At 34.4% G+C, this 72089-nt stretch overlaps 1 protein-coding gene across 1 annotated transcript; it reads right to left on the minus strand.

The window, feature by feature from the left end:
• Nucleotides 1-10619: 10619 nt before the first annotated feature.
• On the minus strand, nt 10620-12896 carry LOC149577120 (alpha terpineol synthase, chloroplastic-like). Its single transcript, XM_089795768.1, has 8 exons — nt 12648-12896; nt 12346-12536; nt 12108-12193; nt 11747-11961; nt 11532-11629; nt 11343-11435; nt 10851-11066; nt 10620-10764 (listed from the first exon to the last, which is right to left on the minus strand). The coding sequence occupies exons 1-8, from the start codon at nt 12894-12896 to the stop codon at nt 10620-10622; spliced, it is 1293 nt and encodes a 430-aa protein (XP_089651894.1).
• Nucleotides 12897-72089: the final 59193 nt, after the last annotated feature.

Genomic DNA, 72089 nt, shown 5'->3' on the forward strand with positions numbered 1-72089 from the left:
ATGAGGCTTTCTTGTTTGATCTCACTATAACTCAAGAGAAGTGGTCTCAGCCCCAAATGTGGGAGGCATTCCATTTTAAAAGTGAAGTTGCTAATGAACTTATAGGAGACAAATTTTCAGCAGGCCCAGTTCCAAGATCTGGTTTCAAAGCTTCTACAAGGCTCTTCCCCAATGCCTACATCATCCATGGTTTAGCTTGTTTTTCCCAAGAGAAGGATGTGACTATTCATGATACAAATCACTTTACTCAAAATTATGGCAAGATATTGCAGTCTGAAATTTATGGTGAGTCATGGTTGTTTGGATATGATTACCACTTCAACAAGTTCCTGCACATGATTAATCAAAATTATTACCACTTGGAACCTACCAAACAAAGATGATATGGAGATCTTGCATTCAATTGCAATCAACTGATTTAGAAAGGCTCTTATTTTTCTCAACCCGTTGATGGATTCAGGTAAGTATACAATGTTTCTAAGTGTCATGGTGGGATCTTCTTGCCTACGTATATGTTTTTAAATATTTTCTTTCTCTCCAAGTTTTTGTGTTGTGTAGTTTAGGTTTTCTTGCCTTTGTTTGCTATTGATTTATGTTTAGTTTGGGTGTTTTTTGTTCGTTTCTTTTTCTTTTTCTTTTTCTTTTGGTGTTTTGGTAGTTGCCCTACTCTCCCCACCAGTAGCCCTTCTTTCTTTTCATGTACCTTGACTCTGCTACCCAATGGACTAGGCACTAGTCTTTTGACCAGAAATATTGGATTCTTCATGTACTTTTTAGCACATGCTCCCTAGTCAGAGCCAATGTTAGCCGGCATTTTGACCCCCAATTTTAAGCTTGAAAATTGAGTCTTCCTAATGACCCTCCTTGGAAATCTCAATTTTCTCCTATGATTTATATTGAAAATTTTGTATAAGTATAGATTGTGTAAGGTAGGTTTCAAATGGAGTTTCATGACAATGAACCAAAATGCTCAAGCACACAAGTTCAAGTCTTTTGTTTGTAAATTTGGAACCAGTTGAACAAGGTTCAATGGTTCAAATGGTTCAAAGATTCATTGGTTTGAGATGCAGATTCATTGATTCAAAAAAGTTTAGAATCCATGTTCAGTACAATATTAGAATTCCATTTTGACTCAATGGTTCAAATCATAATGATAGGTAGCTTGTTAGTTCAATGGTATAGAGTTGGGAGTTCTATTTGGTAAAGGAAGGTGGAAGCCTCTGTAGAGTTTGCGAGAATGTTCTTTATGGTTAAACAATTTCTATTTTTCAAACTTGCACATGCTCGTTGAGATTTGTGGATATTGATGACATAAAATAGCTATTTAATGTAGCAATGTGAATATAGGGACACCATAATTGTGCATGCATAGTGAATGAATCACTATCATTGATGGAAGTGTAACAAGTGAAGAATTTCTTCAAGTATTGCCAATAATGACATTCCTAAAACTAAACTCTTTGACTCATTTCATGGAGTGTCATATGGAATTTTTAAGATATCCATTAGGGTGTATCACTTCTAAATCATTGGCTCTAAAGTAAAAATGACTCAGGTCTAAATATCAGGAGGTACCACCGAATGAAGCATTCCATGCTTCAATTAGGATACTTGAATATAGATTTATCAATGTTGACCATGTTATATAAACATCTTTTCTAGCTCCTTCCAATATTCAAAAAGGCATCATGTATTTTACCAATGCATTACTCACGGTAGTAATTTTGTTGTGTTGAGATGACATTAGGAAATGTCTAATTCCTTCAACCCAAAGCCAATCCACATGGTGTCCATTTGTATTGGAGTCCCAAGCATGTCCACATTATACAAGACTGAATGCCCATCCTAGAATACTACCAAAGGAAAGTGGAGCTTTGGTTATGTAGATGCATGAATGAGAAGTAGCTATGAGGTCATAATTTTTTGTGTTATGTTACATGATCATCCATGGTAAATGAAGGGTTGAATCCATCTACTACGACATATGAAGAAACGAGGCACCCATTGTGATTAAAGTGATAGAATTTCTTATGATTCTGAATTTGGTGTTGTACCTAATGAGAGAATCATAAATCAAAAGGTGTGTCTGTCGGATTTCAGTACCATCTCCCAAGTATGGGGTCAAAGGCACAAAATCAAACCCGATGACTGTTGAAGCAGAGTTAACTGCCTGTATTATGTTTGACTGAAAGACCGCGGGTTATAGAAATGAAATGAATTAAATGCGAAAATTATGTAACAATATGTCTGCCAGCCATCATACCAGCTCCAATTTATGAGCCTCACAGAATCAACACGTTCAACATGAAGAAAACCAACCAATTGTCGTTGCAATGCAATTTCATGATAACCGACATCATCAATGGGAAAAACTGAGTGTCTGAGTCCAATGTGCATTGCTCATTGGAAAGGATAAACCCATCCACAAAACACAAAGCAGCACAGATGTCAGGTTATGCACATATGAAGTCTATACTACATTCTGCACTCAAGCTTAGAAGTTTATATCAGTGGCATGATGGATTCATTGAGATCACAACACAAAGATGTTCGTGGATGCATATGAACTGTTTGTCAAAATACCTAGATTCATCAAACACATGGGTTCACACGGAGGAAACCGCAAAGTATTTGACCAAATATTTATTGTCATGGCGCCAAACACAACTTCATAGAGTGCTGCCAAGGAAGCGGAGACTCAGAATGGAATTCAACCTACAGTGATGCTCGAGCACTTCCAAATAAGGAACCCGTGCCCATGAAGTTCCTGACCATGTTGACAATTTGTTCGATGAAAACACCTAACCGATATATAAAGGCACAAACATAACACGTGGATGTCCGTGGACCATCTGATAGAATGCAGATGGGATAATGAGCCAAATATAATGATGATAAAACCCACGACAAGCATATCTCTCAAGCGATTTATATCATCAATCAGATATTTCGAGGCTTTTCTTCAAAGGCAGAATCCTCATCATCAGTTGAACCCACAAAGTCGATCGTCACCCTGATGAATCGAGCACATTACATGGGTGAGTACAAGGATGAAAATAATGAAGTGTAAGGAGCGCAAGTGAAATGTTTGACAAGATGGAGGCCCTCCATCCTGAAACAAAGAAAGACTCCATTTGGGTTATTCAGGAGAGATAAAATAAGAGAGAAACATGGAAAGATCACTAATTGACATTTGTCAATTAGTTAATATATCTGTCCAATTTAGATGCACACAAATGGGAGTGTTGAAACATTGATTAAAAATCCTTGGAAGCTATTTCATATATTTCAACATCATTAGATTGAGGGCTCTCATGGAATAATTTTCAAAGGTTGTCAATTAATGTAAACTTGTAATAAGGTTTTTTTTTTAAAGGTAAATAGATAAAGGAAGAATGATAAATTTCTTGAGGATGTGAATAGATGGGGATATTCAAAAAGTAGTTTCAAGAATTGGTTATTATAACCGGAAACATTAGTGAAGAAGGCATAAATAGGAAGGTAAAAGATGGAAGAAGGGTTCCACTTTTCTATAGATAGGGTTAAAACATGATAGGGGAGTCTTTTTTTTCTATTTTCTTATCTTACCAAATCGTATATTGGGAGGGGAAAGGAATGGAAAGATAAATAGTAGTCCTTGTTGCTTGTGTTTTTATGAATAATGAAATTGTTCATGATTTTCTAAGATATGTTTATTTTTGAAATGAAATGATATCTTGAAAGATACTGAGACTGTATGTTCTGTTCTTCATTTCATGGTTATGGTGTGAATCATGGAGTATTTCAACATCTTTATTTCCTTGTGCGTTGATTTTGTTCAAGATCCACAAGTGTATCGTTATTTTGTATTCGTGGACTCTTTTATGCTCTTAACTCATAATAGAGTAAAGGATTGTACGTCTTTACCTTGGCTATGAGGTGTTTACGTGAAGTCGCTAATGGTTATTCGCCTCCTATCCAAGAACAGTGAGGGCAGCCTTCACTTTCAAGTTAAAAGCATTTCTTAATTTCATTCTTTGTATATCTAAATTGAGGGGTTGTACCTTGTAAAATTCAGAGGACACTTGCACAATCCAATAGCAAAATGACCCAACTGTTGGAAACTGTTTAAATAAGGTATTTCTCATGAAGCATTTATTTAATATGAAAATGGCAGAAGGTGGATTTGTTGTAAATCATTTAAATGAGTCTAATACTATTACTAGTCAGTTATCTTCTGTGGGTATTAATTTTGATGAAGAAATTAGGGCTCTCTTAATTTTGTGTTCTTTGCCTAAAAGCTGGAATGGCCTAGTAATGGTTGTGAGTAATTTTCCTTTTGGACCTAATACCCTAAAATATGATGATGTGATTGGTGTTATTTTGAGTGAAGAAACTTGTAGGAAATCTTTTGGTGGATCTACATTAGGAAGTGCTTTAAATGCACAAAGTAGAGGAAAAATGACTGAGAGACAAAATAATTCTAGAAATTGTGGAAAGTTCAAAGGGAAGGAGGTTTCAATCTAGAGGACCGAGAGATTGCTAGTACTGTGGTAAAACAAGTTATAAGAAGAAAGATAGTTGGACTCAAAAGAACAATGAAAGAGATAAACTAGAACGAAACAAGGAGACAAATATGGTAAGTAAAAAATCTGAAGCGGATGCTTTGCTTCTATGTTGACAAAGTGTTGATGATTCATGGGTTTTAGATTGTGGTGCTTCATTTCATGCTACACCTCATAGTGGTTATTTCATTGATTATGTCCAAGGGGATTTTGGGCTTGTTAATTTGGGGGATAATGAACCCTATCAAATTGTTGGAAAGGAAAAAGTTAAGATTAAGTTATAGATTAGGAATCATTGGCTACTACATGAGGTAAGACATGTTCTAAGGTTGAGTAGGAATTTAATTTCAGCAAGGCAACTAGGTGATGAGGGTTGTGTAGTTACTTCTAATGATAAAAATTGGAAGGTTTCAAAAGGTTCACTTGTAGTAGTAAAAGGTGGTAAAGTAGGCACCTTATATCTTTGTATAGGTCATATTGTTCCTTCTACTTTGGTTGTTTAAGATAAAAATGAATGTTCAGTAACAGTTACTGTAGTTGAGCAGAGAGAACAAATATCTATTATAGATTATGATACAGTGTTGTGGTACAATAGACTTGGGCACATGAGTGAGAAAAGAATGAGAATACTTCATTTAAAGAAAGTTTTACAAGGTCTGAAATGTGTTAATATGGATTTTTGTGAAAGTTGTGTGTATGGAAAACAAAAGAGAATGAGTTTTGTGAAGGCTGCGAAGGAAAAGAAAAGTGAGAGATTAAAGCTTGTGCATATAGATGTATGGGGACCATCTTAGGTATATTCCTTTGGTGGCTCTCATTATTATGTTACATTTATTGATGATGCAACTAGAAAAGTATGGGTTTATTTTTTTAGACAAAAATATGATGTATTTCAAACTTTTAAGAAATGAAAATGCTTAGTTGAAAATGAGACTAGAAAGAAATTAAAATGTCTCAGATATGGTAATGGTGGTGAGTATTGCAGTCATGAATTTGAAGATTATTGCTCCACTAATGGTATTTGTAGGTAGGAAACTATTCCAACGACTCCATAAGAAAATGGAGTGGTTGAACGCATGAACATGACTATAATGGAGCGTGCAAGAAGCACGAGGTTGCATGCTAGGTTGCCCTTAAACATGTGGGAAGAGGCTATCAATACTATTGTATATTTGATTAATAGAGGTCCCTCTACTCCCTTGGGTTGAGGTATTCTAGAGGAAGCATGGACTGGTAAGAAGGTGAGTTATTATTTTCTCATAACCTTTGGTTGCGAAGCATTTGCACATGTTGATTTTGAAAATAGAACCAAGCTAGAAGCTAAGTCAAAGAAATGTGTATTTGTTGGATATGACATTAATGAATTTAATTATACACTTTGGGATTTTGAAAATCATAAAATTGTAAGAAGTAGGGATGTCATATTAAATGACAAAGTATTGTACAAAGATCTATTGCAACAACATGAGAATAAAGAAAATGATTATGTGGTGCTGGATGATACTCCAAAAGCTAATGTTCTAGCAATTCCTCATGATATGCAACAACCACAACAACAAATACCACACACCCTAGTGAATGTTAGATAGTTAACAAGGATAAGTAGACCTCCAAAAATATTTTCTCCTTCTTTGTATTCTATTTTAGTTACTGATGCTAGTGAAGCTAAATGTTAAGATGAAGCTATGTAGGTGGATACAAAGACTCAGTGGGGGTTTGCAATGAAAGACAAAATGGACATTTTGCTGAAAAATAAGATATGAAATTTATTCAAGTTGCTTGTAGGTAAAAAGGCTTTACGAAATAAATAGGTTTATAGGTTGAAAGAAAAGGATGGGGGTAAGAAACAATTTAAAGCCAGGTTAGTTGTAAAAGGATTTGCATAGAAAAAGGGCATTGATTTTGATGAGTTATTTTCTCCTGTTGTTAAAATGACTTCTATTCACATTGTTCTAAGTATTGTGGCTACTGAAGATTTGCATTTGGAGTAGCTTGATGCTAAAACAACCTTCCTTCATGGTTATTTGGATGAATAGATATATATGGAATAGCCATATGGATTTGAGGTCAAAGGTAAGGAGAACCTAGTGTCCAGATTGAAGAAAAGTATATATGGCTTGAAGCAAGCACCTCGGCAATGGTATCTGAAATTTGACAGGTTTATGCATGAGCATGCATATAGTAGGTGTCATTTAGATCATTGTGTTTATTTTAAGTGGGTGGATGATGATAACTACATTATTTTATGTTTATATGTTGATGATATGCTTGTAGCTAGGTCTAACATGGATCATATTAAGGAGATGAAATGCTAGATAGTACATGCATTTGTTATGAAGGATTTGGGGGTAGCAAAAAAAATCCTTGGTATGAAGATTTGTAGAGATAGGAAGAACATGAAATTGATATTATCTCGAGTTGATTATATTGAGAAGGGGTTGCAGCATTCCCCTATGGAGAATGCTAAAGCTAACAACACACCTTTACCTAGTCATTTAAAGTTTACTAAGTAGATATGTACCAAGACACAAGAAGAGTAGGATAAGATGTCCAAGGTACCTTATGCTTTAACTATAGGAAGTTTGATGTATGCTATGGTATGTACAAGGCTAGATATTTCACATGTAGTGGAGTTGTTAATAGGTATATGAGTCATCTAGGAATTGAGCATTGGAATGCAGTTAAACGGATTGTCAAATATTTGAGAGGAACATCTAGTAAGTGTTTACATTTTGGGGGCTCTACTACTAATTTATAGGGATATGCTAACTTAGATTTGGCAAGGGATATTGATACCAGGAAGAGTACTATAGGTTATGTATTTACTATTGGTGGGGCAACCGTGAGTTAGGTTTCTAGGTTATAGAAGGTTAATGCTTTATCCACTATAGAGGCAGAGTACATTGCTGCTGCAGAGGCAACCAAGGAGATGATATGGCTTCAGTTCTTCCTAGGAGAATTTGGACACCCTCAAAAGGATAATTATTTGTTTACAGATAGTCAGAGTGTCATTCATCTTGCGAAGAATTCAACTCTACATTCAAAGACAAAACACATAAAGTTGTGGTACCATTTCATTCGGTTAGTTTTGGGTATTGGACAATTAAAGCTAGAGAAGATACATAAAAATGAAAATCCAATAGATATGTTTACAAAGATAGTGACAAGGGAGAAGCTGAACTCCTCTTCAACTTCAGTCGGTCTTTTCAATTAAGCAGGATAAAAGAACAACAGAGTCTAGGGTGGTTTGATATTCTAGTGGTAGCTATAGGTTTAGTAGTGTTATGATCAGTCTCCAAGTGGGAGGTCATTATGGAGCTTGATTAGTCTCCAAGTGGGAGATAATAGTGATGTGAAGTCTAATTAGACTCAGAGGTTTATTTGGCATGGTTTTCCACTAGATTATTTCTACTGGGGTTTGGGGGCAGTGCCCCCAAGAAAGGGTCAAGGGGCATCACCCTTGTGAGATCTTGGGGCATTACCAATAACATAGACAATTACATTGCCAATTTTACCATTGTTTAGTTTTTTCAATGCTATTAAAAAGTATATGCCTCACTAACATTGCCTCTCAGTTAGCAATCTTCATTAAAATATAATAATTAAAAAATATATGTAGTCAAGATTTTTTTTTCACATAACTCAAATACATTAGTGGTTCTTACATTTTGATTCTTCTTTTAGAAAATCAATATGTACCCCTTTGTATTGGGTAACTAGAAATCTTAATTACTATATCTATATTTCCATATAGAGGTCACAAATTACTTTTATTGCTACCTCTATAAATATTAGCATGTAGTTTTCATCTACAATAAGGGCCCTGAAAAATTATGACATACTATAAAAAAATATTGATGAGAAAAAAATGGAAGAGTTTGCATGAAGAAATTTTGAAGCCCTAGCATGGTGGAAGAAAAACTCCAAATAGATATCTCACCAAAACCAATTCCCCTTCTATTGCTTGAGCTACCAACAATAAACACTTTTGGTCTTGTAAATTTTAGTTTGACTAAAATGTGGGTGAAGATTGTATAAGTTATTAAATAGGACGGAAATAGTGCCATTGTGTGAGCTTCCAAAAGGATGATTTTTTTGGCCAAGGGAAGGATTTATGAGCTTCAAAGAAGACTTGCACACAAATTGACTCATTACTCAACACAAACTTTACAATTAGCAATGATGTAATCATATATCTACTCCAATGATAGATTGAATAAAAATTATTTTGAAATACCCAATGTTAAGCCAAAATGTGATTATCTATATATTCTCTTTTTATTAGAAAGAATAAATTTGAAAATTTTTGATATAGAAAAATAATAATAATAAAAATTAAAAAAACTCCTCTATTCTTGAGTTACTATGTCCCCTCCCACTCCTCTTAACTCACGAATATCTTGATGGCCAATTCAAGTTTACATGTTTATTTGCCTTGATACATTATTTAAAATAACTTATATATAGCATGATACATAAGAATAATAGCCCTATATGAGATACATGATTAATGTAAACAACAAATATAATTAAAAAAATTCTATAATAGACACAAATATGTTCAAATTTGCACTTTTTTTCTTTCAAATTCTATAAATTTATTTCAAGAGAAATTAGAGGATAAAATCCAATTATCTCTATTTTAATTTATATAATAGAGGCTCTACCTTGATCTTTAATTGAAAGAAAATTTAAAGTACTCTCAATACACTGTAATAACATTAAGACTCCAAAAATATGATATAGATTTATGTAAAATCTACACATATCTTCAAATAAATTACATAAACCCTATTATAAAATATACATTGAAACTAGAACATAGACACTTAGAACAAGTTGAAGCATATCACTAGTGTTGCTATAAAAAGCAATACACTGATATGAAATAGTCTAAATAAGGAACAATAGTAGGGAATATTATTCACTAAAACAACCTAGGGATTTTCTATGGTCTATCACTTGATTAAAGAAAATATATTGATCTTTTACACTTGAAAGTGTAATCGATAACCATAAAATCCCACAATTTATAAATTTACAATATTATGGGATCAATGAGAATTTTTTTGACATGATTCCTCATATCTTTATTACAAATGCTAAATCCATCTCTCTCTTTGTAGAAAAGTTGAAAGCACCTTGACATGTCATAGGCAAAATCCATGATGCACACTGGAATCTTATCATGCTTTAAATACTCCAAGTTTAACTCTTTCAGATGTTCATCTAACATAAAATAAATAGACTTTAATGCGTCTTCCTCGCTAGATTCTGGATGATCTCTCATATAACATGCTATGGATGAAGCAACTTCTCCTCGAGCTGCCTCAGTCTAAGAAATAAGTTCAAGTTTAGTTCTTAGAATGAATGTAAGAACTATATTTTATAAAATAAAAAAATTTAATTTTGTCATATTTCTATTTTTCAAATTATAAGATTTTGATTAATACATTATTAAACATACCTTGAATGTTCTACTGTCACCTCTAAATCTAAGTGTCAATCCCAAAAGATCATTGAACCTTGATGGATAGTTAATTTTTTGAAGGTCAACTTCTGAAATGATGTCTACTGTTAATAGTGCTTGCAATGTAGCAATACGAGAGGCTGAACTCTCTATTCCATTTTTTAAATATGTATTTAAATTTGGTATATGCCCAGTAGCAAGCCACTTAGCTTCTTGCAACATAGAATCTAAATAGTCATCCCACTGCAATTCAATCATAAAAATTAATTTTAATAATTTAAGTTGATTTGCATAATGAATTCTAAGTCAATTATTTAAAGATAATGATTTTAAGAAAAATGTACACTCTTTTAAATGAACTTTTAAACTCTTCATTGACATATTCTTTAATCTACTATAAAAAAAAGTGCAAATTGAAATAAATGCAAAATGCATTGTGAAATATACATAATACATATATAAGAAAAGAGTGTATGTCACAAATAGATGAATGAAATAAATCAAGAATAGAAATATAATCTTTGAATGAGAATATAATATTATTTTAAAAATAAATTTCTAATAGATCAATTTCAATAATATTTAATGTCTAAAATAATATTTATTTATACTGCATTTCGGGCATGGTGGATGGTGTCTCTGCCTTGAATCTTCTCTCCCTCTTGTACACTTTCATTAATTGCATCATAAAGTGCATGGTATGCAATTTTCATATATTCTAGAAGGTGATCTATAGGAGGGGAATCCCACCTAAAGCATATTTCAACATTATGTACATATTAATAATATATTATTTAAAAAGATTGAACTTAAAGAGCTCGCAAATGAATACTTGCCTCCTAACAGCGTTAGTAAAAATTTCAAGTTCTTCAAGGGTACCATAGGTATCATAAAAATCATCGATAATCGTTGCAAGGGTAGAAAATTTTGCCAAGGCAATTCTAAAAGCTGAATGTTTAGGTTCTCCAATAATTGCACATCCTGAAAATATATATTCCACTGGTCTATGACGACAAGACTCCAATTGACATAATTTTGTATCCTTCCACCATCTAAACATGACAAACACAATTAAAATTTTCATATAAAATATAAAGAGAGGATATTACATCAATTCCATTGAAAGATAAAAGTTAAAATTGTAATATCTCAAAAAATTAGAAAATAAATTAATTTTACAATTTCATAGTCATTATTTTATAGATAGAATTTATATTTATATTAAAATACTCAAAATCAAGAGGAAAGATTCAAAGAACATTACATTACTAAAATGATTAAGTACTTCAAATTTTAAAAATATTTAAGATATCTTTCAGTCAACTCACCTATAGATCATTTGAACTTCTGGTCGATATGAGGATTGCATAATATTGAAATCCAATTTAGCTAAATACAAAATCTTCTGATTATCCATGCTCCTGATAATTGGTCAAAGAAAAAACCTCTAAGAATTTTAATCATTAAAATTTACCTAATGAAACAAATATAATTCCAAATTAAAATATTTTAATTACTTGAGCCATAAACTGTTTTCTCCATATATGTTCATATAATTCCTTGCTTCCAATCTTGGCAAATTGCTGACCCAACCATACTCTAAATTGTGTGATATCTGCACATGATAGATTTTGTTTTAATGTGTTGCTATATTTCCTACAATCTAAACGGACATCAAAATACCATAAAACATATAAGCTTATTTTTGTAAACATACAAACATGATTACTACCTCTTGTAGAAGATTGGCACTAGAAGTGGGAGCCTCTTGCAAGATTTGATTCAAATACAGTGTAGAAAAGGCTTTAGCTTCATCCATTATTGTCTCCTTCGGGAAGGCAATAAATGAAACTTGAAACAAATTCAATATACTCTTAATCTCCTCCTCTGATTGAGTCGTGCAATACAAGAACTTTCCATCTTTTTCTTTGAACTTTTCTAACACATCTGCCAAATTTGCATCATCCAAGATGACATATATACTTAGAATCAAAAGTAAATGTAAACAGTAAAGTTGTATTCTGGTGTGGAAATAAAGTCTTATAGTTTCAATCACAAACGCAAATAGTTTCATATAATGAAGCCTATCAGACCTGCAGAAACGGGATATCTGTGGAGTCGAAGGATTCGGAGTCCCAAAGCTGCAGTATTCAAATCTTTACTCATGTTGTTCCAAAATCTGCAACTCAATTAACTTTCATTCACATATCATACAAATAAACATTGATATTAAGAAGAAAATTTTAATTTACTAAATGTTTATTGTTTTAGTTTAAAAATCAAGCTTTAATATGTGATGTTTAAATCATTCAAGTGTAATATTCACAATACCTGTCAACATAATCAAGTGCTTCTGCTATTTCTGTTCGAAAATGGCGCCCGATACCAAGACGTTCAACTTTATCCACCATTTCAAAGCGTTTCAAGATATTTTGTGAAGAAGAATCAGCAGCACCCAGTGCATTGAACATGTTTTTGACCTCCCCAACAAGTTTATCAGCACGCTCACGATATTCAGGAGCCTGAAAAATTACATACAAAACAAATAGATAAATTACATTGTAATTCATATTATCATCCTAAAAAAGAAATGGAATAACAAAGCAGAGGATAATGGGATGGCAGAAGGTTACATCATAAGGCAGTTTTGGGAGAGATTGTATAAAATCATCATCCCACAAGTTGCCATGATGATTTCCTGTCCTCCTAGTGACATTTTCAACACTAGCGGTAGCCATGGCTTTATTCGTTATCTTTTCACTCCACATCAGACATTTTCTACCTAATGTTGGGAATGGCTTGGGAGAAAGCTTAAAGAGATGGGTTGGCTTAGATTTCAAACAGAAGCTCAAACCAGAGGAAGAGACAGACATGAGAGCCATTGCTAAGGGGTATATTCTTGCAGGGTATTTCTTAGCCTTTTATAGACAAAAATATATGATGAATTTTACTTTTTGTGAGAGGTGAATAAGAGCGAACGGCATTTACAACGTTCACAACATGTTTATGCTAAAATATTGGAAAGAGACGTCCACTATATATTTAGGTAGAGTTTTAAGAATTACGTAGAGTTCTAATATATTTAGGTAGAGTTTTAAGAATTAAAATTGAAGAAAAGTTGCACTGTTAAGCGCAACACACTCAAAAACGTGAAAAGACAGTCGGCCACAAGAGGCCAATTTTTATGCCAATTTTTCTGCGCATTGATTTGACTTGACAAGACTTGCATGGAATTCACTCTACTTTGATTAGACACAATTTTGAGTCATCAAGTTCTTTGAAATATTTTAGTAATCAATCACATGGTAGAGGTATGACGGCCCAATAATTGAACACAATTTTGTCATATGAATTGCATTTCCATCTATATAATCAGTGAGGAGGCCGAAATTTCCATCTATATAATCAGTGAGGTGGCTTAAATTCCAATACTATGGGTAATTTTTGATGGAAAATTATTTAGATATATATAAAATATGGTTTAGTTTGTTGGATAGTCACAAGTTAAATAATTTTCAAACTTGTTAATTAAATAATTTCAAGTTGGAAATATTTTAATTGTTGGATAGTCATATATTTCTAATTAGTTTGTTGGATAGTCACAAAAAATTGTCTTTTCAAGCTGTTCTTTTGATGTCTATATAGATATATCTCTTAAATCACCCTTAAGATTCTATGTGAATAACCACATGGTAATGATTGCATTAAAAAAATACAATGTGAGGACTAGGAAAATAAACACATGCCTTGCTTGCATGCATGCATGCTTACTAATGGTGTCAAGTGTTTTTAGGAGGGGATAGGGGGAGGATCTTATAACAGATCAACATCGGCTAGGGTGCAACATATTTGCAAGGGTCAGATGTCATGTTCATACACATTGATATGGCCATTGCTATGTGTTGAATCTATCAAATCACATTCATACACCTTGCTACTTTCAGTAAAATGAATTAATTTCTATTGTACAAAATGGAAGACTTGCATTATTTTGGAGATTAACATAATTTAAATTTAACATGTTCTTTTCCCTTATAATTTATATTTTTTTTGTATGTAATTTTTGAACATTTAACTGCAATTAATAAGTTGTTAATATCAACATAGATTATTTTGGAAGTTATAATTCTAATAACTTAATATTATATTTTAGTTATTTAAATAACTTTTTAAAAAAATTGCTATATATATTTTTTAACTTTAAATGTGATAACCTTGATATTATCCAAAGTTGTAAATTAAATAATTAAAAAATAAAATAAATAAATGTGAACTAATTTTTAAATAAGTACCTTTATAGAATAATATAGAATAATTACAATGTAAAATTATATTTTTATTTCACATATTAAAATCAAATAAATTTATAAATTTAGATTAGTTTTGCAGCCTTCAAATAGAATGAATTACATCTTATAAAGGAAAACAGTTTTTTTTTTTTCAAATATTATTTTAGAAAAATGTCAACAAGTTAGAGCCATCTATGTTGGAAGAGAACATGATTTCAACTGTGAGAGCATTCCCGTCTGTAGAGGCAAAGTAGCCACGAACATCATGTTTGCCCAGTCTAAATCTTGGTCATCAGTGGCAATAATTCTCTTCATCCTTTCAATCAGAGACAAATGAATTTTATGGTTCACAGTCTATCATGGAAACATGTAAAAAAATGTTGATACAAATATTACAATCTTCACACACATGCACTTCCTATTGAAAATTTACTTGTCGTATACATTTTCTACATTATAATCATCATCCAACTTTTAAAAATAATGGTTGATTTTTCAAAAAAAAAAAGAAATAGAAGGTGATAGTGATAGAATTATTTTTTTTTGCTTTAGAGTAGAAAATCAACAATTACTACACTTTACAATTAGTTTTACGAGAATGCTTAAATTCTTCTAATAATAAATTAAATTTAAATCTATGCTCAATAAATTTCCTAATAATAGAGAAAGTTCTCTTTAATTAGTATATTTGACACATATGAAACATATCATGCAATGAGTGTAAGAAAGGAGAAGCATGTAGCAATGAAGTAGAGGAAAAATGATAAGCATATGTCATTGTTAAAATACTTCTTAACATATATCATATGAATTTAAAACTAAGCATCCAATAGAACTATCTTTTGTTAAAAAGAATGGTAATTTTATATTTTCCTGAAATCATTGTAATTGGACTAAAAAAAGATAACTATTATTAATTATTTTATTTTAATTAAATAAAGGAAAAGAAAACCTTAAAAAATAAGAATGCTTTTAATGAAAGTGAGTTTAAATTTTGTAACCACAAACTAAAACTTCAAATTAGATGTCAAATAATAATATTTTGAACAAGATATCACACGTTGTAAAAAAGTGCCACATAGTGGCTTAGTACTTGCCTTTAGCTTTTATATTAAAAGAGGGGTAAAAAATTTATTGAATACCATAGAAAACAAAACAACAGAAGAAATAAAGAGCACTAAAGAGCTTTATCCTAGTCCACAAGTTGAGCTAGCTTTAGGGATAAATCAAGGGGAAGCATCCTATGATCAATAATTTTCCAATCTAGCACATGCTCGGAGGCCCATTTAGCCAAGCAATCAGCCACACCATTCCACTCACAAGGGATATGCATAAAAGACATAGAATCTAGAGAATTGCATAACTGAGTGATATGTTAAATTTCTAGAGCCAAATGCCAATCCAAATCTACAAGGTTTTGTCTATTCAATAAATTCGCAACCACCTATGAGCCAATCTTGTAGGTAGTTCTTCTCTAGCCATGTTGACAACACTGTTCCACTACAACCATGATAGAAAGGGCTTCCATGAGTTTATTTCTATAGTAACCCTTATAGATAGAAAACATAAACTGAACATCACTAGAACTATCACACCCAACTCCCCCAATACCAGTTGGTCTAGGATTTTCTCGAGAAGAGCCATTAGTGGTGATTTTAAGAACTCCATCCTGGGGAGGAGTCCAATGCCCCTCGCAATTAACATGCTGAGAGAACTGCCTAGCTCTATGCCCAGAGCGTTTGTGGGGGAGAGAGAGAGTGCCTCCCTAAAGAGGAAAGGAAAGATGTGAGTAAATACAACCATATTCAAGGTCCAAACCTCCACCAAAGTCACATTTAGCCAAGAGTGTTTCATGAAGAGAATTAGTAATTTTCCCCCATAGGTGCTTGATCCCCAACTACACATCATGAAAGATCCTCCAATTTCTCTCAAGCCAAACATGCCATAAAATAAGGGAAGGGCCAATTGTCCAAGCAACTTGAAGAAAAGAGGTCTTGGAAGGGGGGTGGCCTAGACAGTCCCAAAACTTAGACAAGGAGGAAACATGCCAGCATGCACATCCCCACAAACTCCACTAGAAGTGTCAAATCTATTTGACAAAGGGGCACTAGAAAACAAAAGTGAGAAACAATCTCTTCACTATTGTGGCATAAGACATAGATGGAAGGCCCCTAGGAGCCTCTCTTGTCGAGATTCTTCCAAGTAAGACAACAATTGTAAACTAGAATCTAGAGGAAAAAGTTACACTTAGGCCAAGAAAAGCTATTCCAAGCTTTCTTCCACCAAGAGACCTCCACCTTGCCAAATAGTTGCTTTGTTAGCACAAGGTACCCTGAATAAATAGAGTACTTGCTAGAAGAAGCACCTCCCCAAGCCAAAACATCATGTTCTTGTAGAGAGTTGCACTCCCTAGAAGCCAAGATCTAAGAAAGCTCTAGCTAATCCCCAAGACAGCCACCCAACGACCAATCAAAAGAATTCTTCCATCTGTAACCAACAACAAGGCCTAGGTTATGATCCTCCTTATAATGAGCCACCTTACTGCATCTAGCAGAAAGGAAAAACTCACAAAGAGGTTGTAAGTGTTGATGAGAGGAGAAGAGAGGAGGATGCTCATTCTAGGAATCACTCCAAAATTGAGCTTTGATGCCTCTATTATAGATCTAGAATAAACTTCTCTTCACTAGTTGAGCACCAATCTTGAGGGTATTCCACACCATAGAGCCTCTTCCCTCAAGAGGAAACTTGGAAACATCTAAAGGTTCAACACCAAGTAAATACTTGTGTGACAGGGTACAGGCCCAAAGTTGTGACTAACTGGAACACCAACACCAATAGAACTTGGAAGCAAGAGCTTGACTGCATAAGATAGTAGAATGAAGGCTGAGGCCTCCTTCCTTTTTTGGCCTACAAATGATATCTCAATTAATGAGGCTCCATTTAGTATTTTGCAAATTGTCGCTCCTAAGAAATTGGCGAGAAAGATCATCAAATTCCTTAAGAAAATATGTAGGGGCAGCTTGAACCATGCTTCTTTATATGGGAAGGGCCTGTATCACAAATTGTAGGAGAGTCACTTTTGTATCAGTAGAGAGCCAACTATGAGTGATTGAATTTTTTCCGAAGCTTGTCGAGAAAGCTTTACTAGAAAAGCTTGGGCTATCTTCCCACCACAATAGGGACCCCCAAGTAAGTTAGAGGGAGAGACTTAATTTGAAATCTTAGGATATTAGTATTCCTTCGCTAGATAGGCTTAGGAGTTTTGAAGAAAACAATAGAGGACTTGTGGTCATTGATTTTCTAACTAGAGGCAGCCAAATAAGTATCCAAGGTGAGCTGAAAGGCTTCAACTTCCTGAATCCAAACTATCCCAGCATGGGCCCTATCATCAACAAACTAGAGTTGGGAAAGAGTGGGAAGACCATTTCCCCATTGCCAGCCCTGAATCAGATTTTGGGAAACATGAGACTTGATAATTCTACCAAATCCCTTAGCCATAATGATAAACAAATAAGGAGAAAGGGGATCTCCCTAGCGAAGATCCCTAGAGGCCCCAAAAAACTCCGACGATTCACCATTAAGAAGGACCAAGAAGAAAGGAGTAGTAACACAACTCAAAACCCATCTAACCCATTCTTGACTGAAGCCAAAAGCCAGAAGAAATTTCTAAATGAAACCCCAATTGACTCTATCATAAGCCTTAGCCATATCAGGCTTGATGAACATGGCATGTTCTCTAGAAGTATGCATAGAGTGAATGGCTTCAAAAGCAATAACTAGCCCATCCAAAATTTGTTTTCCAACCACTAAACTCCCTTGTTCCTTAGAGATAACCATGGGAAGTCAAAATTTAAGCCTCTCTTCTAGGAGCTTAGTAATGATTTTATAGACCACATTACAAAGAGCAATGGGCCTAAAGAAGTCTAGCTAATTAGCCTCTTCCTTCCTTGAAATAAGGACTAGGAAAGTAGCATTCAAGGCACAGAGAATATCTTTGTTGGAATAGGACTCCTGAACCACATCCAAAAGGTCATGATTGATAATATCCCAAAATTCCTGGAAGAATTCAATATGGAAGCCATCAAGCCTCAAAGCTTTGCCCTTATGCAAGCTGAAGACCACCTCCTCCAAGTCAGACATACAAATCAACTACATAAGAGAGTCATTCATCTCCCAAGTCACAATAGAGGAAATATAGGACAAGATTATATTCTCCTCAATCTTTCTTGGAGGCAAGTCATTTGAAAAGAGAGTAGAGTGAAACTAAATAGCTTTCCTAGACACAGCTTGAGAGGAGGTTAGATGCATCCCATCATAAGTAACAAGAGAATAAATGTAACTCTTTTTACGTTGAGCCTACACAAATTTATGGAAAAATGTGGTGTTCTCGTCCCCTTCCTAAAGTTAGTCAACTCGAACCTTTTATTTCCAATAAATTTCTTCTCTAAGATCTCATTCTACTAAATCACTAGAGGCTTGGCTTTCCGCTATGCCAAGAGCTTCAGAAGAATCCAAATCCCGAATCAGCCTAGTAATGACATCAAGACTATCCTGAGTCCTCTTCGTCATAATGTGGAGATTACCAAAACAATTTGTGTTCCAATCCTTTAACTTCCTTTTGACATACTGTATTTTTTTAGAGAAGGAGAACATAGCAGTGCCATAGGCAGGGCCTCCCTATCTCCACTAGTGAGCCATTAAATCATGGAGAGAAGAGTCTTGAAGCCACATCAACTAGAACTTAAAGGGAGGCTTCTTGAGGACAACAACATAACTAGCAGTGAGCTTGATAGGCCAAAATTTCAAAAGAGAGAGAAAGAGAGCCACCATTCCAAAAGAAAGAAACTAGGAACCTATCCAAGTGTTTTGAGATGGAATCACCTCCAACCCTTCTATTTTTCCAAGTAAAGAGCCCATTAAAATGTTTGATATTAGAGAGATGTAAAAGATATATATTTTCCTAAAGAAGCTTAGAAGAAGAACCCAAGTGAGCCAACCCACCCTGCTTCTCCTCTAGATTGATGAGAGAGTTAAAATCCCCAACCATAATACAAGGCAAGAGTGGGTAATAGCTTCTAACATGCCTAATATGTTCCCAGAGCTTAATATTTCTAGGGAGATCAATAGGGGTATGCACATTAGTAACAAGAATTAGCTCTCTAGTTTCACCGAGAAGAGGCCACCATTGAGAGAGGTGAGTGGCAAGAGATCTAGTAGAGAGGCATAACTTTCCTAGGATCCCAACAAATGGCAAGACCACCAAAGCTCCCCAAAGCACCAACACACTGAAATTTCCCTAGAAATAAAATTTTAGGAGCACATCTAAACATGGAATTCACTAAAAGGTTGGTCTCCTAGATACAATGGATATTTGGAGAATGACCAGCCACCAACTCCTGAATAGCTTTTTTTCTAGGGATGCTATTGAACCCCTTCAAATTCCATGAGAGAATAATGATTGAGTAGAGTGGGAAAAATGTTCATCCATGGTCTTTACAGCCCTAGACTCTACTAGAAAATCTCCTGTAAGTTTAATTTTTTCTTGGTCTTGCTTTCGCTTAACTCTTGAAGAGTAGCAAAAGAGACTTTCTTAAACATCTTTACATCTGGCTCAAACTAAGAGAAGATCCCTTTCCTTTACCAGAGGTAAACACATCTTTGAACAAATCTGCCAAAAGAATATCCTTTTCCTATGGAGCAGGAGAAACCATAAGGGCACTAGACTCAATGCCAATAGAGGTCTCTAGCTTCTGCTAAACTACAACATCCTAGTTGCCACTAAGAATAGAACTCCTCCCTTCTAAGCTAGTGACCCCACATTGAGCCTCGACAAGAATGTCTTCTTTTATGACCACGTTGTCGAGCACCTTGATTCAATTGAATCTTGAGTCCACTTGCTGATCTAAATGAGATCACTTCTGACCCCTCCCCTTAGCATGGTTTCGAGTAGGGATAAAACCATCCTTATCAAGACTAGTATTATTGAATGACCCTTGCCCCTTACTTGAAGTGTTCATTTGATCTTTCCCTTTACCAGTACTATCAGTCTAAACATATTCCCTTTTCTAGTACTAACAATTTGACCATTCCTCTTACCATAATTAGCTATCTTTGGGCCTGAGAACCCACCAAGGGTACCATTGCCTTTAGAGGCTTGAGGGAATTGGCACTATAAATGACCATACGCATGAAAAATGTGACATTAGAGGGAAGGGACTCATAATCTAGCTGCTGAATCTAAGAAGAAGAGCCTAGGAAAATTTTCAAAGAATCTAGCAAAGGATTATTTAAATCAATTTCAATACAGATATAGGCATAAGAAATAACCCTTTTTTCCAATGATTGATGTGCTATAGTAGTCATCTTTCCAAGCACATCGACAATCTATCAAAGGATATTCTCTAACCAGAACTGTAAAGGAAGCCATTGTAGGTTGCCCAAACAGGAACCCTCAAAGGGAGATCCTTAGCAGAATTGAACCCCATATGCTAGGGTTTAACAAAAAGACCCACATGATCATAAAAAGATGGGCCTCCCTCAAAGACCTGGTTTCGATTTGACATGCAAGAGAAAGCCACCAAAAAGTAGTTATGACCAGCCAACATAATATCCATATCACCTTCCACCTACCATGAATGGTGAACCCAAATACCAAGAAACTTGCACATCAATGCATGTGTAGCCAAATAGTCCACATCTTCCATTACTTCCTCTTGAGGGATAACCAATACAAGTCGATCCTAGTTATGTGGTAGGCAACCATTAACTTTATTTAACTTCAAGTGCTCGCTAACATAAAATGTCTCCTTCTCTTGTGAACTGGCCCCAGGAGAAGATCCACCACAAGTTAAGGCTCCAACAAGAATGAGACTCTTATCGACCTCACTTGAGGCCATAAGATCCCAACAAACAAACTCCCTCACAATTGGAATTTCTGCAAAAATGTATCATAAATTGTTGCTTCCATGCCCTAGTTGCTCCTTAATTACAATATATAGTATATTTCAATAAATAAAAGTATTATACAGTTATAATTTTCTATAATGACAATTGTAGTAAAAAGGAGTTTATTATTAAAATTATATAAATAATTACTACTTGTTAATTATAAAGTATAATGAATTGAAATTGAAATTGAAATTTTATTTATAAATATAATGATTGATATATATGTTCTCTTGCATATATATCATATTATAATATTATATTGTAAATAAATTATAAGATAAATGTAATATCTATAATAATAATATAATAATATTTCTTAAACAAATATATAATATAAGTATATATTTTTTTATTACAAATTAAATGAATGACAAAAATTATATTAGAAAATAATACAATATTGAAAGTATAAAATTCTAAATCAATTTACTTACATTTGAAAAACATTAAACACTAATGAATCACATTAAGATTAGTAAAAAAATAATTCTTAAAATGTATTAGTCTTATGCTCATGAAATCCTCTGGCCAATATAAGACCTAAATGGATTCATCCAATTAAATCGTAGAAAAATATTTTCTAAAAATTATAGAGTTAAAAATTGTGCATCTATACTATGCATAAGTATTAATTTGATAACAAAATTTAAAAATATTAATTCTAACTCATAGAAATAAAAAGTTTTAATCACTCATTAAAGTGTGAAATCTAAAAATCATCACAATAGTACTTAGCCTATCGGCAAGTACTAATAATTTAAATTAATTATAGCTTCAATTTTATAGGGAAGGATAGTTCATATTAACATTAAAATCTATTAGAAAGCTTGAAATATTTATTTTTTAATTTTTCATTGGCCCTATGAAAATAATGAAGAACTTATTAGAAAAAAGATATATTGATGTGCATTATATATAATTATAGATTTGCTAATATAAAATCTTTAAAAAATATTTTAAAAATTTATCCAATAAAAATAATGATTACTTTGTATTATAAAATTATTTTTAATTCAATATTATTTTCTTATAAAAAATATTTCATCATTTTCTCAGCCTATATCCCAAAAAAATCCATTCAACTAATTATGAAACTAAAGTACTTTTCATTAAGAACCATGATAAACAATTCTTTTTAAATGAAAACAATCAACAATTTTAAAATCATGAATTTATAAATTAAAAATGTATATGAAAAACTTCCAAAAAGTACAAGGTTCAAAGACCAAAGTTCTGAATCCTCCTTATTCTCATTGGATTTTTTCTTGAGGTGACTATGACTAGAATGCAAAATATAATATCATGCAATACTGTTAGATGGAGCAACCATGGTGTTTACGACCAGAATTGAATTTATGATTCAAGCGAAGATAAAACAGATTGTAATAATTTATATAAATAAACAACCAACATCTCTTTTTTAAGATTAAAAAGTCAATCAATTAACAAAAAAAAATAGGAAATTAACTAATCTAACCTTCACAAAATTAACAACATAAATTAAGTTTTTTGAGAAGTTCTTATATACATGGATTAATAGCATTTATATATAATTGTATTTATGGTTTAAATCTTACATTACATAACTTCTCTTTTTTTATGAAATTTTAATCAAAATAGACTATAATCAAAATTATAAATCTAATATTGGATGAAGTTGATTTTCAACACAAATTAAATAATGATAAATTCAATAAAATTAATGAATGATTCTAATCAATTCAATGAAATATTAAGTTTTGGGAACCTGGAGTCATCGAAGAAACATTAGAAAAGAATATGCAAATTTGTTTTTTAAAGAGATTAAAATTTGGTAGAATAATTCTTTGTTTAATAGTAATGGAAGTACTCTTACAAGTGATCATAATCTTTTCAAGAATTTATGCCCTATATCATTTGTCTAACAATTAACAAGTGAGGAAGAGAATAGATCAACATGAGAAGAAAATCTATAGGGCTTGCCATAGAATTGCTTATAGAATACACTACAGAAAAGATTTCATTATCAACTCAAAAATAGTTCATTATCAGCTGGTCAAACTGCCTATAGGACCATTTTAGGGATCTACTAGAATATGCTCTAGTATGTTGTTTATACATGACATATTACTTTGGAGTGCATGCTCGACAAACAAATTTTAAAAAGCAACAATATCCTATAAATATAATTTGATAAGTAGTGAAGTTATATTTTACCTCCTAGAAAAGCCAAATAACTGAAATGATTGACTAAAATGATTAGCATTTATCTCTCTATTGTTAAAAATAAATTAATTAATTAATGTACATCAGTTTGATTTTCTCTCGGAGAAATTTTTTAATAAAAATACTTAAGAAGAATGTTATTTCCTATTTATCAATAAAAAAAATCATTTTCAACACTTAATATTTGTTCCATTACAGAAAAGAAAAGTTCCACATTAAAGTTTTGTATTTTATTTAAGAGAATTTAAATTATTTAAAAATTAAAAAATAACTATACACTCCAAATTCTTACACCTGAGAATTCACTTTAATCTGTAATTCATACAATATTATTTGTTATCTCTAGCTATTCCATATAATTTAAAGTTTTAATTCGCTCACACTGAATATTATTTTCACAGATTTAAAAATCCACAATTCTTTATATGAATTTGTATTACATAGAGGTGCTATAAATTACATGAAGAAAGCATTTAGAACTTTACTATATATCTTCTTCAAAGAATTCGCTAGTTCCAGCAAAATGTTTTAAAAGGCACGAAGAATATTTAAAAATTGAAGTTCTCTTTTTCGATCCTAATGTATTTTGCTAGATTTTTGTAGAATATAAGCTTACAAGTCTTGCATTTTGGTTTTGATAAATTCAATATCTTTATTTCTCTAAGGCGTACATATAATTCATGCGCTACTTGCTGATAAATCACGAAAGGAAAGTTGTGGATATAAAAATTGGAGATAGATTGATTGAAGCTAGCAGATTATAGAGTTAAGCCATATTATTAAGTTTCATAATATTATTACAATGTTAATAAGTTTTATTACTTTATTTTGCACAAATTTAATTAGTAGATAAATAATAGCTTTTTATATTTATATTATATTCAAATTATTAATTGATAGAACTTTATTCATTTAGTAATGTCATTGCTCAATTCTTTGACCTTTTTAGGGGTACCTGAGGCCTAGACGAGGGGGTCAAACCAGAGACCAAGATATCCCACATCAGTGACAGTGAGCTTCTTGTTGGGGAAAATGGGGTCAGTATTTATAGATCTAGGATTGATTATGTCTTCCGTTAGCCACTCCTCTTCCCATCCAAGAAATATCATTTCCACCATGAAGAGAGTGGTCTTATCAGTTAAGTACTCTTGCAGTCTTGCTCGCCCGCATTGTTCCAAAAGAGCATGTTAGGATCGCCAACTTTGTCAAAATTTCCAAGATCAAGATCCCCTCTGCTCCTAGCATTGCCCACCTATAGTGCACCATCTCTGATTGCACATTCCATTTCAACACCTCTGGATCCGATCCTGCATTATCAATTTAAAAGTTTGTAACCCTAAGCATAGAGATGAATCAATTTCAAATATACCAAAAAGAGCTCATATTCAACACCTTTCCATTAAAATAAAAGGATTTATCTACGACGTAGACACCTTCAGCAACAAACTCTATTCTTTCGCCATTTTAGCCAAAAAAAAAAAAAAAATTTGTGTACACTGATAAGGAATATTTTTTGTTCGGTACTCATTTGTTTTTTTTGGGACTATGGTCTGTACTGTTCGCAATCTTGACTACTCTGCTGTCGCTTATGCTATCCTTAGAATTTCATGACTAAATGGCACAATTAAAATTATGGTGACACGAGCCTATCAACACATATCAGAAAGCATTCTCTCAATTTAATGAATGGATCGAAAATATTCTATCAAACAGAGTTGTATATGGCCAGATTTTAGTGCAATTTTTGCAATTCTGAACATTGATTGTCGTCTACGGCCCCAGAAATGGGGACAGAGCTTAATGAAAATAACTCTCAGCAATGAAAGACAAGTTCAACCATAAGAGGAGTATTGAAGTTCAGCACGCTTGGGGGCAATGTCTGAGAATTAAGAGGAAGAGGAGCAGAGAAGAGTAAGAGAGAAACCAATACAAAAGGAAAAGGTAAAGACCTAATGCATTGCTATTTCTTAAAGCTACGAATTTTCGCCTTACATTTTAAGGCTTTCATTGCTAAGATATCCACATCTTAAGTTTCTAGATTTGATTGTATTTTGGTCTTCGCAAATCTTTATATTTACTCACATGCAATATATTCAGTTATTCAAATTTTGTATGCTTTCCTGTGTGGAAATTAGTTTGAGGGTTTCATTTTTTTTTTCTTTTGGGTAATCATGAATGGCCCAGACATTGTAGCTATCAACTGAATCGGAGATTTGATGATTAATTTGAAAGTGTTTGCGCAATTTAAAACCTGCATATTTATCATACTAGGGCAAGATCAACTATTGTTGGGGTTGATTAATTCGAATTGCTGTCTGCATTGAGGAATCCTTGAGTGGTAGCTATCACAAATGCTGACATTGTTTCAGTTTTAACCCTTGTGGCATAGGGTTGCACAACCCTTAGGATGCTGGACCAGCTAAATGCACACATTATTATCTATAAATAAATGCCGTCATATTGATAGGGTAGGAAAACACATGAGATAGAAGGCATTTACCAATCCTTGCATAACTGCAATATAGGCACACATTGATAGGTAAAATTGATGTCAGAATTTTATCTCTATTAGAAGATCCAGCAAGTTCCTCATGAGCCAACATGTGATTGAATTCTGTAATGCATTCCTTTAGAAATCTTATGATGCTTTCTTTCTTTCCTAAGTGATCAATTCCTATTATTTTAAGTTTGACTTAAGTATGGACTATCTTTGGTATTAATTATATTGACAAAGGAAGTGTCCATATTCTGAATAAATAGATGTTCAATACTCGTTTAGGAACAAACCCTTCTGCATACATTTTCTTTTACTTCAGAATGATGATGTTCATAGTGGATGGAAGTTCTTCTGTTTAAAAACAAAACTAAAAGTATGCATTTAGAAAATATTGATACCTGACTTCTTATTCATGAAATCACATGAAGTATACAAGAGCTTATGAATGTGGGCAACTGGTGAAGTATTCTTTTATATACCATTAACATAAGACATCATGTCGTTCTTCCATTTGATTGAAAACTTATGTTGACATTTCATTTCAAAGAACATAGCAATACATGTGAATGGTATGTGTATAAAATTTTGGTAATTCTGAGATATAGTAGTATATTGTATTTTGTTGGGTTTACTTCTCTATATCAAAAGCATTGAACACATGATTCATTGTAGTGCATTTGAACTAATGGGCATAAAGTAGGTTTTTTTTGGTAATGTATAAGAGATCTTGTTCAAATTGGAAATTAGCATGGTATTAACCTTGTAGACCTAATCATGATAAGAATGTATTCATCATGTCATAGATTGAATGTGACCATCAAGGGTATGTACTTCTTAGCAATGTTTTTTTTACTTGTAGGCTTATATGATGATAGTGCGTAGTGGAAGGTAATGGTGTCATGTTGCTTGTGTATTTATGTTTTATGAGAGGAAATTAAAGATAGGATAACATACTATGATTGCTAAGTGAAGGAGAAATGGTTTTATTAGTAGCTATATGATTGGCTTAACATATGTGTATGTATCACGTGCGTCAAAAGAGAATTGATGGTAATACTTGGAAGTTGGATTAAAATTTCTTGCTAAAGATGCATTAAAATGCTGCAATTAATTGATCCTTTCTTAAAGAACTTTATGGTTATATTCTTGTATGTGAATGGGAGTATGGCACTCAAAGATGAATAAACCTTGTTATGTTCTACTTATTATAAATAATGGAACTAAAGTGACAGCTAAGAAAATGTTGTTTGGTTATCTAGCTGACCGATTAATGTTCTTGACACTATTTGTGTAGCATAATTCCATTACTTCTCTTGGTTTTACTTGATTAGACTATCTCGTTGCCGGGTTGGGTATCTTTCATGTCAGGAAAGATTTCAGGGAAGCTTAACAGCTTCATGGTAGGGTGCTAAAGCACTCCTACAATATTCTCACCCTTGTGTTCTTAGATAGGTTCTGGAGCTCTTTTCAACTTGGTCGCCATGGTTATACTTCTTGGTATCTGGCATTTGTTATTAGTAATCTGGTAACGAATTTACAATTTCTTTTAAATTTGACCGTATATGTAAGGTTAATGATAGTTAATCGACTATTGTTGACTAGTCAATATTCAAAAGACTTTGACTCTCATGGATTTCTCCACATATTATGGAGATTGCTGATGTGGCATTTGTTTTGCAAGGGCAGTCGTTACATATGGTATCAAAGCTCTTGGTTCCACACTTGGGCCTTGAGTTCACTATGCTAAACATACATATGTAAGTCAACTTTTTTACCTTATGTTGTATGAGTTGATGAGATGGGTTGCATGTTGTGTCTCTCAGTTATGATTATTATGATGTAAAAGGATATGAAGTTTCTTATGCATGTCATGATTTTGAGTTAAAAATTGCATTCCTTAAAAGATTGTCAATGGAAAGTTTATGGAATGACTGGTAAATTGCATACCTCATATCTTTATGATTATATTTACATTAAACTGTGTGATGGTATACTGTGCAAATTGGAGTATTAAAATCGAACTATTGAGATAGGCAAAGGATGATTGACTTTTGCATAAGGCTATGAGAGCCTACCAAATGAATATTCAGCTTGTGATAGCAATGAAAAATGTCTTTTTATTTAATGTAAATGACATGTGATGCACATGTGGTGCAAGAATTTATTTCTATTTTTGCTAGATCCATGAGGTTCTTTGATTAACCTAATATAATAAGTAGGAAGAACATGGAATTTCATTTACAAAAGTATTGTATGTTCCATTATGCATTTAGAAATGTGTGACCATCAAGATAAATTGCATGTGATGCATGAGAAGTTTGGTTATGTTCTTAGCGAACCTTGGATGCAAGGTTTCGTTAAACATCTACTCCCTTTGGGTGACTAGTGAGAGCCATTGTGCTTTAAGTGAATTGGGTTTCATTTTATTATGTTTAGTTTCATGAACTTGGATGTGATGAAGGACTAGCTTGAAATTTTATGTTCTTTGTGACCACCAAGCCACCAATTTCTTATGTGAGCTATTTACTTGACTCTTGACCACTTTTATTTTGGTTGTATCTCCTTTTTGAACTTTTACTTAAGAATTATGAATCTTGTTTTTAAGATTTTTTTGATCTTGAGGTGGCTAGGGTGTGTGTGCGTCTTTTGATGATGCTAGTCCTATGATTTGGAAGTGATATCATCTATGATGTTCATTGTGGCACATTGATAAGATATATAAGGGAGTAGATTGTGAAGAACATGCCATTCTTCCTTTTGCATTTATCTTATGATATTTTTATTATTTTGGAAAGCTTACCTTCCAGTGTGTTTACTGAATGTGGACAAACAGGGAAGGTTAGATGTTGTGTATTTTCCTTCATGGAAGGGTGTAATGTAGCAATTATGCGACAGATAGGTGGATATCTTCATGTTTATTTTCCCTATCTGCTAGTTCTATAGAATGGATACATGTCTGTTCTTGTTTCTTCTACAGGTAAATCTAGATTTTGAAAGTGCTTGTCCAAGCCATTTTAATTTTTTCAAATACTGTATATGTGACACATGGTTATACCTATTTGGAATTGTTTTTCTTTTACTACATATGTGTAGATATGTAGTTATTTATTTCCCATCTACATTCCATGTTTAGACTACTAGGCACATGGTTGCAATGTAGAAATGTTACACGGTTGCACCAGATCCATCCGATCCATCTTGTTCTGGGAAGCTAGGCTTCTCGTGTCAGGGTCAGGGAATTCTTCGAGTTAGGAATAATTTTGAGGAAAGTACTTCACTCCGTGGTTGGCGAGGTTAAAGCGCCTGAGCCACACTTCTGTCTCAGGAAGCAGGTGGGAGACATCCTACAGCTTTTGGAGACTAGAACCACTAGAGAGCTCATTGAATAGTCATCTCAGTTTGATTGCCCAGCTCATCATTTGAGATGTTCTTATTTATTTGGGAAGTCATCTCAATTTGATTGCCTAGCTTGTCATTTGAGATGTACTTATTTATTTGGGAAGTCATCTTAGTTTGATTGCCCAGCTCGTCATTTGAGATGTACTTATTGTTTTGGAAAGTCATCTTAGTTTGATTTTCCAGCTTGTCATTTGAGATGTACTTATTCATTAAAATTCAGCTATAATTTGAAGCTCTTTCAAAAAGGGTAACTTGTAACTATTATGTCGATCAGCAAATTGAAATTTTTATGTAACTATTGTAAAGTTGTAAGCTGGAAGATCTAAACAGAAATGATGTATGTCACGACATGAATGTATGTAAAGGATTTATGATGATCAATTTTAATGATGCATTATTTATCTTTTGTAATGAATAGTGAGTCTTTTCCACTTTTGTGAATAGTTTCTTCCGCATTTTTTGGTTGAATTTTATGTGGCAAAGTTAGTCTAGCTAGTTCTTTGCTATGGTGACAAAATGGGTGTGAGGGCCTAAGGTCACTCACTTGATAAAAATTGGATTACTAGTCCTTGTAGGTGATTGGCGAGTATACCTAGATGATATACTTAATGGTGCTAAACATATGATAGATGGCATTGCACCTTCATGATGTGCTTATTGTTCCATGTTCGACGTGTAGGTCGACATTTTCCATGATGCCAATTGAGGTATGATGCTTACATTATACTTTGTATATTTGGTAAATCATGCTTTTGATGGATGGATTCCTTGGATAATGTCATGTGTTACATTTGTAAATGGATAATTATTGTTAATCCTTGATTATGGCAGTGAAACAAGTGTTAACTCATCAAGCTATAGTTTTCTTATTTATGTGATTCTTGCAAATAATAATGTGTTAAATACTTAACAGGACATGGTTTTACATACGATAGAATAAAGTTGGACATGTAGGTCAACTTCTTCTGATATTTTCATTTATGGCATGTGATGATATGATGTGTTCGACAATTTGGTTTGGTTGATAATTGGTTATGAAATGTAACTTTATTTGCACCTATCATTTCGACATGTATGTTGGAAAATAGAATGAATTTGCAAACTTAATTGGAAGACATTTTATCTACTTGTTGACTCAACTAATTTTAGATGACTTTTGACTAACCTGATCTAACTTTTTGGCCTATGAGGAAAGTGTATGAATTTATGGTCTTCCCATGAGGATGCAGAAGGGTATGTATAGATTCCTCTTTTATCTATTTAATAAATATTTTTGCATTGGTGTTATGTATATGTGATGATCCACCATGCATGTGACTTTTAATTTATAGAAAGTTGTTAACACCTTTTATTTAGTCAATTTGGTCAATGAATAATGATCAACAATGTAGTCAACTTGAGTTATCTGTTTGACTCCTAGTCAATATGGTGTTCAACATAGATTTAGACCCTTTGGTTGACTTTGTGTTTTGGATTTGGTTAATTTATCTATTGGTATAAAACTTGGGTTAATGTTAGTTGACACATTTAATTGTGCAACTTTCTATCACTGAACTATCAATGATATTGGTTAAATGTATGTTGTTAATTGGAGCTATATGACGCATTAAGATGTAAATACATATGGATGCCAACTATGCACACATTTAGATGCATAATGATGATTAAATGTTGATGATTAGATTAATGATGTTATATGTGGATGTCATTATGTTCATGATGATCTAATGAGGATGACTTAGATACAATGAGATTGCATTACTTGATTATGTTTCGTGGACATTGGTCTATTGATATGGACAATTACTCACTTAGTGAGCACATGTTAGATGGTATGTATAGTACATATGGTACACATCTTACTCATGATCAAAATGTGATTAAAAGATGATTTAAGAAATCATAAAGTTGAACAAAATTTTTGACTACTAATATTTAAGTTGATCTCCTTGAGATACTAATTAGTATGGCAGGATGTGGATAAGAAGTATCTACTAGCAAGGAAAAATCCACAAGTGATGCTAGGGTATGGTAAGTGTACAGGTATGTGTGTGATATCATGTGATTTTAAGTCAAAAGGTTACAAATTTTGAGACTTCCTGAGATAAGGAAGAATATGATTTTATATTTCATTGGAAAGTCAATTTGATTTATAATATATGATGGACTGACATTGGTGTTGTTCCTGTAATGAAACAGAGGGAACGACACATCATTAGAAAAGGGGAATATTGTCAGAGAGAGGTAGTCTAACCTTGTAAAAGTATAGAATGGTAATGGAATTCACACACTCACATAGAAAAATGTTCTTGAAATGATTACTTATACATGTGCTTCTAGAAATGTGTGTTATTTTCTCTTTATTTATTACTTCAACTATATGTTAATATTTTCTTGAAAAGCTGGTTCTATGACAAATAATATGTTAATGCAATGTAGGTTTCATTTAAGGAAACACAATTTTGGCTTTATTTGAGTAGATGCAAGTGTTATTGTGACCAATAGAAATTAGATTATTGAATGGAATTCTTGAATTTATATGGATACGTTGGTAATCTTTAACATTTGCATCGAGACGATGCCTTTTCTTAGGGGAGGAGGATGTTACGACCCACTCCTTAACATACCGAATAAATCGGTATTGGAATGCCACCTGGACAAAGCCACTAAATTATTTTCTTGAATTAGAATAAAACCATGACTAATTTAAAGTTGTTTTAAGGAAATAACCCCCAAACCGTTATAATCTGCATGCATATACAAATTTTTGGGGGTTGGGATGAGGGTGGCACTATTCAGAGAACTTGGGTCAGTTACAAGGCAGCGAACTCGTAAACTCAGTCCATTTTTTTTGTGTGTACTGATAAGGAATATTTTTTGTTTGGTATTCTTTTTTTTTTTTTGGGACTATGGTTTGTACCATTCGCAATCTTGACTACTCTGCTGTCGCTTATGCTATCCTTATAATTTCATGACTAAACGACACAATTAAAATTATGGTGACACAAGCCTATTAGCACATATCAGAAAGCATTCTCTCAATTTAATGAATGGATCAAAAATATTCTATCAAATAGAGTTGTATATGGACAGATTTCAGTGCAATTTTTGCAATTCTGAACATTGACTATCGTCTACAGCCCCCCAGAAATGGAGACAGAGCTTAATGAAAATAACTCTCAACAATGAAAGATGAGTTCAACCATAAAAGGAGTATTGAAGTTCAGCACGCTTGGGGGCAATATCTGAGAATTAAGAGGAAGAGGAGCATAGAAGAGTAAGAGAAACCAATACAAAAGGAAAAGGTAAGGACCTAATGCATTGCTATTTCCTAAAGCTATGGCTTTTCGCCTTGAATTTTAAGGCTTTCATTGCTAAGATATCCACATCTTAAGTTTCTAGATTTGATTGTATTTTGGACTTTGCAAATCTTTATATTTACTCACATGCAATATATTCAGTTATTCAAATTTTGTATGCTTTCTTGTGTGGAAATTAGTTTGAGGGTTTCATTTTTTTTTCTTTTGGGTAATCATTAATGTCCCAGACATTGTAGCTATCAACTGAATCCGAGATTTGGTGATTAATTTGAAAGTGTTTGCGCAATTTAAAACCTGCATACTTATCATACTAGGGCAAGATCAACTATTGTTGGGGTTGATTAATTCGAATTGCTGTCTGCATTGAGGAATCCTTGAGTGGTAGCTATCACAAATGCTAACATTGTTTCAGTTTTAACCCTTGTGGCATAGGGTTGCACAACCCTTAGGATGCTGGACCAGCTAAATGCACACATTATTATCTATAAATAAATGTCGTCATGTTGATAGGGTAGGAAAACACATGAGATAGAAGGCATTTACCAATCCTTGCATAACTGCAATATAGGCACACATTGATAGGTAAAATTGATGTCATAATTTTATCTCTATTAGAAGAACTAGCAAGTTCCTCATGAGCCAACATGTGATTAAATTCTGTAATGCATTCCTTTAGAAATCTTATGATGCTTTCTTTCTTTCCTAAGTGGTCAATTCCTGTTATTTTAAGTTTGACTTAAGTATGGACTATCTTTGGTATTAATTATATTGACAAAGGAAGTGTCCATATTCTGAATAAATAGATGTTCAATACTCGTTTAGGAACAAACCCTTCTACATACATTTTCTTTTGCTTTAGAATGATGCTGTTCATAGTGGATGGAAGTTCTTCTGTTTAAAAACAAAACTAAAAGTATGCATTTAGAAAAGATTGATACCTGACTTCTTCATGAAATCACATGAAGTATACAAGAGCTTATGAATGTGGGCAACTGGTGAAGTATTCTTTGATATACCATTAACATAAGACATCATGTCATCCTTCCATTTGATTGAAAACTTATGTTGACATTTCATTTCAAAGAACACAGCAATACATGTGAATGGTATGTGTATAAAATTTTGGTAATTTTGAGATATATTAGTATATTGTATTTTGTTGGGTTTACTTCTCTATATCAAAATCATTGAACACATGATTCATTGTAGTGGAATTGAACTAATGGGCATAAAGTAGTTTTTTTTTTGTAATTTATAAGAGATCTTGTTCAAATTGGAAATTAGCATGGTATTAACCTTGTAGACCTAATCATGATAATAATGTCATTCATCATGTCATAGACTGAATGTGACCATCAAGGGTATGCACTTCTTAGCAATGTTTTTTTTACTTGTATGCTTATATGATGATACTGCGTAGTGGAAGGTAATGGTGTCATGCTACTTGTGTATTTATGTTTTATGAGAGGAAATTAAAGATAGGATAACATACTATGATTGCTAAGTGAGGGAGAAATGGTTTTATTAGTAGCTATATGATTGGCTTAACATATGTGTATGTATCACGTGCGTCAAAAGAGAATTGATGGTAATACTTGGAAGTTGGATTAAAATTTCTTGCTAAAGATGCATTAAAATGCTGCAATTAATTGATCCTTGCTTAAAGAACTTTATGGTTATATCCTTGTATGTGAATGGGAGTATGGCACTCAAAGATGAATAAACCTTGTTATGTTCTACTTATTATAAATAATGGAACTGAAGTGACAGCTAAGAAAATGTTGTTTGGTTATCTAGCTGACCGATTAATGTTCTTGATACTATTTGTGTAGCACAATTCCATTACTTCTCTTGGTTTTACTTGATTAGACTATCTCGTTGCCGGGTTGGGTATCTTTCATGTCAAGAAAGATTTCGAGGAAGCTTAACAGCTTCATGGTAGGGTGCTAAAGCACTCCTATAATATTCTCACCCTTGTGTTCTTAGACAGGTTCTGGAGCTCTTTTCAACTTGGTCACCATGGTTATACTTCCTGGTATCTGGTATCTAGTATTAGTAATCTGGTAACGAATTTATAGTTTCTTTTAAATTTGAGCATATATGTAAGGTTAATGATAGTTAAGCGACTATTGTTGACTAGTCATTATTCAAAAGACTTTGACTCTCGTGGATTTTTTTGCATATTACGAAGATTGCTGATGTGGCATTTGTTTTACAGGGGCAGTCGTTACACAACTTCATTAAAAAAACTATAGCGTTGGAATGGAATAAATCTTATTGAGAATCAATGCCTGGTGATTAGCTTCCCCCAATCTGTTATGTTCTCCTTGCTGGTGATGAAATCCATCCATTTAATGACATGTTGTTTGACAGTGCCTTGTATCCTCCTCCACGCATTCTCATTCATTCGATATTTGGTACTAATGTTTCAAACGTGCAAGGTTCAATCATGACTAACCACAAAGAACCAACTCTACTATTGCCAAACTGCTTGAATCTGAACCCCTAATGGAAACATTTAGAAAAGAAAAATTTGCTAGAATAGTCCCCGCTCCTATTACCATGGTATTTTGAGGGCTCCCCCTACTACAAAAGTCATTCATTAGTCTAACATCAGATTTATGTCTAACTCCTACATGAGATGGAAGGCCTTAGCACCCGTGGAACCATACAAAAACATTTTTTTAACATGCACGGTGCCACTTGAACTCTCCAATAGAAAAATGCCATTCCCTACAATCCTTTTTTTCATGCTAATTTTTGAGTGAGGATATGTAAAATACTACTGGGAAAAATCATCAGTACCAATTGGAAAAGAGAAATTAAATTTCAAATTTTTCATTTCAATAAAAATTATTTTAACAACCTTAGGATAAATATTGGTTTGCTAATATTGCATTTTCCAAAGAAATGACTAATACAAATTAGACGACAAAAAACTATAGTCTCCACCTATTTATAGGCGGGACTATCAAGTGACATATCATGGCTTAGTACTTGTTGTTAGTATTAGTATAACACTAATTTTAATTAATAAAATTTAAAATGATATAAATCACATTATTAAAAATATAAGTCTTAAACACTATAATGTTTTACAATCCATAAAATTTGACACATATAAAGGTTAAAATGATCCATCCAATCAAATTATAGAAAAATATTTTATATAAATATTAAATTTAAAATCTTGCATCTAATTATGCACAATGTATTGATTTTAAAAATGGTAAATTTAAACTACTTGAAAGAGAAAACTTTAATTCACGAGTTAACACATGAAATGCAAGTTGTATCACAATAGTACTTAGCCTACAAAAAGTACTAATAATAAGTATATTATTTTAAAAAAAATTAGCACTTATCTTTTGAATATTTCACTCACTTTACCACATTAAATTTTTTTCTTTAGATTTGTAATTATCATGATTTAGTTAGTCTTTTGTAATATTTTTAATTATAATTTGTAAAATTAAATTACTTAATTTTTAAATAAATTTAATAGTCCTTTTAAAGTATAATTTTAAAGATAACATATCTCTTCACACACATACACATGTATTTATAAATATAGTTTTACATCTTTATATAGACTTTTTAATCTTCTATAATGTAAAAATTATATAGAAAATACAAATTCATAAAAGTACAAACTAGTTATGATATAGAGAGAATTACTTCAAAGATAATTATTATAAATTTAAATATTATTATGAGTAATTATAAATATAACTAATGTTTTTCTTAATATAATATGTTGATGTTACATTATTAAAAAATGTTTAGATATTTCTATTTCTATGATTGATTATATATAAGCATTCTTTCAAACAAGTCATGTGTGTGTGTGTGTGTGTGTGTGTGTGTGTGTGAGAGAGAGAGAGAGAGAGAGAGAGAGAGAGAGAGAGCGATGTTTGAAAGAATGCTTAGATCTTATTTTTATTTTTTAGACCAACTTCAATTAATTACTGTTGGTGTAAATAAGTATTTACTATTTACACTTACTTAAGTTTACTTAGGTTAATGCATTATTTTAATATTTATTTATTTAGTCACCTAGGAGTACGTGCACTCTTGTGAGTTGTTATGTTGACAACACAGGAGTTCACACCTCTTTTATGCACATGGTGTCTACAACATCTCCACTTGAGATACACCTCATCATTCTTATCCTCTCATCTAGAATGATGGATAAGATGTGTGCTTAGTTGTCATGCTTTTGTTATCTCCTGGTTATTTCTAAAAACATTTTAGGTGCTTCTTGAGAGGCTTTTATATTGTACATATAATATAGAGTAATGTATGAAGAAATACTCTGATATATTGATTATACTCCTTTTTGGTCTACAGTTGTGCTTGTGTTCAAGTTTTATGATCTTGGGTGAATCTTGCCCTAAGGCAAATTCTTACAATTACACCAATTGTAAGAATTTGGCTTAGGCAAGAATTCATCAAAGAACTAAAGAACTCAACACAAGCACACAGTAGACCAAAATAGATAGAGTATGATCAGAATGATGATATTCATTCAATAATTGGATTCAAGAGTACACTAGGAGTGCTTGAATATAAAGGCCTCAGGAGAGCTTCTAGAATGCATAGAAGTTAGCATCATGATATATCATACAACCAAGCATATGTCCACCAGATATGGGTTATCCTCCACTAAGCACAAGATTAAGTGTGATGATGTGAGGATGCCTACAATGGTGTAGACAACATGTGCTAAATAAGGAGTGCAGACAACTATGTTGTCAATATGACAACTCAGTGAATGATGCATACTCATGTGTTGTAGACACCATGTGCATAATTAGAGTTGCGTAACTCAGTGAGAGTACACAAACTCCTAAGTGTCTCACCTAAAATAATAATAAAATAATGCAAAATAATTAAATAATGCATTAACCTAAGTAAAACTTAAGTAAGTGTAATAAGTAAATACTTATTTACACCAACACCCCCCCTCAAGTGAAACTTAGGGGAATGCCCTTAAGCTTGTGAAATCTAGGACGCAATGCAAGATGGGTCCTGGCTACTAGGCCATGTTAAGTACCCATGTACATAATGATATGCAGTCTCTCATAAAGTGGGAAAGAGGGAAAACCTCATGGGAAAAACCCTCCCCCAAAAAGAGAGATAAAGAAGGATGCATGGATGGATGGAGTGATCAAGACCCCCCACCCCCCGCACATTATGAAATACATCTAGTATATACATAAGAGAATGACGATAAGAGGAAGAGAGATAGGATAGGCTCCCCCCCCAAAGAAGAATGCCGAACAGTGACTGCTAAAATGAATAAGCTGATCCAAGACTACAAAATGGTGTTCCTCACCTTAGGAAGAAACAATGCCAAGGGTACAAATGAGATGCTTCTACTATGTGTGGAAAGAATCCCATGGCTAAGTGATGTCTCTGAAACCTGCTCATCTGGCTGAAGAACCTGTCCCAAAGAAATATCTATCTCTGCAACTGATGAAGAACCCTGCTACAACTGTTGATCATAAGTATCCACAATCAATTCAACCTATAAGGATTGATCATGTAGAGAATGGACAAAAGAGTCTAGAACCCTCGTGACAACTGAAGAAGGTAATTCTACATCAAGAGGAAGAGGCAGATCATCAATACTATCCCCCAAATCTATCACTGAACCTATATCTGGAAGACTAGATGTACCCTACTATTCTTTACCTATGACTATGGGGATGTGTGCATGTGGACTGAACTAATGAAGTGACCTCTCACTATATCTGTTGATAGAATCCCACGTATCTGAATCTGTTGAAGCACTATCACTTGTGTCACTATCAGTTTCCACACTGTATGATGTGCAAAGAGGAGTAGAGGACAAGCTGGGAGAACTCTTCTCAAAGTAGACATCCTTCTCCACAAATATTTGATGTGTCTTAGGATCTAGAAGTCTATATGCCTTCACACTATCTTCATAACTAATGAAAGTATAAGGATAAGATGTCTGTACCTTGCATCCCCTGGAAGATATCTTTGCCCATGCAGGACAATCGAAAACTCTGAAGTGTGTCACAATAGGTTTTTTGCCGCACCATGCCTCAAAATGAGTTTTTCCATCTAAGGCTAGATGAGGAGAACAATTAATAATGTGAGTGGCACTTGAGATTGCTTCAACTTCTAATGATGGACCAAGAGACTTGGCATGAATCATGCAACTTGCCATAGACTTAAGAGTTCGAATCCTCAAAGCTGCAACATCTGTCTTATGTGGACTGAATGTTGAAGGAGTTTGGAGATCAATGCCCTCATGTCTGTAAAAGTCCTTAAGTCTTCTATTCACATCCATTTTTCCATTTTCCATGCAAAGTACTTTGATGGCCTTTCGGAATTTTTGTTCTACATGAGTCTTGAAGTCTAGAAATTTGTCCAACACTTCATTCTTAATATGCAGAAAGTAGACCCTAGTGAACCTTGAAAAGTCATCAACTAAGGTAAGTATGTAGCAACCCTGGTTGAATGCAAAAGGACCTACTAATACCATGTGAACCATTTGTAGAACACCTGTTGCTTTAGAAGACTTCCCTCTTTGTAACTTCCCCTCTGGATGCATATCCACTAAATTTGTTGAACACTCACTCTTAGAAAAGTTGATTGAGGTAGACCTTTCACCATGTGGTATGTGCAAAGTTGCTGAAGATAGCGATAGTCAAGATGACCATAGCGCTCATGCCATAATAGCATGTTTGAATTGGATTGAGTTAACAATGCCTTTGAAGAATATTTGGGTACAAAATGTGAGAAAGAGTACAACCTCTTGTGATCATTCACTTTCCCCACTACAACCAAGGAATTATCTTTAAGACTATGCACTTTTATTGAGTCTAGAAGGAACTCAACTCTATGTCCATCTCCAAAGTGAGTGACTTGGTAGATTGAAAGGATATTTGAACTTAGGTTTGGAACATAGAGAACCTCTTGAAACTCTCCATTTTCCATTTCCACATTTCCTTTTCCTTGAACTTCCATTTTTCTATCATTCCCCATGAAGATGTGTAGTACCCTTGAGTCTTTCAATGAAGAAAAATCCCCCTTTGAAGAACCCATATGATATGAGGCACCTGAGTCAAATATCCATTCCTTTGAAGAGTTTTCATTTGCCATGAAAGCTTGCCCTTTGCCCTTTGAATCTGAAGAAGATCCCTTCTCTTTGTAAGCATTAGGCAATGGAACATTATGTCTCCTCATGATGTTGGTCAACTCATCAATATTTTAAAGATAACACTCATGTTCTTCATGACCTAATTTCTTACAATAAGCACACTCCCTCTTCTCCTTATTGTTGTTGTCCCATTTCTTGTTGGAATTAGAGGACTTGCCTTGTTGATTACATTGAGGTGTTATCTTTTCTGCATCCTCAGATTTGCTCTTCCATTTCTTCCTACCCTTTCCTTTGTTTGAAGATTGTCTAGCTAAATGTTGAGAACCCTCATTGGCCACCAATGCTTTGGACTGAGATGATTTGAGAATCCCCATTGATTTCAACTTCTTTTTTTCATCATCCAACAGTTTTGCATATTCATCAAAAGTGACTTTCTTGTAGGCAGACCCTAAGGTAGTCTTTGATGTGTTAAAAGAAGATAAAAATGTGGAATATTTTGATGGCAACTTGTTATGAATGAGATAGATCAGTCTGTCATCTTTGATAGAATTTCCACAATTAGTAAGCTTTTTCCTTAACTCATTCACCTTGATGATGAAGTATTGTATTGATTCGTATGACTTAGATCTAAGGATACAAGCTCATCTTCAATTTTAAACACATCCTCTTCAGACACTTTACCATAAAGGCTTTCAAGGGTATCCCAAGCTTCCTTGGATGTTGTACATTTCTTGATTTGATACATGATCTTATCATCTACCTCCAAACATATATCACCTAGGGCTTTCCTATCCATGGCTACCCAATTTGAAATATCAATTGCAAAAACATTATCACCTACTGGTTTAGGAAGAGTACCATCTACATATTGTGAAACTCCATTATGCATTAAGTGATACAACATTTTGATTGACCACGAAGCATAGTTATGAGGAGTTAATTTAGGAAACTTAAAGTTGACGATAATGTAGAAAATGAAAGAAAATTGTAGAAAATAGAGAACATAACATCAAGAACACCCCTCCTTTTCACTAAATCAAGAAACCCCCCCAAAATAGATGCTTTGGGCACTTTATTAGTAGTGTGATTACAATGGGCCACTTGCCAATTTTGGCCTTTGTGGACTTCTAATTTTTCTTGTTACAACCTCTTAATAGAGTACAAATCTGAAACTTTACAATGTGTTACAATTCTGAAGCATTACAAAGAAAAGAAAGGCCCTATTGCTGAAAGGGACAATTTTTTCCACACAACCCTACAATCCAATGCTAGATCTAGAAAATAGATGAAAAAATACGCACTTTCAAAAAAAATGAAACCTGTTTTCGAGTCCAAATGTGCTCATATGGAGCATTTGAAGTTGCAAAATGTAGGATTATCCAAGTACAGTCACAAAAAATGCAAATTTTGAACAAACTGAGCACCAAAACCAAAAAATAGCTGAACCACTAAAATTTTTAGAAAATTTTACCTAATTTCAAAAAAAATGCACCTAATTTGGAGTCCGGATGTCCGAGTTATGGCCTCTTGAAGTCAAACTGCAAAAACCAAAATAAATTTGGAGAGGGGTTGCACCAGCAAGAGAGGTTTAAATTTGACGGTCATACTGCCATCTCAACAGTTATAAATTGTTGTATTTTGACATCTAGACAGGCATCAATTTTATGGTAATGAAAAGATTATGTCAGCGAAACGAGCCCCTCGGATGATGTGGCTGCTCGCGTGGAATATTCATACTATACGAATCCATACATAACTGATGACATGTCTGAGGTATGATTGCTAATTGTAACGGATGATGTGGCGTTGACCTAGCAGATGATGTGGTGCCACTTGGATGCTGAGTAGGAGTGACTGTACTATTCACATGTCAGATCTGACTGTGTAGGCTTAGTACACATGTCAATGTCTATTTGATCCATAGGTACACTGACTCTGACCATATGTGGAGCTAACTGGGTGGGTGCAGGGTCTACATGGGTCTATCAGCTTTTGACTCGTGTCCCAATTTATTGAATGCTGCATGTCACTATCTGCATGTTTAATTTCTACACTGTCGAATTCTATGCAGCATGCTGGAGATTTCGTAGATGCCTTCGGAGGTGTTGTGTAAATATCCCACATTCATGGGATAGGTGTGTTATGCGTAGTATAAATGTTGTAGCCCACCCACAGAAATGTAATTGGTGCTTCGCCATCGAAGGGAAGTTCCTGTCAGAAATAAAGTTTCGTCATTGGTGTTGTGATTTGGCGTGGCTGGAATATTTGTGATTGTCGAGTCAGAATTAGGTGGTATGGGCCTACTTTTAGGTTATGTTGTAGGGTACAAGCCACGACTTTATTGAAGCCAAAGATTAAATTAAAAACCTTGCAAAAATTAATAAAATCCCACCAAAATATACAAGGCCGAGCCAAGGTGTAACTGCCCGGTTCGGCAAATTTTTTCCCTTTGACTGAACAAAAAATAATTCCAAAAAAAAATTAAAAAAATGTCTAGTATGCAAAGATAAAATTATATGCAGATCTGAAAATCAAACAATTAGATCAAAGAAATGACCATACCCAATTTGCAAATCGGTGCCTTTGGGTGCCAGTTTGCAAAAAAAATTTGCCTCACGATCAACTTTCGCCCAATATAGGCAAATTTATAGCTGATCTTCACCGAATTGATTCTCTAGATGCAACGGTGAGGTCAGATCTGGCTCTAGATGTTCCCAATTTCTAAAGATCCTCTGAAATCGTGTCGAGGTGCTAAAGCATGAACGGTCTTGAATGGCTACATGATGAGAATCCTCCTCAGCTCTGATACCATGTAAGAATTTGGCTTAGGCAAGAATTCACCCAAGAACTAAAGAACTCAACACAAGCACACAGTAGACCAAAATAGACAAAGTATGATCAGAATGACAATATTCATTCAATAATTGGATTCAAGAGTACACTAGGAGTGCCTGAATATAAAGGCCTCAGTTGAGCTTCTAGAATGCATAGAAGTTAGCATCATGATATGTCATACAATCAGGCACATGTCCACCAGATATGGGTTATCCTCCATTAAGTATGGGATTAAGTGCAATGATGTAAGGATAAGCCTACAATGGTGTAGCACGCAAATCATGGTGTAGACAACATGTGCTAAATGAGGAGTGCAGATAACTATGTTGTCAATATGACAACTCAGTGAATGATGCATACTCCTATGTTGTAGACACCATGTGCATAATTAGAGTTGCGTAACTCAATGAGAGTACACAAACTCCTAAGTGTCTCACCTAAAATAATAATAAAATAATGCAAAATAATTAAATAATGCATTAACTTAAGTAAAACTTAAGTAAGTGTAATAAGTAAATACTAATTTACACCAACACCAATAAATGAGAATCAAGAATAATAAACTATTTATGTATATATTTTCCAATTATTTGATTTAAAATTTACATGAAAACATAATTAAAATAGACTAAAGATTCATTTTCATTAAAATAGTAAAAAATAATAATTTGGATTTATATTATTTAAAATATAATGAAAGAAAAAAAATTGTTAAAAAAAATATACTTACAACTTTATAAAAAAAAAATCACATAACTAAATAATAATATTAAATTCACTAAATGAAAAGACAAGAACACATTACATTTAAATTATTAATCCCTAATACAATCTACGTCACCCTTTTAGTAAAGTACACATTTGTAATGGGGTTAAGGAGTTCTTTGGTTCTAGGAAAATACTCAAAGAGCTAAATGGTACCTTCCTTGCTTTGATTCCAAAAAAGCCAAGTGTTGGTAGCATGAACCAATTTTGATCAACTAGTCTTTTTAACTCTTTTTATAAAGTTATATCTAAAGTGCTAACTCTTAGAATTATGTCTCTTCTCCCTATTCTGATTTCTAGGTAGTAGAATGGTTTTGTTCCAAGTAGGTAGATCTTGGATTCTATCATCTTGGTGCATGAGAATATTCACTCCCTTACCTTATGAAAGAGGGGTTCCTCCTTAAACTTGATCTATCCAAAGCTTATGACAGGGTGGATTGGGCTTTTTTACAAAGAGGGCTGGAAGCTTTTGGTTTTAATAAGAGATTTAGAGAGCCGGTCCTTATGTTGGTTTCTTCTGCCACTTTCTTGGTGCTAGAGAATAGATCTCCAACTCAATTTTTCTAGGCTTCTCATGGTTTGAGGCAAGGGGATCCTCTATCACCTATCCTCTTCATTCTAATAGCTGAATGATTGGGAAGATTTGTGGAAAAATGGTGGTAGTTGGGGATTTTATTGGTCTCAAACCCTCATCTAAAGAGCTAATTTGTTCTCATTAGCAATTTCTGGATGATTCCATAGTGATGGAAGAAGCTTCAATTAGAAATGCTAGAAATATAAAGAATGCTTTGGAGGATTATGGACAAGCTTCTGGTCAAATTATTAATTGGAACAAAAGTGTGATATATTTCATCAATGTAAATGCTCATAGGTGGAATAAAACTAAAAGAATTATTGGTTGTGAGATTGGCACCTTACTAAGTTCTTATCTAGGATTACCCCCTTGTATGGATGCACTTAATATTTCTTGGAGTTCACTAATTGATAAAATTCATTCGAAGTTAGCAAGGTGAAAAGGATCCCTCCTTAGCCACGTTGGTAAGGTTATTGTTCTCAAATCCATGTTACAAAATGTTTCATCGTATGCCTTGAGTGTTTTTAAGATCCCTAAATTGTTTTCCTTGGAAACTAAAATTTTTTAGAAGCTTTTCTTATGAATGGGTATGGAAAAAAAGAAAAGATTGGCCTTAATTGCATGGGAGGAAGTTTGTGTGCCTTTTAACAAAGGTGACCTTGGCCTTAGAAGAGTTGAACTATGAATGAATATTTTCTTACCAAGTTGTTATGGATGTGGCACAAAGAGGAAGGACAAGGGTGAGATATTTGGAATGATAAGTACAATAGGGAGAATAAAGATCTTAAACACTTCCTTAATAATGAGACTTTTCAAGGGGGTTTAATGACTTGGAAACATGCTCAAGAAATTAAATAGATTATTAAGGAAGGGATCATATGGAAGGTGGGAAATGAGAGGATTATTCTTTTATGGGATGATATTTAGATTCTTGATCACCCCCTTAATGCTGATCAAAGGTGGAATGGTTTTATGGATCAGTGTAAGAATCTCTTCAGGATTTTTGTGGAAGACTGGTTAGAGGAGAATAATTGGTTGGACCTCAATAGAGTGGATAGAAACCTTAATGATCTCAACAAGATTTTGAATGCTATATTTTTAAGCTTTGAGGAGGATGCTCTGATATGGAAATATAATCCTAATGGATTATTTTTTTGTGTCTTTGGTGTATGCTAATGCTTTTGAAGAGCATCATGAGTTTTGCTAGGCTAAAGCTTGGTTTAAAGGTATGACTCCCATAGTTAGCATTGTTTTTGGATTCTTGTGCAGGATAAAATTTTGACAATGGAAAACTTATTGAAGAGATGGTTCAACATCATTAATGAATGTTATCTCTATAAGAATTTTGATGAATTGGTTAATCATTTGACTATTCACTTTTCTTATACTAGAAGATTATGAGAAAAGGTTTGTGGCTTGCTGAATATTACCTAGGTTATCCCTGCTACTATTCAAGATTTTTTCAATGGTTGGAAGTCACCCTCTACTAACACCTTGGTTATGAGATTGAGGGATTTTATTCTCCTGTTCCTTTGCTAGAGCATATGGAAGGAACATAATGATAGGGTGTTTAGGAGTATAAAATCTAATCTAGGTCAATTATTTTGTAATATTTAGAATATGGTGACTGAGAATATCAAATCCTATGGAAAAGGACACCATGTTTAGAGTGATTGGAAAAATTAGTGTTTCAAAATTGGAATTTGAATGGTCTTAGTTTGGTGCAAAATAGTCCTAACCTTAGGGGTCTAGCTAGATGGGATTGTCCTCTTACAGACTCGTATAAGATAAATTTTGATAGGGCCTTGAAGAGCAACCTAGGAATTGTTGGTTGTGGTATCATCATTAGGAATATGAATGGGGATAGAGTGGGTGGAATGGCCATTCCTATTAGAGTTCAAACTTACCATGTGGTAAAAGTAAGTGTTGCCTTCTATGGGCTTAGCCATGCAAAAAGCTTGAATTTGAATAAGACATGTCTTGAAGGGGACTCCCTTAATATAATTAATTGTCTTAATAAAGTTACTAATCCTTCTTGGACTATCAATAATATTATAGGTAAGACCATAGATCTTATCAATTCCTTTGAATTTGTGTTGTTTCTCACAACTATAGAGAAAAAAACCAAGTTGGTCACTAGGTGATGCAAGAGTGATGAAAAGTTAATTTGGAATCATAATGATATCGTCCCTATTGAGGGATGTTTATTGATCAAACATGAGAAAGCTAGAAATAAGAAAAAATGTTTCATTAATGATGAGTATGCTAGTAAGGAGTAATTATTATATGGGCAAAATTGGGAAGTAGTGGGTTATTATGAGAAGGAAAGTGTATTACCATTCAATACCACATAGATTTTGGGTCTTTTTCCCACAAATTTCCTTGGCTATGATTTCAACTCTGATTTTCTATTGCAGATGGTTTTTTGAGAAGAGACCATCTTCATTTCAAAGACAAGAAGATGAGAGGAAGGAGAAAAAGTATTGAACCAACAAGTTGCAAAGAGTGGAGGAAGAAGAGTGAGATTTGGGACATATTTGAGCAAGGGAATTTTACTAGTTATATGGAAAAATTGAAGGGAAGAAACCTTGCTATTACCTTACATTTTATCAAAACATGGAAAGACAAGAGTGTTTTGGTGGGGAATTAGAGGATGGAGGTTTTTGAAGATATCATACCTGAAGCAACAGGGTTTGATACAGAGGGTATTAACTTCTACCAGGACAAGAAGCTCTCAGATTAGGTGGTTGATGAGTTTGTAGACTCAGCTAAGTAATGTAATAGACTAGTGAAAATAGGTAATTCCTACTTTAGCATCGGTTCCATTTTGCAACTATTGCCCCACTTTTACACCATATACAATTTTTTTCAAAGTGGAGAGTAAACTAATGTCACGTTCTGTCAAGTTGAGTCACTAGGTCATTCTTCTTAGGGTGTTGAGTTTCTCCATCGAGTTTTCATCTTTCCCTTTCTCCCATATCACATTTAGCCCGGGTGGGTATTTCTTGGTTGTCATGAGTTTTAGGGGTAGTTTAGAGCCATCCTCAATGGAGATTCTCAATTTGTGCTACATCTTCTGATTTCCATATAGCTCATTTGATCTGGAGTTAGAGAAAATTGAATCAGTAGAAAATCAAGTTTTGGCTTCTCCTCGGTAGGTTTTTGCACCCCAAAGGCAAATTTCCACAAAGATTGGAAAATGCTATTTATAAGATTCCTTAAAGAAAAGTGAATCATGTTAAGAAAAGATTGTTTAAGTGATATCATTACCTCACAACGAGAACCATTTTAAAGCTTGGAAAATGATCGAGATAAGCATCGGTAGAAAACTAGAAAAGAGCTTCTTCGTGGTAGACTTCGAAGTCAATAATCAATTTTTCGAAAAGGTATATGTAAAGGAGTTGAGAAAGCCAATGGGCCCCACCCCTCACTTTTGAAGTTAGTTTTTCATTTTTCGGAGGCTTAAAATAAAGTGAATAAGGTAGAGGAAGTAAAATAATGATTATTGGTGAAAAAACAAGTTTCTTCTTCTCCACTATGGGTTTTCGCACCTAGAAGGTAAAACTCCACAAAGATTCATAGCTGCTACTGGTAGGCTGAAACAAGGGTATGCAAGCCACATAATGGTTAGACCATTCAAATATCATCGAGTTTGCATAGTAAAAATTACTCAGAGCTCATTAAGATGAGCAGGATAAGCATTGGTAGAAATTCAGAAGTGGCTTCTCCTCTGGCGAATTTTGAACCAAGAGTTAAATTTTTTGCAAAGGCCCAAATGGAGAAGTAGAGTTACTAAGTGGGCCCCATTTTTTGCCCACGAAGCCTCTTTTATATTTCCCAAATTTTTTTTATTAAAGTGCTTAGGGTTGAAAGGTAAAAGCAAAAGCTAAAGGGGAAAATCAAAAATCCACTTTCTCCATTGCGGGTTTTCTACCTTCGAAAGCCATTTTTCGCACTTCAGAGAAAGTCATTCCTGCAAGCATGGTGAGTATCTAATTTGGTTGTAGATTATTTTGGGAGAGTAAATAGAAGTAAATCAGTGGATTGATTAGGTTTTTGCAAGTAGAATTGACCTAAGTGCATTTATCCTAAGGGAGTACTTCATTCATGCTTTTTTGAAAGATGGATAAAATGGGAAGTAAATTTGTAATTAATGAGAGTTACCATTGATCCAATGGAAACAATGAAAAGACAAAGATAAATCTGTTAGAACCTTTACATCCACCAATCCAATGGATTTACCCTTAATTTTGCTCATGTGGCACGATTTATGAAATTCAATGGGCAAATCTAGGGTTATTTTATAAAAGGGAAGTAATAGATTTTCAAACTCCCGTTTCACTATTATACTGTTATACTAAATAGTGATTTCAAGTAATTTTTGAGTTACAAAGTTTTCTCCTTATATCAATTGCAATTGTTTGAACTGTTGCTATCATACATTAAATAAAATGGCAACAAGATTTGTGGGCTTTGATGTATTGGGTAGAATTAAGTTAGCATGGTCGACTATCATAGATACTTCACTCCATTATTATGATATGGAAAATTTTCAAAGGAGATTGAGAGTAGAGCCAATCCATCCCATAATAGAGAAACTTCAAGGAAGTGGATTAGTGGAAGTAGCTGGGTTTCCTGTGGCAGTACAAGCCTCGAAGTTGATTTTGGAATGCATCCATCATTACAACCCAGATACAAAGAAAATTCTATTGCCCGATCAAATGGTGTTGATTTCAATTGATCGCCAAGTCATAGTGAATTGCTTGTGGATTCCAGAATGAGAGGAGTTCTCTTTTTTAATGATGAGTGGAGCCATGTTCAAGTACTCTTTGAAGAAGATGGTTTGGAGGAGGAAGATCATGAGCTAAGAGTAAAGTCCCTAAAACTCTTTTTGGCACGGACCTCAAACCAAAAATTGTTGACATTTTGGTTCTATTGCATTGACTCAAAGGTGAGGTAGAAGCTTTTAATTTTGTAGAGCAGTACTTCTTTTTGGTGCAAGTTATTTGCTCGGACACATAGTATATTGACTGGGCATATGAGGTCAGTGAGCATCTTTCTAGGGCTCTCAATGTAGCCAAGTTTTATAATTCATTTTATATGTCCTATTTCTTGATATACATGTTGGATTCTATTCAATTGTGGCTGGAACTCCCTAGAATTGAGAATTTTCTTGATAATGTAAAAAGCTATGAGTTTCACCCATGCTTGCAATTACAGAATAGTTATGCAGAATACACCTGAGTAAATGATGCATTCACCATGAGGATTTGCAGGGAGCTCCAAGGGTGTCTAGAATAGACATTCAATCTAGGAGCGATGGTGACCATTGGTCAATTTGGTAGTTATTTTATTTAGTCTTCATCATTTTCTTATTTGCATCTTGCAGTGTTCGATGGGTTCCCATTGAAGTTGCCCAGGTACCCAGATGATATGATCGTGCTCATGGAAATCGTGAGGCAAGCAGTACAAGTGAACGTGTTGAAGACCAGCCTGAAGAAGAAAGGGTATGAATTCCCTATAAAGTTGGAGCATATAGTTGCAAAACCAGATTAGATGCAAAGAATACACTCAAAGAATTTGAGAGTAAATACATATTGGAAGAGTATGAAGTAGTAAGGCCCTTGTTTGATCCTAACGGATATGCCAGAGATGTGCTTCAAGTTGGAAGCGTAATCAAACATGTAACAACCATGGAAGATTATTGGGAAGATTGTAAGAATGAACTAAAGAGTCAAGATCATGCCTTTGCCAGATTTACAATTGATTAGGTAAAGACATATGGTATAAATTTAGATGTGGAGGGACTAGAAGATGATGGTCAAAATATGTACAACAATACATATTTGACTAAGTTGAGGAATACTCCCATAAGTTTTGAACCATATGTTGACATAGTAGAATATTTCGATGTCATGATGGAAAGAATAATCAAAAGGACTGGGAAGTGGGTTGAATGGATAGCTAAGAAAGGCCAGAGTAGGAGTAAAACTACTCAAGCTTCAACATCCGCAGCTACCACAACTTCCACTTAAAGTGCCATTCCCGGTGCTACTGCCACAACTGCTCAAGCTCTAGCTGAATTTGCAGATGGAGGTGATCAACCCCTAAAGAAGAAATTTCCAATAACCCCAACCTATGAAGGGGGATCACTACCAGTAATCAAAACTCAGGCTGAAGCTGAAAAAGAAACTAAGGAACAAAAAGATGGATCTCCCACTCTAGTATCACCTCCACATGCTATTCTTCCCCATCTCCTCAAGCTTCTCCAACTCCATCTCTTCATGTTGCTCCTATCTCACCCCCCTCGTCATAGCCCTACTCCATCCGTAAGTGCTCATGTTCTTAGGCTTGCTGGTTCTCCTATTCATATAATAGAAATTGAAGATGATAAAAGTAGTAGTAGCGAATCCACTGAGTTTGATGAAACTGCCTAAAAAGCTCAAGAAGAAGAGAAAGCTCTAGGTTCATCTTAGCTCCTTTCTCGAGATCCAAAGACCCCCTTTTCTGTAGCTACAACAACAATGACTCCAGTAAAGAAAAAAATGTTCAACATTGAATCGCTCGAAATAGCCTCCAAAGTGATTAATACAGAGTCTTGGCTTGAGGATACTTTGGAGAAGAAGAGGAAAAGAAAAGATGAAAATTTTCCTTCAAAGGATGTTGTTTCTCAAGCAGTTCACTCAGGATCTACCTTAGCAAAAACTAAAAAGAAGAAGACCTTGTCAATATTGGGATGAGATCCAGAAATAGGGCACCTAACTATGGAGATAGCCAAACCAAAAAAGGTGGGGAGAATTGAAGATATGAGGCCAGAAGATTTCACTCTGCACTCAATTGACCTTAGGGAAGCTAGACATGATACAAAAGTAGGCCTATGGAAATCGAGTAATGAGGTGATAGAAGAGCAACTGGAGGATCTCAAGTCATCTAAGGTCAGAATGAAAGCAAAAATAGAGGAGTTGAGAAGATTCATCTGGAAATTAGTTGTTCCATTAGCAACTATCACTAGTGTGCCTACCACTGAAAATCCTTCAGCAGAAGAGGTACAAGCCTTCATATCATAGCTCCAGAAAGATAGGCATTCTAGTTAGATTGGAAAAGAATGGATTGACAAGCTTAGTACAGATGGAGCTGTTCTGATTGATCAAATTGGGAATGTTATTGTTCAGTTAGAAATTGAGAAGGATAATATCACTTCCAATCACAACACTTTGGCCGTAGAAAAGGCAAGGTGTGATGAATTCATTTCTCTTCTAAATATGATCATCCAAATGAAGGAAAAAGAGGTAGTTAAAGCAAAGATTTTGAAGAAGGAAACTGAGCCTCTCTTCGAATGGCTTCAAAACATGCAATTCAATAAGGAGATGATTCAAGAGGTAGAGGAAGGACTTAAGGAAACAAAGGAAAAGGTGAAGAAGATCCAAGACAGAGCATTTGAGCTCATGAAAGGATTACACACTGACTCACAAAGCAGTGGGCAAGGAAAGGCTCTCATTGAGATAGATGTAATGAAAAATAATTTCTCCACATACTTGAGTAACCTATCTGGGATGACTTCAAGCAGTCAAAATAGAGTGGTAGAGTTGCAAGCACTAAGTGGATGCGTGCATGTGGCAGCTAGAGAGTTAACAAGCCAGCTGGGTGCAATAAAGAGTTAACTTGGGAGCATTAAAAGTAGCTCTTAAGATTCACCAATGTACATGTGCCTAGTCATGAGGAGATGATCCCAATTATAGTGGCTGCCAGAACATATAGGGAAAAAATTGAAAAGGGAAAGAAGTCTAAATGACTTATTTAATACTCTCTTTCTATTTTCTGATGTAAATGTTGCAAATTTTTGTAAATTTTTGAAATCCAACAAACTGGCATCTAGCCAAGTGTCATATTCAGAAGATGAACCGATTGAAATTCCCATTGTAATGGTCATCTCTCAAAACCTATATGTATGAAATTGAATGATTAATCAAAGATCAACAAATTTTGGTGTGAAGTACTATCTGTTGCAGAGACAATTGAATGGCACTTTGTTTGAATCATTTTCCGTTCTAGTAAGTACTACAAAATTGTTAGTATTTCCTTTTTGCATTACAAAGAACTAAGAAATAAAAAAGATTCATTTCCCCTATTTTCTGGAATTCAAATGGATGTAATAAGTATTGTTATATTTCATTTGATGAAAGGGTTCTGTTAGTTTTCTCGATTCATCAGTTGTAGTTCAGATTTATATTTCAACTTATTTTAGTCTTGCACAGATGGATTTATGAATTCGTAAGAAGTGTGGATACATAAATCTGTTTTGATATTGAGAAATTTTTCTTGCTTGAATTAAGTTATAGATTATGCTTAATTTGGTTTGCCTCTCCTGCTCTCAAGTTAAGAGCATACCCTGATTTAGATAAGTAGAAACAAACATAATTCATTGAAGATTATTCATATAGGGAGCTATACCTACCAATTTAGACAAAAGATGGTAACCATAAGATGGCTTTTCAACACGAATAGATATTGTTCATAATTTGGGCATTAAGAGTCATAATTTCATAAAAGGTAAAGGAACAAATCTATTAACCAACAACACCCTGGGAGATTAGTTATGTTTGTGGTTGTTGAATATCTTACCTTATATGGTTGTTTCACTAAGATATACAACCACCATTTCATGTTGGTTAACCATTTTAGGCATTGGGTTAGGATAAATTTTCCTTTTTACCTTAGACAATCTCTAGGTAATTCTATTCTTTCCTTTCAAAATGATCCTAAGGGAGATCACGCCTACCACGAGGGGTTAATGGTTTTAATAATGAACATTCTGAAGTCAAAAAAGGTGGATAGGCCTACGCAGAGTAAGAAATCACTTGATTATGAGACTGAGGGTAGTGATTCTAAGGAGGATTATGATGAGGAAATAGAGGATGAGGTGGATTTAAAGAAGAGAAAGAAAGGTGATCTTGGAAGCTCTTCTAAGAAGAAAAGGAAGGAAAAGGAGAGTGATTCATAACAAGATAGTGATTATAAGGAGGAGAGAAAGGGTTTAGAGAAGAGAGGAACTTTGGGAAAGGTTTTTGGAAATAGGGGAAAGAATGCTAAAATATATTCTATCTTCTCTAATGATGAAATCTTAATTAATGAGGTAGGGAGGTTGGGAATAACTAAGGCCAAATGACACACGCAACTACCTAAACCACCATGCAAGAGTTAACAGAATGAAAGAAAACACAAAAGAGAACAACACCATAGAGAGATAACAATATTCTTTATTGATTCACAGAAATATCATCATAGATTCCCAACTATAAGGTCTTCTAGGTTACAACCAAATACAAAATACATTCATGATCTAAGATCTAGCATCAAATTTTCAATTTCCAGTTCTACTTTCCAATCAACTCTAAAAATTGGTCTAGCTCTAAGCTTAAACACTCTATTTATACTAGCCAAAATGACTTATAGATTATTCTAGAACATAGAGAATCCACAAGTTGGCTCTCAAAAAATATAAAATATGGATCATGAAAATAAACCTAACATTAAATACTTGACGATTTACAAGTTGGCTTGCATCAACAATTAAATGTCCAAAAATTGATGTCTAAGAAAAATCACAATATCTCCTAGCTTCGATTGATTTAGAAATTAAACTTCAAACTACGAGTATTAATTAAGGTCCTCTACAATCCTTTAAGTGTGAAAAGGCTGATTCATCAAGGATAAGTCTTCATCCATCTCGAAAGTCAAGCATAGAAAACTATCACACAAAATTGTCAAAAATTGATACTATGGGAGAATTTCCATATCTCCCATATTATAAGGAATTATAACTTGAAACTTTGGAAAATGGAAAAAATCTAGGCCCTCTTCAATCTCTAAAAATAAAATTCTCTCATTCATTATAAAATATTAGTTACATAGTCTACAACAAGCACCCAAAAACAAGAAAAAATAGTTACAACAAAACACAGCTTCAGCAGCAAGGTAAAAACTGAAAACATGCACGATAACAGTGCAACCCAAGATGCTCCTACATTAGAAAACTAGGGTTTGAAGAAATTATTCTCCTAAATCATTGAGATGTCACAACTTGAGCTAAATCCAACTCAGATTGAGAAATCCATGAAGCATCTTCCATAGGTTTGTTCTTCCACTTCACCTAATATTCATAATAATATTTGGCCCTTGTGCTCTTACCAACTCTTTGATCCAACATCTGTTAAACTTTTTCAATATACTTCTTAGGATAGTCCTCTAATATAATAACTTCATCATCTAACTCATGATACTTGTATAAATTAGCAACATTGAATATAGGAGATATATCCATGTCATCAGGTAACTCACTTTCATAAACGTTTCCACTTTCAAACTTCTTCAAGATCTTACAAGGTCCAAACTTCTTCATCTTTAGCTTACTGTATGTTCCAATAAATTTTTTTCCTTTCTTTAGATGAACCATCACCTTGTTACCAACTTGAAAATCATGATGTCTCCTAGACTACTTAGCATTCTCCTTATACTTCTGACTAATTTGTTCGATCCTCAACTTCACTACCTTATGTAAAGATTTCATAAAATCAACAAATTATTCTTTTGAAGCACTTCCCTTTTCTTCACTAGCATTATCTATCAAATTTGATACTACTCTAGGCTTCATTTGAGTAAAAATCTCAAAAAGTGTCTTCCCTATACTCCTATTCATAGAATACCATCTCCCAATTACGTGACTTATTTCCAATTAAACATCTTAGAAAATTATCCAAGCTTCTATTCACAACCTTTGACTATCCATCTATCTGCAGATGGAATGTAGAATTAAAATTCAACTCAACACCCATCTTCTTCCACAAAGTCTTTCAAAAATAACCAAAAAACTCATTATCTTTGTCAAAAATAATTCTTCTTGGCAATCCATGCAATCTCACAATCTCTTTAAAGAAAAGTTCAGCAATATGCTCAACATTTGATGTCTTCTTACATGGTATGAAATGAGTCATCTTAGAAAATATGTCCACTACAAAAAATATGGGGTTAGACACCTTCACTATCTTAGGTAATCCAAGAACAAAATCCATACTAATGTCACTCCAAGGTTTTTCAGGAATAGTAATAGGTGTATACAAACCAGTACTTTGACTCACTCCTTTTACAACATGAAAAACTCCATAACTCTTTACAAATTTTTGAATATCCTTATACATTTGTCATCAATAATACTTCTCTTTCACTAGACTCGATGTCTTATCAATTCCAGAATGTCCATTCAATCCACCACTATGCTTTTCCTTAATTAGATTCAACCTCATAGAACTTCTAGGAATACACAACTGAATACCTTTGAACAACATACCTTCTTGAATGAAACACTCAACATACTTACTTATGTGATTTTCTCAGAATTGGTGATTTGTAGTCTCTCCATGCCTTAGAAAAATCAAGATCAGCATCATAAAAATCTTTCATTTCATCAAAATCAAGAACTTCAACCTTTATTTTAGTCAACAAAGAACATCTTCTACTCAATGCATTAGCAACTCTGTTAGTAACTCCACTCTTGTGCTTAATTACAAATGTAAAATTCTACAAATATGTAACTAACTTCATATGTCTTTGATTCAATTTATGTTGACTTCCCAAGTATTTTAAAGCTTTATGGTCAAAATACAACACAAACTCCTTAGGAATCAAATAAAGTCTCCACTTCTTCAAAGCTTGAATAATAGCATAAAATTCTTGGTCATACACATAATACTTCCTTTTAGCATCATTCAACTTCTCAATAAAGAAAGCAATAGGTTTAAATTCTTGACTAATATAACTCCTATTGCATTACCACTTGCATCATTTTCAACTTGAAATGCATTGTTGAAATTAGGTAAAGCCAATACAGGTAACTCAACAACCTTTAGTTTCAAAGTCTCAAAACTCTTATCAGCTTTGTGTGTCCACTTGAATTCCTTTTATCTCCCTTCATTCTCTCAGTCATAGCATTACAAACAAAACTGGAATTCATTATAATTTTTTTGTAATAACTAGCCAAATCATGAAATGATCTTACCTCAACCACATTCTCAAGTGTAGGACACTCTAAAATTTCTTTAACTTTCTTAGGATCCATCTTCAATCCATTAGCTGAAATCACAAATCCCAAATACACAATCTCCTCTTACATAAAACAACACTTTTTTAGATTAATTAGCAACTTTTCCTCTTTCAACCTCTACAATACTTGTCTAATATGCTCAAGATGTTATTCCTTAATCTTACTAAATATCAAAATATCATTCAAATAAATAATCACAAACTTACCCAAGAATATTTTTAGAACTTCATTCATCAACCTCATGAAAGTACTAGGTGCATTAGTCAAACCAAAGGCATAACAAACCATTCATACAAACCATCTTTTGTCTTCAAAGTAGTCTTCCATTCATCACCTTCTTTGATTCTAATATGATTATAGCAACTCTTCAAATCAATCTTGGTAAAATACTTTGTTCCACTCAAAAAATCCATTATGTCATCCATCCTTAGCATAAGAAACCTATATTTCACTATGATTTTGTTAATAGCTCTGGAATTAGTACACATTCTCCATTCTCTATTCTTTTTAGGTGCTAATATAGTAGGTACAACACATGGACTCAAAATTTCTCTTATCAAACCTTTTTGTAACAACTCATCCACTTATTTGTTAAGTTTTTCATTCTCTATAGGTGTCAATCTATATTGTGCTCTGTTTGGTAGACTACCTCCTAGAATCAGATCCATACAATGAATTCTACTTCTAACTAGAGGTAAACCAACAAAAATATCATCAACAAGAATGTCCTTATACTCATTCAACAATTCTAAAATTTCTTCTTGTACTCAACTACCACTATCTATTGTCACTCTATCATTACCAACTTTTGTTGCTCGGTCATTACCACCAATACTTGGTCCTCTAGGAAATATAGAAAAACTAACTTGATTCTTCTTTACTTCCTTTTGAAATTGCTTTCCATTAACCATGCAAACTTTTATTGCAATACAACTTACCTCATCTAGAGTTTCAATCAAAGACAACAATATTTTTTACTTCCCATTTATCCAAATAGTATATTGATTCAATCTTCCATCATGCACAACATATGTACCATATTGCCAAGCTTTACCCAACAAAATATGACAACAATCCATGGGCATAATATCACACAAAACTTCATCAAAGTAATATCCAATTTTGAACTTCATAATACATTGCTCACTTACCAATATCTTATGCTCATCTTTGATCCATGACACCTGATAGTGTTCAGGATGTTTAAGCCTCTGTGTAGTGCCTCTCATTTTTGCAATTTGTACCTTGTTTATTTTGATCTGAGAGATACTTGATACTCTTATTGTTATTTGTATTTTGAGATGACTTGAGGGTCAAATGTATTCTTTGATTTAGTACCATAGATGCGTTACTACTATATTGTTTAGTTTATCATATTTGCATGTTGATGCTCTTTTGAGATGACAATGGATGTATAAGGATATCTAGTTATATGGTTTATTGCACATATTGTTGATTATATTATGAGATAGAATGTTATATTATGGTTATTTACTTTAGTCTTGTATTTTTATGCTTTCTACAAATGTGAGTGATGTAAATGGATTAATTAGGTATTTAATACATCTTTCTTTGGCTATGATATTATATGCAATTGTACTTGATTATGCATTTTAGTGTGCAGGATTTATATCCTTAGCAGTGGCACATGGAGATAGTGATTTAGCTATTCATATTTTACCAATGTCATCCCTATATGGTTGACGTATCCTTATTTAATAATTTTAAATTAAAACCTTTCAGTAATTAGTAAATCTAAACTCATATGCATTATGTGATTAGACCAATGAGTGTGTCTATGCATTTAGAGGTTCACTCTGTCATGAAAGTGTTAAGTGATTTTCTGTGATTTTGGGTTTTCGAGTTTTAAATATTTTTAGATTTGAATTTTGGCAACTTTTCCTTATGTGAATTTCCATTATGGAGAATCACCTATTTTCATTTGGGTCAATTCAAAGTCTAGCTGCTATAGTTGGCTATTTACCCTAATCAACTATTCACTCAAAAAGTGAATAAGTATTGAAAAAGTGATTTTTATTAGGGTAAGTGCACCAAATTGTGGTGCCAAAAGGGGTGTATACGTGGACACCTTTTTCTTGAAATCAACAATTTCTAAACTTGAACAAGAATTTGAAGATAGTTACGCTCAAAATTTTAAGATATGACAAAAACAAAAATCATAGTCCTTTGAATCTAGTTTCTAAACTACTAATTTTTTTCCAAAATGGTTTAGTTTTAGGTCCTCAAAAAAGGGGGCCATAGAAAGTGGTACTATTTATTCCAAAAAAAATAACACAATACAAAGTGTGGCCCTCCTAAAATGTTAACTTTTTTTTTGAAATTCTTTAGTTGCTCTAGTCAAAAGTTACTTAACACTGTGTAGTTTATCCTAGATTTTTTGGGTAATTTTATTTATGTATTTTTTAATGAATTTTTTAACTATAAACATCCCAAAAACATGAAATATATGTGTGTTCCCCCTAGAAATAATTAAAAACTAATATAAAATTGAAACATTTTTGTTTTCAAAGTGTGTAGAATGGAGTCTAGTTTCTAAAAAACTAAGTTGTTGCAAAATTCGATGAATGAGCTAAAATCTATAGCCCAATTAGTACATGGTGGATTTTTGACAAAAGATGGACATACATTCAAAAGAAATTATAGATGAAAGACTTGAAATAGTTCAAATTAAAAATAAATTATATGGTTATATAGCTAACACAGAGACCTACAATGTCATGTAACCTGATCTTATCGATGCCCAACCACGAGGAATCCTGAAGGAGAGAACACAAGAAAAATTAATCATTTTTTGTATGTTTGTAGAAAAACACGTCTCAGGCCTATTTATAAACTCCAAACCTCTAGGTTGGATCTCCAAGGAAAAACCAAGCCTTAGGCTTGGTTTTAATGCAAAGCATTAAATAGCGTGTATGCGTTATAGCGTGCACACACTATTTAAAGCTTTTGAATTTGGGTCTCAATAGCATGTGCACACTGTAGTGCACACACACTATTGAGACCTAATTAGTGCATAGAGAAGGAAGAAGAGATGCAAAGAAAGAGAAAGAGAAAGGGGAGATGGCTATGTGTGTGTGTGCATGAGAGAGAGATAGAGAGAAAATAGGGGATGGGAGAGGGGAGAGAGGGAGTAGGGGATGGGAGAGAGAGGAAGTGAGAGAGAGTAGGGGTGGTAGAGAGAGTACAGGATGGGAGAGAGAGGAATTGTGAAAGAGAGTAGGAGTGGCAAAGAGAGAGTATTGGATGGGGGAGAGATATTAAGAGTAGGGGATGGGAGATAGAGGAACTATGAGAGAGTGAGTAAGGGTGACAGAGAGAGTACAGGATGGCAGAGACATATTAGGTAGTGGAAGAGGGAGTGAGAGAGAGAAGAGGATGGGAGTGTGTGAGAGAGAGAGAGAGTAGGGCATGGTAGAGAGTTTAAGAGTGTGAGAGAGAGTAGGGGTGGCAAAGAGAGAAAGTAGGGGATGGGAGAGGAAAGAGAGAGAGAGAGTAGAGGTTAAGGGAGAGAATGTAGAGAGGGAGAGAATGAGAGAGATATAGTAGGTGGTGGAAGAGAGAGTGGGAGAAGAAGAGAGGGGGGATGGGAGTGTGTGTGAGAGATCTAGAGAGTAGGGGATGAGAGAGGAGAGAGAAGGGGGGATGGGAGTTTGTGGTGTGTGTGTGAGAGAGAGAGAGTAGGATATGGGAGAGGGGAGAGAGAGTAGGGGATGGGAGAGAGAGAGTAGGTAGTGGGAGAGGGAGAGAGAGGGTGGGAATGGGAATGTGTGTAAGTGAGAGAGAGAGTATGAGATGGGAGAGAGAGGAAGTGTAAGAGAGAGTAGGGGTGGTAGAGAGAGTATAGGATGGGAGAGAGAGATTGAGATTAGGAGATGGGGAGAGAGAGAGTATAGGATGGGAGAGAGAGATTGAGAGTAGGGGATGGGGGAGAGAGGGAGTAAGTAGTGGGAGACAGAGTGGGATAGAGAGAGCAAGAGAGAGGAGGATGGGAGTGCATGTGTTTGAAAGAGAGAGTAGGAAATGTGAGAGGGGGAGGGAGAGAGAGAGAGAGTAGGCAGTGGGAGAAGGAGAGAGGGGAGATGGAAATTTGTGTGTGTGTGTGTGAGAGAGAGAGAGAGAGAGAGAGAGCGAGAGAGAGAGTAGGGGATGGGAGAGTGTGAAAATGTGAGAGAATAGGGGGTGGTAGAGAGAGAGTAGAGAGGGAGAGAGTGAGAATGAGAGTGAGAGAGAGAGAGAGAGACAAAGAGAGAGAGAGTAGTAGGGAGTGAGAGAGGGAGAGTGAGTGAGAGATAGAATAGAGGGATGGGTGTGTGTGTGTGAAAGAAAGAGAGTAGGGAATGGGATAGGGGAGAGAGAGAGAGAGAGAGAGAGAGAGAGAGAGAGAGAGAGAGAGAGAGAGAGAGAGAGAGAGAGAGAGAGTAGGGAATGGGAGAGAATGATAGTAGATAGTGGGAGAGGGAGAGAGAGGGGGGATGGGAGTGTAAGAGAGAGATTAGGGGATGGGATAGAGAGAGTAGAGAGGGAGAGAGTGAGAGAGATAGTAGGTAGTGGGAGAGAGAGGGGGAATGGGAGTGTGTGTAAGAGAGATAAAGTAGCGGATGGGAGAGAGAGAGAGAGTAGGTAGTGGGAGAGGGAGTGGGAGAGGGAGAGAGAGGGGGAATGGGAATGTGTGTAAGAGAGAGAGAGAGTAGGGGATGGGAGAGAGAGGAAGTGTGAGAGAGAATAGGGGTGGCACAGAAAGTACAAGGTGGGATAGAGAGAGTATAGGATGGGAGAGAGAGAGATTGAGAGTAGGGGATGGGAGAGAGAGAGAGTAGGTAGTGGGAGATGAAGTGGGAGAGGGAGAGAGAGAGGGAGGAGGATGGGAGTGCATGTGTGTGTGAAAGAGAGAGAGAGTAGGGAATGGGAGAGAGAGGAGAGAGAGAGTAGGGGATGAGAGAGAGTGTGAAAATGTGAGAGAGAATAGGGGGTGGCAAAGAGAGAGTAGAGAGGGAGAGAGAGAGAGAGAGTGAGAGAGAGAGAGAGAGAGAGTAGGCAGTGGGAGAGGGGAGAGATAGTAGTGGATGGGAGAGAGAGACTAGGTAGTGGGAGAGGGAGTAGGAGAGGGAGAGAGGGGAGGATGGGAGTGTGTGTAAGAGAGAGAGTAGGGGGTGGGAGAGTGTGAGAGAAAGTAGGAGGTGGTAGAGAGAGAATGGGATGGGAGAGGGAGTGAGAGTAGGGTATGGGAGAGAGTGTTAGAGAGAGTAGGGGGATAATAGAGAGAGTGAGAGTAGGGGATGGGAGAGGAGAGAGGGTGAGAGAGAGTAGGTGGTGGGAGAGGGAGAGAGAGAGAGAGAGTAGGAGATGGGAGGGGGGAGAGAGAGAGAGAGAGAGAGTGGGGGATGGGAGAGGGGAGAGAGAGTAGGGAGGGAGAGGGAGAGAGAGAGAGAGAGAGAGAGAGAGAGAGAAGGGGTAGAAAAGAGAGTACATGGTGGGAGAGAGAGATTGAGAGTAGGGGATGGGGAGAGAGAGTACAATATGGAAGAGAGAGATTGAGAGTAGGGGATGGGGGAGAGAGAGAGAGTAGGTGGTGGGAGATAGAGTGGGAGAGGGAGAGTGAGAGAGAGGAGGATGGGAGTGCATGTGTGTGAAAGAGAGAGTAGGGAATGGGAGAGTGGGGAGAGAGAGAGTAGCTCAAGAGAGTGTACGGGATGGGAGAGAGAGAGTAGGTGAAGGGAGAGGGAGTTGGAGAGGGAGAGAGAGGGGGGACAAAAATGCGCGCGCGTGCATGTGTGTGTGTGTGAGAGAGAGAGAGTAGGGGATGGGAGAGAGTGTGAAAATGTGAGAGAGTAGGGGGTGGCAGAGAGAGTAGAGAGGGAGAGAATGAGAGGGAAAGGGAGCGAGTGAGAGCGAGAGAGAGTAGGTGGTGGGAGAGGGGAGAGATAGTAGAGAGAGAGAGAGTAGCGGATGGGAGAGAGAGACTAGGTGGTGGGAGAGGGAGTGGGAGAGGGAGAGAGAGGTGGGATGGGATTGTGTGTAAGAGAGAGAGTAGGGGATAGGAGAGAGTGTGAGAGAGAGTAGGAGGTGGAAGAGAGAATGAGATGGGAGAGAGAGAGAGAGAGAGAGAGAGAGAGAGAGAGAGAGAGAGAGTAGGGGATGGGAGAGAGTGTGAGAGAGAGTAGAGAGGGAGAGAGAGAGAGAGAGATAGATAGTAGGTAGTGGGAGAGGGAGTAGTAGAGGGAGAGAGAGAGAGAGAGAGAGAGTGAGGGATGGGAGTGTCTATGAGAGATCTAGAGAGTAGGGAATGGGAGAGGAGAGAGGGTGAGAGAGAGTAGGTGATGGGAGAGGGAGAGAGAGTAAGCAGTGGAAAAGGGAGAGCAAGAGAGAATAGGGGATGGGAAACGGGAGAGAGAGAGAGTAGCCCAAGAGAGAGGGGGTGATGGGAGTGTGTGAGATAGAGAGAGTAGGGGATGGGAGGGGAGAGAGAGTAGGGGATGGGAGAGAGAGAGTAGGCAATGGGAGAGGGAGCAGGAGAGGGAGAGTGAGAGAGATTAGGTGATGGGAGAGGGAGTGAGAGAGGGAGAGTGAGAGAGAGAGTTGGGGATGGGAAAGGAGAGAGAGGCTGAGAGAGAGTATGGGATGGGAGAGGAGAGAGAGAGTATACAAGATGGGGGATGGTAGGATAGGGAGAGATGTGTTTTGACATAGTGTGTACACACTTTATAGGTTGTACACGCTTGCTTATGCACTATGTCAAATCACCCAAAAATAGTAAAAAAATAAGTTTGGGTCCCATTTCATCCATTCTCTGCTTTTGGTCTATTGTGCATTCTGTTGTTCAAACAAAAAACAAGGGTTTCAACATAGCAAACACTACTTGAAGACTTTTTGAAGCTAGCAAACACTAAATTCAATCATTGGATACATGATTTGAAGACTTTTTGAATACTCTTTGTATAAAAGAGGTTAGTACAATCCTTTTTAAATATTTTTTGTTGATATATAGATACATATTTGATTATAATTTAACATGTTGTTCAATATATAGTGAATTCTTTGAAATTTATATGTTTGAATGAAATGTTATTTCTAAATGGTTAGAAATTTGACAAGTTGTTTGATATATATTGTGTATTCATTCAAATAATTGTAAATTTTTATATGTATTTGAATGATTTGTAATTTACACATTGTAAGTAATTCAAATGTTTGAATAATTTGACATGTAGAAATCATCATCATGCTAAGAAAGAAAACAAAAACTCAAACAAATGAAGATAGGGAGAGAGATTTGGCAATTAAAAGAGATAAAATGAAACTACTATGTGAACAAAGGAAATTGCAAAGCAATAATGAAGAATTGACTTTCAAAGAGGATCAAGTACCACTGATACAAAGAAACAAAGAAGAAGAATTGGAAAGACAAAGAGAAATAATGAGACTATTATGCTCAAGAAGATAATTGAATTGTGAAGCTACACCATTTTCCAATGTTGAAGTCATATCATCCTCTCATGTTGAAGAGACACTAATTTGTAGATCCGACGATGTACACACTCCATCATGTCATGTTGAAGACAAAACATCAACACATCATGTAGGTGATATGCCATCTTTTGCATCTTATTGCCAAGGCACATCATCTTCGGTTCAAGGTATGCAATACACTCAACCTTATGTTGATGTTCAAAATGTTGAGGGAATGGAAGAGATACTAACACCTTCTAGAATTCATTTTAGAAGACCAAAATATTTGATTGATATTGATACTAATATTTTGAAATCAATGCCTAACAAGATTAACAAGCACACTTGTCAAAGAAAAGTTAATTGTATGTGGAGATTATTTTTTGAAGAATTATACGTCAATGCAAGTTATTTGTTGAAATGATGAGAAATTTGAAATTTAGGCCTATCATGAAGATTCTTGGGCTAAGAATGATGGATGATTCAAATGAAAAAAGAATTGTAAAAAATCTAATGAGTGCTTATGACAAAGTGGGTTGTAAATCACACACAAAGATAGTAATATCACAAAACAAGTACTTATATTGACAATAGTAAGTAACCAAATAAAGAAAGCTCGACTCATGAGAAAGACAAGAAAAACATTAAAAATTGGCAGAGGTATTAAGGAGAGCCATGCTAAGGCATGAGAGATTGGAAGATCCAACAAAAAATGAGTTATGGACATTTAGCAATAGACTACCGCGAAAGGATAAAGAAAGTAGTGAAGCTTTGAAGCCATTGATCAAAGATTTTTGGAAAAATAACACACATGTTTCCCCTAATCAAAGAGATTTTGTAAAAGGAGAATTGGTAGCCAAAATCATGACCCACATGCAAAACATTTTTTGGACTCAGCTTTGACACAATTTTTTACAAAATTTATTGGTATGTATCCTCAAATTTGAATAAGTCAAGATTTTTTGAGATGGGTAAACCTTTTTATGTCAAGATAAATCACACACACACAACTTGATGTTGTAGGATACATATTGAATTTTCTAACCATTTTAATTTTTTTAAGCATATATGTGTGTTTTTGCATTCTAAATTTGTTTTACAGGATTGTGACATGAATGAGCCACCTAGATCTTCAAGGAAATTCATATCAAACATTTTATGTGAAATAGGGGATGGCCAACAATTTTACAAGACATCATGCTTGGATGTTACATGCTTATTTTGTGGTTCTTTGCAACTTTTATCAACTTTTCAACATATGGATAATACACATGCAATTAGAAATGAAATAGTAGATTATAGAAAATTTAAGATAGTGACATATGCTCGAAAATATGGGAAACAGAGAAAAAGATGTGATTTAGTCATTGAAAAGATTCTAGCATATGAGTTCATGAAGATTTTTTGTGAAAAGATTATTTACGAGTATGCAAGGTATACACATAGAGCTTGATGGCTAGATTTGTAATTCAAGTTGTGCAAGGATACATTTCCACTGCATACCATTGTTTGGGTTGTAGACTTCGTAGAGAACTACACACTACAACCACAAAATGAGGTTTAAGCAAAGTATCATACTTCTTGACAGGTTTCCATATTTGTTTACATAACATTCATGCATTCACCTAAAAGTACAGAGGATGACAAGAAGATTTTGAGGGAGTATGATTTTTACATCAGCGATGATCGATCACATTCTACAGAGTTTGTGCAGGCTTGTTTTCAACTATTTGATGGAGATTTGGCTAACAAGGGCATCACATATCATCAACACATTATTTGGTTAGACAATTGTGCATCTCAATTCAAGAATGCACAGATGTTATATTGGTTGAGCAAGATGCATAGGTTGTGTATAATTTAATATATGTAGAATTTCACAGAGGCTGGTCATGGAAAGGGAGAGCATGATGGTGCAAGCACATGCATCAAAAGAGCCTTAGCTCATGAAGAACTAAAGTAGAAAGATGGAGCAATATTGATAGATGCAAAATCCATTGTCTAGTGGTGTAATGCTACAATGGGTCTAGGTAAGGAAGGTGAGGCTATGGTTCATAAATTTTTTTGGTTGATAGATAATACTAACATTGCACCATATCAAGATTGTTGCACACTAATAGGATCCACTGACTTGCACTCTTTTAGAAGCTTTGATGCTAGTTCATGGAGTATCCACATACAAAAAATGGCATGCTATTGTCCATCATGTGTAGAGAAAAATTGGAATGATTGTGAGTCAACTAAATGGGTGGACAAATGGGATATATGGGTTTTGGACCCAATTGTCACCTATCATCCCCCACAAGCATTGGAAATGGTATAGAGGGATTCATCTATTGACTTTGACTACTTGTCTGATCTAGTGCAACATGGTAATATATATATTTATATGTCTTTTAAATTTCAATATGTAACTTTATAACTTTTACCTAAGTATTTTCTGAATTAATGATTGCATTTTGTACATGTGTCATTGTAGGCCATGCTTTTGTTGTTATTGAACCTGAAGACAATAAAGAAGGGATATATTATTATTTGTGTCATTGTGTCCAAGGCAAACAAAAATTGGATCACTCGGTTATAGATGGTGAAGGTTTAGAGTACCATGTCAGTGCAGTGGTTGTAACTAGCATGGCTTAGACGATATTCTATGAAGAACCCTAACTTGTGTTTATTCAAGGATTGGCAAATAAAGAGGAAGATTCTTCATTATTAAAACCTTATTGTCGCATTAAATGTCCACTTGATAAAATATGGTGAAAAACTACATAATAAGATTCTTTGGAAAGTTTGCAAGTCAAACCATGAGGCAATACTTAAGACATTAAAATTTAGAGCAAATCCAGTTGACTCATTAGATTGAATAGGGAGAGAGAGAGAGAGAGAGAGAGAGAGAGAGAGAGAGAGAGAGAGAGAGCGAGAGAGAGAGAGAGAGAGAGAGACAGAGAGAGAGAATGATCGATTGGATCCAAATACAATGTTGCAACCTCTTCCCCAAGATTGTCCACATGACAAGGTGGACCATATTGTTATGATGTGTAAGTGATGAGATAAGTTTAAATCATAGATTTTATGTTTTGATTTGTTTAGAATCTAGATACATTATTTGAATTTATATTAGATTCTTTAATAGGACCCATTTTTAGATTAGTCATTTGATTAAGTGAACACTTAGAATTTTTTGTTTAGATAAAAATGTAATGAAAGAACATGAAAATTGTTAGAATGTGAATGCTTTGTGATGTAAAGTCATAATTGTGTGCATGTAACTAGAAACTTCAAACTAGTGAAAGCAAGGATACAATGGGAGAAGTTTCCAAGACTCATCAAGCCATGTTCAATAAGATGCTTGATCATTGCTAGAAGCTCAAACAAATAATTCTTTGCATTTGGAACATTGTTACCAATAATGATATTAGGACTAACATGCTTTTATCTTTTAATAAAAATCAAGAGGAATTTAGTGGTTTAAATGTTGAAAGTGAGTTTGCTAATAGAGGGACATTTAGGGGCAGAAGATCCAATGGTAGAGGAAGGTCTAGTGGAAGAGGGCCTAGTGTGTTCACTGGTAAGTGCTTTACTTGTAACCAAGTACGACATCAGTCCTTTAGATTCCCTGAAAAGAAAAAATAAGGATATTACATTTATTTGGTTCCATTCCTTCTTACAATTTTTATTGCCTTATGTGTTTTGGGTTCAAATTTGAAAATAAGACACTCTCATTTGTCCTTTCTAAAATTATTGATGCAGTGTCACAGAAAATAATTATTTTCAAATAAGTTTCCTTCTAGAGTTGATCAATATGAAATATAGTTAGTATATTCTAAAACAAGTAAGAGAACCTAGAAATGGTTTATCCATGATAATCATGAGATGACCATATAAAAAGTGTGTATTGAGCTCATTTTCTTGGCTATAAGACTAATACTTCCTTATCCTTATAAATATTTGATTTGAGTGTAGTTTCAATATTTGGTAGCTCATTAACAAGATATTAGAATAAAGGTTGAATATAAAATTAAAGCCATTTTGTTATTTATAAAATTCAAATAGTAAAAAAAAATGGCTATGATTGCTTTTTTGATTAAAATTCAAATATTTAAATGCAATTTTTCATCATTTTGATTACTTCTTTGGGGGTCTTTTTGAATCTTCTAAGTTGAGAAGCATTTCAAATGGATTGAGTAAGACCTAGCAGCAATTTCCAATTCCTTTTGAATGTTTTAAGACTTAATCAAAGTCACTATTTTGCACATCCACATAACAATCATAGTTTTCAATACTTTTACCTAACAGTTATACTAATCTCTTTAATGTAGAGGATCCATTTCATGGGATCAAGGGCCTTGAGACCATGAAATGCCAATGATTAACCTTGTATTATATAAATCTAACATTTTATATGCTAACCATTGAAGAAAAACATGTACTTACTAAACCTATACTACATAAAATGAAAAATCAAACCTATTGCACACTATTTCTAGCAACACCAGCACATCAGATGGATACTCTACCTACACTGCCATCCCTAAAACTCAAATCCTCCCAAAAAAAAAACTTCAACCTAAAAATTCTGCGTGAAAATTTTTCCTTTTTTTTCCCCAAAAAATCCTTTCCTCTTCTTGTTTAACAAGATCTTTCCCAGACTTTGATCTGCCACCACCTCTTTCTCTTTTAAGTTGTAACTGAAGCCTAATTAAATCACTCAAAAATCACAAAATCCAAAATGAATCTATATATTACTGAAATAATCACACATCTTTTTCTTTCAGTTATCTTCATTCCTCTAACAATGATCTTAATCTCAGCACTAAAGATAATGCATTGGACAAATCTACTCATGCCAACTATTATTATTATTTCTAAGAAAGAGATTGAAAAATAAAAGTAATCCAATAGGAAGTAAAATAAAAATAGTTGAAACAATTGAGGGAAGTTAGCCACATGGGACCTTTATATACTTCACCACAACCTTATAAATATATATATTTCCACCTCGTGAGTACCCTCTTTTAAGCACCTCTTCACCTTCCATGTGGTTGCAGTCTATTCCTTAACTTCTGTCACACTCCAAACATGTGCTCTTTTAACACCCTTGCATTAATTAAATAATTCCTTATTATTATTTTTATGTACTTAATGTTTCTTTTGATTGCCCATGATCGCTTGTTATTTTAACTAGAGCATTTGTTAACTTTTAACCTAGCAGCAATTTCTAATTCATTTTGAATGTTTTAAAACTTAATTAAAGTCACTATTTTGCACATCCACATAATAGTCATAGTTTTCAATACTTTTACCTAATAGTTATACTGATCTCTTTAATGTAGAGGATCCATTTCATGGGATCAAGGGCCCTGAGATCATTAAATGGAAATGATTAACCTTGTATTATATAAATCTAACATTTTATACGTAGAGAAATGGATGGGAATGTGATCATAGTCAGAAATAGTGAAGAAATCAGCATGGAAATGGTGGTTAGGTACAACAATAGGAGTTCTAGCCATGTGAAAGAAGTATTTTGTGATTTGGATTGAATCTGACATGACAAATGTAAAGGTATACGATCAACTAATTTGATCTAGAAGTTTGGGGAAGGGTGATATTGGTAATACCCTAGATTTGAGGGTTTGAAAGAAAGTAATTTGGGATTTTGGGGTTCTAGTAGGTCTAGGATAGATTGCTTATGGAATTGGGGGTTTTATGCCATGAATGATGATTTTTAAAAGTTACAAGGTCTGGGAGTCTATTATACTATCAGTTGCTTTGTTAAATTAGCCATTTTCATGCTCAAAAATAGGGCATCAATCAGAAATAGGGGTGTTGGTCCAAAATTGATGCAGAGTGCAATAGTAAGGCTTAGTCTAAGGACAATGATCTCAAATCACCAAGTATGCAAATATGACTCCAAAGTGTTTCAAACACCCTTTACTAATTGCAACACACCTATATCAACCTCAAGAACAACAATCCAATCCCTAAACACACTTTTCCAACATTCATGCAAGTTCCACCAACCTATTCAAAAATAGGGCTACAAGGGCTACAGGTGAGAAATTGTTGCATTTGACATAACGACACATCCAATAACTATTCTAAGGGTGGAAATAAGAAGTGTTTGACAACCCCACCAATATCCCCAAAGATCAAATTCCAATCTATTCTAGCACTCCACTAATCTGCCTAAGTACACAGACCTAAATGGGCCCCTTTAGGTTTGGTTTTCAAAGGAAGACTAATGAAATGGGTGCATAGACAAGAGATATGTCTTTATAATTCCAAGGGGTAATAAAGACACTACCAATCCACCTTTTATTTGGTTACTTTCCTTCACATACAACTCCAACAATCAAATTCCTTCAATTTTAGACCAAATACATACAAATATTTGGCCTAGGACTTGCAAGAAAAATTAACTCCCTTTGGTTTTTCAACTCCTAACTTTTTTATATGAAATTACACTCTCAAGGCTTCCATTTTTATTAGGTTTTGTTCCATTTGAACTGTACTGTCATGATCCACATGTCCATTTTCACAAAACCCTGTTGAACCTAGGGTTTTTGGTTAGTTTTGAAAGAAAATGTTGTAACTTTTCATAGACATCACCATTAAAATTCAAACCAAGTGCATTAGATAGGTAACTCAACCAAGTTACTCCTCAAACCATTCAACCACCCTTCCTAATCCATACAACATGTGGGAAAATGAAAATGCAACAGTTTTGAGCCAAAAAACCAACACATTTTTATTAAAATCAGCAAAAATCCATACATCAACCAACTTATTATGCTAGGAAGGTTAGATGATAAATTTATAAGAATTTTTGACTGATAAACTACCTAGGGAATAGTTATAATCAGTTCAAACTCCTTCATTAGAAATATGCAACTGTTAAGCAAAAATTGCTTAGCAACTTTTGAAAGTTGAATAGCAACATTTTATTGCATTTGCAATTTTTATTGAAATTGACTACCTAGGACCTCTAAACTATTCTAGTACCCTTATTAACCTCATCTAAGAAGTTTCCACCTATTACCTAATTACTTAATTCCCTATAGGCCTTGGGGACTCATGGTTTATAGAATTACCGAATGAGCCTCAAGCCTTTACAAATGGGCTTATAACATCATGAAATTATTCTTAACATCCTAAAACTTTATTGTCTTTCTCATGAATCCTTTAGGAAGGTGGTTTAGTGCAAGATCCTTGTGGAATGCCCCATGATGTCCCATGATGACTTTTGTGATGCTGGAGGGCTACTAATTTGTCAATTATGTCTCTTAAGACACCTTGGAAGAATTAGGCATTGGGAATTGGTTCTAGCCAAGTGGATGGTTAAATCCAATGGGATACACATTATATAACTCATAAAAGTCTTATTTAACCCTTGGTTAAAGCCTTTTCATATTTGGAGTTATTTTGAGTCATATGGAGTTTGTAGGTGTTTTTGGCAACTTAGATAACTTGATTGCTTGAAGAAGTTTGGAAGTGGAGTTAGTCTTGTGGATCCAAAGGTGTGGAGTTCAATTGGTTAAGCCTTTTGAATGATTATCCTCCAATAAAATATTGAGTGGGTTGGGTTATTGTTTTAGTTACACTTGAGGAAGATATAAGGGCATTGTTTCAAAGCAAAGGGATAGTTAGTTGTTTCTACATCAAATCATTGGTTGATCACTGACCTCTGCATCACTTAAGGTGCCATATCTACTTATATTTGAACAAACTATATCATTCACTCTCTACATAAACTGTGCTATTTCTTCATTTGCAAGTCACCAAAGAAGAGGGCTAATAAAGTCAAAGCACCAATGATAAAGGGTGAGATGCCAAAATCATTTGTGAAATGGTATTACCAATTCAGATCCTCAATGTTTATTAGTTCTTTTTGTTCAATTACCATTATGTGTTAATCATATATAATATACAAACAATTAATTTACTCTTCCACAAAATGGTTCCTATGTTAACAACTTTTACTATATTTCTTGATTTTATTCCACCATTTAATCTGATTGTAATATTGGTTGTAACTGAAGGAGGACAAAGAAAAAAGAGTAAACAAGTTGAATTTGCCAAAAAACCTAAAAATGGAAGTAAAAACTATAAAATATCAGGACCTGGGTCAAATCAATTAGTTTGGAAGCCTGAACCTTCTTTCTTCTTCAAATCTAGACTAGACATATAGTAATGTTCAATCTAGGGATTGGTGGTAACAATAGGTAACCTAGACCTATAGTTCTAAATCTCTTCCATCTTGAAGTAACCTCTCCTAACTTTCTTTCCCCAAAGTGGCATTGAAATCTCATAGTGGAATTGCAAGTTAGGAGGCCATCTTGAAGAAACCCTCAGATTTAGGGTAAATCTAACCAACCTCTACAAAAACTAATGTAAATTTTGTAGTCGATAAGATAAAGACTTAAAACCAAATGAAATGGAACAATAAATAAATCCTCTATCCAATGATACCAAACTCCTACCAATTCGTACAGGCTGTATAGAATTGAAACAATAGAGAAAAAGGCAAAAATTTTGAGTTTT

Source organism: Cupressus sempervirens, chromosome 1 (genome assembly GCF_028749045.1).
Source record: "Cupressus sempervirens isolate cs-2001-9-10 chromosome 1, ASM2874904v1, whole genome shotgun sequence".
NCBI lineage: Eukaryota > Viridiplantae > Streptophyta > Pinopsida > Cupressales > Cupressaceae > Cupressus > Cupressus sempervirens.

What these genes read in the sequence shown, in the direction of transcription:
- LOC149577120 (XM_089795768.1), bottom strand. Translation starts at nt 12,896, where the DNA reads ATGGCTCTCATGTCTGTCTCTTCCTCTGGTTTGAGCTTCTGTTTGAAA. An exon ending in TCCCAAAACTGCCTTATGAT is followed by an intron (nt 12,537 to 12,647) that starts GTAACCTTCTGC and finishes GTAATTTTTCAG; the next exon opens with GCTCCTGAATATCGTGAGCG. An exon ending in CAGATATCCCGTTTCTGCAG is followed by an intron (nt 11,962 to 12,107) that starts GTCTGATAGGCT and finishes CAAATTTGGCAG; the next exon opens with ATGTGTTAGAAAAGTTCAAA.